General features: G+C 44.6%; 2 protein-coding genes across 2 annotated transcripts; one reads left to right on the top strand and one right to left on the bottom strand.

The window, feature by feature from the left end:
• Positions 1 to 33,645: 33,645 nt before the first annotated feature.
• On the top strand, positions 33,646 to 37,062 carry 4CL3 (4-coumarate:CoA ligase 3). Its single transcript, XM_048679490.2, has 5 exons — positions 33,646 to 34,921; positions 35,871 to 36,215; positions 36,307 to 36,374; positions 36,490 to 36,592; positions 36,678 to 37,062. Exons 1-5 carry the CDS (start codon positions 33,836 to 33,838, stop codon positions 36,795 to 36,797), a joined length of 1,722 nt encoding a protein of 573 aa, XP_048535447.1. The 5' UTR covers positions 33,646 to 33,835; the 3' UTR covers positions 36,798 to 37,062.
• Positions 37,063 to 37,151: 89 nt separating this feature from the next.
• Positions 37,152 to 40,377, bottom strand: LOC125514204 (TOM1-like protein 1). The gene is made up of 4 exons (XM_048679491.2): positions 40,162 to 40,377; positions 39,413 to 39,936; positions 38,592 to 38,837; positions 37,152 to 37,771 (listed from the first exon to the last, which is right to left on the bottom strand). The coding sequence occupies exons 2-4, from the start codon at positions 39,929 to 39,931 to the stop codon at positions 37,361 to 37,363; spliced, it is 1,176 nt and encodes a 391-aa protein (XP_048535448.1). The 5' UTR covers positions 39,932 to 39,936; positions 40,162 to 40,377; the 3' UTR covers positions 37,152 to 37,360.
• Between the last annotated feature and the right edge of the window lie 31,712 nt (positions 40,378 to 72,089).

The following is a 72,089-nucleotide window of genomic DNA, read 5'->3' as shown; positions in this document are numbered from 1 at the left end:
CTATTACTCCACTCATCGACCGCTATCCAGCATGCATCTAGAGTATTAAGTTAAAAACAAAGTAACGCCTTAAGCAAGATGACATGATGTGGAGGGATAGACTCATGCAATATGAAGAAAACCCCATCTTGTTATCCTCGATGGCAACAATACAATACGTGCCTTGCTGCCCTTACTGTCACCGGGAAAGGATACCGCAAGATTGAACCCAAAGCTAAGCACTTCTCCCATTGCAAGAAAGATCAATCTAGTAGGCCAAACCAAACTGATAATTCAAAGAGACTTGGAAAGATAACCAATCATACATAAAAGAATTCAGAGAAGATTCAAATATTATTCATAGATAGACTTGATCATAAACCCACAATTCATCGGTCTCAACAAACACACCGCAAAAAGAAGATTACATCGAATAGATATCCACAAGAGAGGGGGAGTGTCGGTGTCAAAACCGGCGGATCTCGGGTAGGGGGTCCCGAACTGTGCGTCTAAGGCGGATGGTAATAGGAGGCAGGGGACACGATGTTTTACCTAGGTTCGGGCCCTCTTGATGGAGGTAAAACCCTACGTCCTGCTTGATTTATTCTTGATGATATGAGTATTACAAGAGTTGATCTACCACGAGATCGGAGAGGCTAAACCCTAGAAGCTAGCCTATGGTCTGATTGTATGTTGTCCTACGGACTAAAACCCTCCGGTTTATATAGACACCGGAGGGGGCTAGGGTTACACAAGGTCGGTTACAAAGGAGGAGATATACATATCTGTATTGCCTAGCTTGCCTTCCACGCCAAGTAGAGTCCCATCCGTACACGGGACGAAGTCTTCAATCTTGTATCCTCATAGTCCAACAGTCCGGCCAAAGGACATAGTCCGGCTCTCCAAAGACCCCCTAATCCAGGACTCCCTCAGTAGCCCTCGAACCAGGCTTCAATGACGATGAATCCGACGCGTAGTGTTGTCTTCGGCATTGCAAGGTGGGTTCTTCTCCATATTTCGAACGTTTGTAAAGCAGTGTCCGGCCCCATAAATGTTTGGACCTCTTGGCTTCTGTGCCCAATAAGGGCTATTTCCCACGCATCGAATGAATACGAGGCGCCAGGGCGTTTTTACATTCGCCCCCTAGCCAGATAAATAAATTGTCTATTAAAAGGATGGGGATTCTCAGATCCAATCCACACCATCCTCCCCCAGCGAAAATCCATCAGAGCGCGCTTCGGAAAGATCCATTCCAGCATGGTCAACCTCCGCAGCTCCTCCTCCCGCCCATGTAGCCCTAAGCCCGGTGATTGGGAGAGGTGTTCAGTTCCACACAGTCGATTAATCGAACTGCAGACTAAGGGATTTCTCCCTCCAGCATACATGGTGCCCGTTCGAGTCGGGCTTGCCACCTACAATGGCGGGGAGCAAGCGGAGAGCTTCCCCAGTCCCTCTACGGGGGAGCGGGTCTGCCTTGTTCCTTATTTATTAAGGGGACTCGGATTTCCAATTCATCCGTTCCTCCGCGGGCTCCTGGAGTTCTACGGCCTCCAATTACACAATTTCACCCCTGCCTCCATTTTACACATCGCCGGCTATGTTGCTCTTTGCGAGTTGTTCCTGGGCTGCGAGGCTCATTTCGAGCTGTGGAAAAGGCTATTTTGCCTCATCCCTCGCACACAGAGGGGGTCACTTTATCAAGTGGGCGGAGCTGAAATATGACGCATCGCCGGAACCGGATACATGTCTGGTACCCCGAAGAAGTCATCTGAAGACTGGCCTTCGGAATGGTTTTATATGGAGGACGTTCCCCTTACAGACCCTGTTCGACGGGGTCTTCCTGAGTTCAGCAATGCTCCTCTGAAGAAACGCCGAAGTTGGCGCCCACGGAGCCCCCAGAAGGAAGACAATAGAGAAGTCCTTTACCTGATGAACCAGATTAAAGCACTGGCTCAATCAGGATTGACAGTAATCGAAGTCATGTCAATATGCATAATGCGGGGAGTGCAACCACTTCAATATCGAGGGCACCCCTTGTGGTGTTTTAACGGGGCGGATGACGCCACCCGTTGCGGGCGTAAGGGTCCGGACAATGCCGCCGCCTTAGCAAAAATTATGTCTGAATTGTTCGAGGGAGAGGAAGAGGAGTTCATCCGCATCAAGCCACGGGATAGATTCTCCATGTACAATCCTCCAAGCTGGGTGAGTTATATCCCCTTACTCTCATTCTTTCCCGCATTCTTTGTCATAGGTATTCACCTTGCCATTTTGCGGCAGGAACTGCGAAAAGCCATAAAGGAGGTCAGCAGCCCCTCCCCACAACCAGAGGACCCTGACCGGGCCCTCGACTCCGGACTCGAAGAAGATCCGGTCATATTCGTGGAGCTGATAGACCAGCAGTTCTATCAGTTAAGCTGCGATGATGCCATGGTGGCCATTACGGCCGACTATCCCGGACTACTTCCTGCATTGCACGTAAGAAAAACCAAAAATCCCAACTCCAAAAACTAGGATCCCCTTTTAGACACTTCACCTACCATATACATATGGCATTTTTACAAGGAAGGCATTCGGGACGCCCTGCCGAACCCACAGCAACTCGCCAACAAGAGGCACCGAGGCCGGGCCGGCCAAAAAGGAAGGCGGTCAGGACGGAGACGCCGGCGCAAAGGTATAACAGAAATCCCGCTCCGTGGTTGTCATCTTTCTCAAAATTTAATGACGCCCGTGTTTCTTTGACAGAAAAAACGCTCACCGGAATATGTCCGGCGATGTTGCTAATCAAGCTTCCACCGGTCGGGCGCCAGGACCGGACATAGAGGTGGAAGCCGATATGGGGCGGGCGCCGGATAATCCTCTTACAAAGGATGCAGATATATTATACACCACAAATTCAGAAGTGGAAAGCGCCATGAATCATAGGCGCCACCGGGCCGTACTCCGCGACGCTTGTTTCTCACCAGAGGCATTTGATGCCTTCAATTCTGGAGAGCCATACCTCCGTGCTGCTCAAGATGGTCTAGCCAGAGCCATGGATCAGTATGTAAAGGATGTACGGGTAAGTAAATCTGACGATTATATGTATCAGTAGCCCCTGAGACATGAAACAGTTAGCAAAACTGATTTAAGGATCATCTTTATTGTGCAGGTTCTTACAGAGAAGAATACTCGGCTGTCACAGGAGCTGGAGGAATGCAAGACCCAACTGCGGGCCGTTGTTGCCGCATTGAAGGAACCGAAAAAATCCCCCGCTGGTAACATTTACTTTAAAGAATGATGGTTACCATATAGTGTGCGGCGTGGCTGCAGATCTAACAATAGATGTTGCAGATGAATCCGAAGAAAATCCGGAGGACCAGCATGTCGTGCGACAGCTATAGGCTGGCGAACATGTGCTGACTGAGGTCAGGCGGGAGAAAAACAATCTCCAAGACGCCAATACCAATCTGAGCGTGGAACTGAAAGACGTTCGAGCCCAGCTTGCAGACTCCGAGAAGGAGAATAAGCGGCTTCGACGCGGCATTTTCAGTAAGTGCTTGAACGAATCCTTTCGAAGGAGTTTGGCGCAGAAGCCGACTAATAGTGTTATGTCTGTAGGTATGCTGACAGGTCGTCCCACGGAGGAAATGCCCGGGTCTGCGGGTGATCTTCTATCCAAGCTCTCACAACTTCATGAACAAGTTCGGCAGGTGATGCAAGGTGTTGCCCAGGCCTTGTGGCCATCCGTCTCCTTGCCAGAAGGCGTTGCAGAGCTTACGGAGAAGCTCAAGGGAGCACGGCGGCGCTTCCGATTATGGAAGATATCGGCCTGCCGTCAAGGTGCCAGGGAAGCCTGGGCCATGGTGAAGACGCGGTATACCAAGGCTGACCCAAATCACATGGTCGAGGTCGGACCTATGGGGCCCGACGGAAAAGAGATTCCTGTTAGCTTAGTTTATGGGCAAGTAGAATTAGCCGCAAAGTATTCCCAACAGGATTGTAGGCTAGACCGCCTGTTGGATGGTATAGAAGAGGAATTTAGTCAGTCTGCATGACTATGTAACTAAAGTGACATGTATAATGCCTTCTAGCCGGATTGTAGATCATTTGTCATGGCGGACCTTTTCGCTTCAACCTCGGGACCCGATAGTCCGAAGTGTGTCCGGATACCCGCTCAGTTATATAAGAACCGGGGTATGCGTGGAGACCAGGCGTAGGGGTCATTAGTGCTTGAACAGACAAGTGCCCAACTAGTTATGTTATATTACATGGGTAGTAAGAAACATCTTCCTGGGAGAATAGTTCCGTTAAGAGTTCCTTTCCCTGGGTACGCATGCCCTAAAGTGCATGTCCGGACTGCGATAGGAAATGCAGGAAAAAACATCTGGGGGCACATATGGAAAATAAATAAAAATCATCTTTTGTTCACCGACCGAATATTCCCTTAAGTATGCTAGCTTTCGGCTTCACCCAGTCTGAGGTACACATCCGGCTGACCCGGCAGTAACAATCGCAGAGGTGCTCCCCTTATGCCCTAGCCGAATTAACGGGAACGTAGGGCATAAATACAAGAGCCAGGCAACCCAGCTTGGCCAAAACTTAAGTCATATCGATGCATATAATGGTGAAAAAAGGTACATGCGGAAGTATAACACATGTGCGAGGCATGAGGCCCAGCTAAATAATTAAACTTCTGTGAAAGAAGCCCCCAGGTATGATGAGCACGGCTAGCGCATCTATAATTTGCAAGCGAGGCACAAGTTGGCCCTTGAAGGCCTAGAGGAAGAATAAAAGAAAGAAAGAAAGAAAGAAAAACAAGACAGATAATGTATATGCAAAAAATGGACAGAGGAAGGAGACGAACATAGAGTCCGGCGCTAGGCGTAGAATCTTCGGAGCCTGGCTGCGTTCCATGGGTTTGGCTCGAGTCGATTAGTCAATGCATCCCGCAGACGGTACGCTCCCCGGTCAGAACTTGGTCAATAATGAAGGGACCATCCCATTTGGGCTCGAGCTTGTTCTTTTTCTTATCTGGCAGGCGTAGAACTAGTTCGCCAACGTTATAAGTTTTGGCATGTACTTCTCTGCTTTGGTATCTGCGAGCTTGTTGCTGATAAAATGCGGAACGGGCTTTTGCCACGTCGCGCTCCTCCTCCAGGGTGTCCAAACTGTCCTGCCGATCGAGCTCGGCTTCTCTTTCTTCGTACATGCGTACTCGAGGTGAGTCATGAATTATGTCACAGGGCAAGACTGCCTCTGCGCCGTACACCACAAAGAAGGGTGTATATCCGGTACTACAATTCGGCGTGGTCTGCAGCCCCCAGAGTACGGAGTCGAGCTCCTCTACCCAGTGCGTATTAGACTCAGTTAAGGAACGCACTAATCTGGGTTTAATGCCGCTCATTATAATACCGTTTGCTCGCTCAACTTGGTCGTTGGTTTGTGGGTGATAGACTGAAGCATAATCGAGCTTGATGCCCATTTTGCTGCACCAGAGTTTTATCTCATCGGCCGTGAAGTTCGTGCCGTTGTTAGTGATGATGCTGTGGGGGACACCATAACGGTGTACGACCCCGGATATGAAGTCTATCACCGGTCCGGATTCGGCTGTTTTAATAGGTTTGGCTTCTATCCATTTGGTGAATTTATCCACCATGACTAGTAAGTATTTTTTCTTGTGGGTTCCCCCTTTAAGGGGTCCAACCATGTCAAGCCCCCAGACCGCGAAGGGCCACGTAATGGGGATTGTTTGGAGGGCGGTGGGTGGCATGTGGCTTTGATTTGCAAAAAGCTGGCAACCGGCGCAGTGTTGGACCAAGTCCTGTGCATCTACCCGGGCCGTCGGCCAATAGAATCCTGTACGGAAGGCCTTGCTTACAAGAGCCCAGGCTGCGGCGTGGTGACCGCCGAGTCCGACGTGAATTTTTGCCAAAAGGTTCCACCTTCCTCTTCGGAGATGCACCTTTGAAGGACTCCGGTAGTGCTTTTTTATACAATTCTCCCTCATGGACCCTGTAGGCCTTGGATCGCCGCACTATGCAGCGTGCCTCATTTTGGTCCTCCGGAAGTTCCTACCTAGTTAGGTAGGCCAGGAATGGTTCTGTCCATGGGGCTACGATGGCAATTATTACGTGGGCTGAAGGTGTTATTTCGGTGGTAGAGCCTCCGATTATGTCAGAGTGTTCGGTGTCGAGTGTTGTGGCTGGGTCCGGACTAATATTGCCGGTGTCCCCCTCCCATACCACGGATGGCTTAAACAACATCTTTAAAAAGATGTTGGGGGGACCGCATCGCGTTTTGCGCCGATGCGGGCGAGGATATCCGCCGCCTGATTGTTTTCCCGAGCCACATGGTGAAATTCGAGCCCCTCGAACCGAGATGACATCTTTAGGACGGCGTTACGATAGGCCGCCATCTTTGGATCCTTGGCATCAAAATCTCCATTTATTTGGGATATTGCGAGGTTCGAATCCCCATGCACCTCCAGGCGCTGAATGCCCATGGAAACTGCCATCCGAAGACCATGTAACAGGGCTTCGTATTCGGCTGCATTGTTGGAGTCTGTGTACAGTATCTGCAGTACGTATTGAACTGTATCTCCGGTTGGGGACGTCAGGACGATGCCAGCCCCCAGTCCAGCCAGCATTTTGGAGCCTTCGAAGTGCACAATCCAATTGGAGTATGCGTCGTACTCTTTAGGGAGTTTGGCTTCCGTCCATTCGGCGACAAAGTCGGCCAATACTTGCGATTTAATGGCTCACCGGGGTTTGTATGTTATGTCGAACGGGAGGAGCTCAATGGCCCATTTGGCAATCCGGCCCGTGGCGTCGCGGTTGTTTATAATATCATTGAGTGGCACCTTCGAGGCTACTGTAATCGAACACTCTTGAAAGTAGTGTCGCAGTTTCCGGGATGCCATGAATACCGCATAGGCTATCTTTTGATAATGTGGGTACCGTGATTTGCACGGAGTGAGGATAGTGGATACATAATGTACCGGCTTTTGAAGAGGGAATTTATGTCCGTCCGCTTCTCGTTCGACGACGAGTACTGCGCTTACAACTTGATGAGTTGCCGCAATGTATAATATCATTGGTTCACCGATGTTTGGCACGGCCAAGATTGGGTTGGTTGCCGGTATGGCTTTTATCTCTTCCAATCCGGCTGTGGCAGCGTCCGTCCACTCGAAGTGTTTGGTGCGCCGAAGGAGGTGATAAAGGGGTAATGCCTTTTCTTCTAAGCGGGAGATAAAGCGGCTTAGAGCCGCCACACACCCCGTTAACTTCTGGATTTGTTTGAGGTCTGTTGGGGTAGCCAATTGTGACAAAGCTCGGATTTTGGCCAGATTAGCTTCAATACCTCTACTGGAGACAATGAAACCCAGGAGCTTTCCGGCTAGTACGCCGAAAACGCATTTTCCAGATTGAGCTTGATGTCGTATGCTCGGAGGTTGTCAAATGTGAGCCTCAAGTCATCTATCAGAGAGTCGACGTGTTTGGTTTTGACGACCACATCATCTACGTATGCCTCTACTGTTTTGCTGATTTGTTTCTCCAGACATGTCTTAATCATGCGCTGATATGTTGCGCCGGCGTTTTTGAGCCCAAAAGGCATTGTGTTGAAACAGAAGGGACCGTATGGTGTGATGAATGCCGTTGCATCTTGGTCGGACTCCGCCATCTTGATTTGGTGGTAACCGGAGTATGCGTCGAGGAAACACAATGACTCGTGTCCTGCGGTAGCATCAATAATTTGATCAATGCGGGGGAGGGGGAAGGGATCCTTTGGGCAAGCTTTATTGAGGTCCTTGAAATTGACACAAAGGCGCCAAGATTTATCCTTCTTTGGTACCATCACCAGGTTTGCTAGCCAGTCTGGGTGTTTTATTTCTCTGATGAATCCGACCTCCAATAACTTGGCTAGTTCCTCTCCCATGACCTGTCTCTTAGGTTCGGAGAAACGCCGAAGAGCCTGCTTGACCGGCTTGAATCCCTTTAGGATATTGAGGCTATGCTCGGCCAGCCTGCATGGGATTCCTGGCATGTCTAAGGGATGCCAGGCGAATATGTCCCAATTCTTGCGCAGGAACTCTCGTAGTGCGGCGTCCACGGCGGGGTTTAACTATGCCCTGATGGAGGTTGTTTTTGTAGGGTCCATTGGGTGGACTTGGAATTTGACTATTTCATCCGCTGGTTTAAAAGAGGTGGACTTGGATCTCTTTTCGAGTATCACGTCGTCCCTGTCCACTGTGGAGTGTAGTGTGGTTAATTCCTTGGCCGAGAGGGCTTCAGATAATGCCTCGAGGGCCAGTGCGGCTGTTTTGTTTTCGGCGTGGAGTTCTATGTCCGGATCACTCGCAAGAGTGATGATTCCATTGGGCCCGGGCATTTTGAGCTTCATGTACCCATAATGGGGTACGGCTTGGAAGATCGTGAACGCCTCACGTCCTAAAAGGGCGTGGTATCCACTGCTGAACGGGGCCACTTGAAATGTAATTTCTTCGGACCTATAGTTCTCAGGCGTACCGAATACCACATCCAGTGTGATTTTCCCAGCGCATCGTGCTTCCCGACTGGGTATGATTCCTTTGAAGGTTTTGCTACTTTGCTCAATGCGGTTCCAATCTATTTCCATTTTGTGAAGAGTTTCCTCATAGATGAGGTTTAATCCGCTGCCGCCGTCCATGAGTACTTTGGTGAGTCGAAAGCCTTCCACGATTGGACTGAGGACCAGTGCGGCCGGTGCTCTGGCTGTTCGGAATTTAGGTTCGTCACTGGCATTGAAGGTAATAGCTGTGTCACTCCATGGATTTATTGCTGCTACATGGCAGATTTCGGCAATGCTGTGGAGTGTTCGCTTGTGCCTATTATTTGACGCGAAGGTACCGTATTGTTATCCACGGGATAGTGCTCTGTGGCATTTGGGATAAGAAGATCGTCGCCACTTTTGGCCACCTGCCGGAGTATCCAACATGCTCTAAGGCTATGCGTTGGTATTGTATCCGCTGTTCTATGAATTTTGCAGGGTCCGTTAAGCCATCCCTCCAATACGGTTCCGTGCCCTGTGGAGGGTTTTTGCTTCTTTGTAATGAACTCGGGTGTCTTATGATAGTGCACCATTTTACCTCGGACTGGGTGCATATTCGGAGCCGGATTATCCCAAAATTTCGTTTCGGTTTTCCAGGCACTTTCCATCGCACAGTACTTTTGTACTATGGACGCCAAGTCGGCGAAGCGTGATATGTCACGGCGACTTATGGTGTTAAGGATTCCCTTGTCCGTGTAGTTATTGCAGAAAAGTGAGACTGCGTCTTCCTCGTGGTAGTCCTTAACCTTGTTCATCACAAGGAGGAATCTGGCCCAATAATGATGTACTGTTTCATGGGGCTCTTGCCTGATGTGGGAAAGATCATTTATGTCTGGGTGGGTGGGTGGAATTGAGTCCGGACCCCTACCCGATCTGAGACCCAGGGGCCGAGGGGTTTCCGATCTTGGAAGTTCGGATTCCAGTATGTCGCCTGATGAGTCTGGCCCGCTGCCTGACTCTAGGTTCAGGGTTTGGGTGATGTCCTCCCGTAAACGGGTATCCGGCTCGGAGAGCTCAGGAATTCGGACATAGTTAGTCCTCAAGATAGAGGAAGAATCGCCGCATTGTTCCTCCACCACCGCAACATGATGGGTGACCGGTGGAGAGTTAATCTCCCTTCGATCGGGTTTAAGCCCAATCCGATCATAGTCCGTAGCGACTCCCAAGGCGGCGATGCGATCCAAGAGTTCATTTAGGGAAGAGAGCTCCATTGGATCCATCTGCTCGGCGAGTTCCGAGCCAACGTGGAGGCTATTTTTGATGACCCGAGAAGTCATCGTCGGTGCAGCGGCCGAACAGGCGGTCATGACGAAACTGCCTAGCTGGAGAGTTTGGCCGACAGCCAGAGCTCCCCCGACGGTAATGTTGTTTTTAACAACGAGATGAGGCATCCTTCCTTACGGCGATGTCACAGAGGAACTCTCAATGAAAGCACCAATGTCGGTGTCAAAACCGGCGGATCTCGGGTAGGGGGTCCCGAACTGTGCGTCTAAGGCGGATGGTAACAAGAGGCAGGGGGCACGATGTTTTACCCAGGTTCGGGCCCTCTTGATGGAGGTAAAACCCTACGTCCTGCTTGATTTATTCTTGATGATATGAGTATTACAAGAGTTGATCTACCACGAGATCGGAGAGGCTAAACCCTAGAAGCTAGCCTATGGTCTGATTGTATGTTGTCCTACGGACTAAAACCCTCCAGTTTATATAGACACCGGAGGGGGCTAGGGTTACACAAGGTCGGTTACAAAGGAGGAGATATACATATCCGTATTGCCTAGCTTGCCTTCCACGCCAAGTAGAGTCCCATCCGGACACGGGACGAAGTCTTCAATCTTGTATCTTCATAGTCCATCAGTCCGGCCAAAGGACATAGTCCGGCTGTCCGGAGACCCCCTAATCTAGGACTCCCTCAGGGAGAACATTGTATTGAGATCCAAAAAGAGAGAAGAAGCCATCTAGCTACTAACTATGGACCCGTAGGTCTGAGGTGAACTACTCACACTTCATCGGAGGGGCTATGGTGTTGATGTAGAAGCCCTCCGTGATCGATGCCCCCTTCGGCGGAGCTCCGGAACAGGCCCCAAGATGGGATCTCGTGGATACGGAAAGTTGTGGCGGTGGAATTAGGGTTTTGGCTCCGTATCTGATCATTTGGGGGTACGTGGATATATATAGGAGGAAGGAGTACGTCGGTGGAGCAACAGGGGGCCCACGAGGGTGGAGGGCGCGCCTAGGGTAGGCAGGCGCGCCCCCCTACCTCATGGCCTCCTGTTTCTTTTCTTGACGTAGGGTCCAAGTCTCTCTGGTCTTGTTCGTTGAGAAAATCACGTTCCCAAAGGTTTCATTCCGTTTGGACTCTGTTTGATATTCCTTTTCTTCGAAACCCTAAAACAGGCAAAAAACATCAATTCTGGGCTGGGTCTCCGGTTAATAGGTTAGTCTCAAAAATAATATAAAAGTGGATAATAAATCCCAATAATGTCCAAAACAGTAGATAATATAGCATGGAGCAATCAAAAATTATAGATACGTTGGAGACGTATCAAGCATCCCCAAGCTTAATTCTTGCTCATCCTCGAGTAGGTAAATGATAAAAATAGAATTTTTGATGCGGAGTGCTACTTGGCATAATTTTAATGTAATTCTTCTTAATTGTGGTATGAATATTCAGATCCGAAAGATTCAAGACAAAAGTTTAATATTGACATAAACATAATAATACTTCAAGCATACTAACAAAGAATTATGTCTTCTCAAAATAACATGGCTAAAGAAAGTTATCCCTACAAAATCATATTGTCTGGCTATGCTCTATCTTCACTACACAAAATATTTAAATCATGCACAACCCCGATGACAAGCCAAGCAATTGTTTCATACTTTTGACATTCTCAAAACTTTTTCAATCTTCACGCAATACATGAGCGTGAGCCATGGATATAGCACTATAGGTGGAATAGAGTGGTGGTTGTGGAGAAGACAAAAAGGGAGAAGATAGTCTCACATCAACTAGGCATATCAACGGGCTATGGAGATGCCCATCAATAGATATCAATGTGAGTGAGTAGGGATTGCCATGCAACGGATGCACTAGAGCTATAAGTATATGAAAGCTCAAAAAGAAACTAAGTGGGTGTGCATCCAACTTTCTTGCTCATGAAGACCTAGGGTAATTTGAGGAAGCCCATCATTGGAATATACAAGCCAAGTTCTATAAGGAAAGATTCCCGCTAGTATATGAAAGTGATAACATGAGAGACTCTCTACTATGAAGATCATGGTGCTACTTTGAAGCACAAGTGTGGTAAAAGGATAGTAACATTGTCCTTTCTCTCTTCTTCTCTCATTTTTTATTTGTCCCTTTTCTCTTTTTTATGGCCTCTTTTCTTTCTCTTTTTTTATTTGGGCTTCTTTGGCCTCTTTTATTTATTTTTCGTCCGGAGTCTCATCCCGACTTGTGGGGGGATCATAGTCTCCATCATCCTTTCCTCACTGGGACAATGCTCTAATAGTGATGATCATCACACTTATATTTTTCTTACAGCTCAACAATTAAAACTCGATACTTAGAACAAAATATGACTCTGTATGAATGCCTCCGGCGGTGTACCGGGATATGCAATGATGCATGAGTGACATGTATGAAAGAATTATGGATGGTGGCTTTGCCACAAATACGACGTCAACTACATGATCATGCTAAGAAATATCAAAATGATGGATGTGTCATAATAAACGGAACGGTGGAAAGTTGCATGGCAATTTATCTCGGAATGGCTATGGAAATGCCATAATAGGTAGGTATGGTGGCTGTTTTGAGGAAGGTATATGGTGGGTGTATGATACCGGCGAAAGGTGCGTGGTATTAGAGAGGCTAGCAAAGGTGGAAGGGTGAGAGTGCGTATAATCCATGGACTCAACATTAGTCATAAAGAACTCATATACTTACTGCAAAAATCTAAAAGTTATCAAAGCAAAGTATTACGTGCATGCTCCTAGGGGGATAGATTGGTAGGAAAAGACCATCGCTCGTCCCCGACCGCCACTCATAAGGAAGGCAATCAAAAAATAAATCATTCTCCGACTTCATCACATAACGGTTAACCATACGTGCATGCTACGGGAATCACAAACTTCAACACAAGTATTTCTCAAATTCACAACTACTCAACTAGCACAACTTTAATATCACCATCTTTATATCTCAAAACAATTATCAAGTATCAAACTTATCATAGTATTCAACACACTCATAAGAAAGTTTTATTATTAATCTTGTATACCAAGCATATTCGGATTTTAAGAAAATTACCATGCTATTTAAAACTCTCAAAATAATCTAAGTGAAGCATGAGAGATCAATATTTTCTATAAAACAAATCCACCACCGTGCTCTAAAAGATATAAGTGAAGTACTAGAGCAAAATTATATAACTCAAAAGATATAAGCGAAGCACATAGAATATTCTAACAAATTCCAAATCATGTATGGGTCTCTCAAAAGGTGTGTACAACAAGGATGATTGTGGTAAACTAACAAGCAAAGACTCAAATAATGCAAGATGCTCCAAGCAAAACACATATCATGTGGCGAATAAAAATATAGCTCCAAGTAAAGTTACCGATAGAAGTAGACGAAAGAGGGTATGCCTTCCGGGGCATCCCCAAGCTTTGGTTTTTAGGTGTCCTTAGATTATCTTGGGGGTGCCATGGGCATCCCCAATATTAGGCTCTTGCCACTCCTTGTTCCATAATCCATCAAATCTTTACCCAAAACTTGAAAACTTCACAACACAAAACTTAAAGTAGAAAATCTCGTGAGCTCCGTTAGCGAAAGAAAATAAAAGACCACTTCAAGGTACTGTAATGAACTCATTCTTTATTTATATTGGTGTTATAACTACTTTATTCCAACTTCTCTATCGTTTATAAACTATTTTACTAGTCATAGATTCATCAAAATAAGCAAACAACACACGAAAAACAGAATCTGTCAAAAACAGAACAGTCTGTAGTAATATGTAGCTATCGCAAGATATGAAACCCAAAAAATTCTAAAATAAATTTCTGGACGTGAGGAATTTATATATTAATCATCTTCAAAAATAATTAACTAAATAGCACTTTCCAAATAAAAATGACAGCAGTTCTCGTGAGCGCTAAAGTTTCTGTTTTTTACAGCAAGTTCAACAAGACTTTCCCCAAGTCTTCCCAACGGTTCTACTTGGCACAAACACTAATTAAACACAAAAAACACAACCAAAACAGAGGCTAGATAAATTATTTATTACTAAACAGGAGCAAAAGGCAAGGAATAAAAATAAAATTGGGTTGCCTCCCAACAAGCGCTATCGTTTAACGCCCCTAGCTAGGCATAATAAGCAAGAATAGATCTAGGTATTGCCATAATAGTAAGATAGATTATTAAAACTCATTTCATATTCTCTACGTTCGGCAGCAAGTTTTCTTTGAGGCAAGCAAAAGTAATCAAAAGGGCTAAATTTAATGGGACAAAAGTCCCCAAGATCAACCTTGGGAGGTATAGGTTCCTCCTTTGGTCCTTCATATTGCACAACCAATTCATCATTATAAGCATTCTTTTGATAGAACTTTGTGAGCCTATATTCAAGAGAATATCCTAGTTCATTATTTCGAATAGCCAAATCATAATTAAGTTCAGAAATTCTATCAACTAAAACATTGGTAGGAACCCTTTTTCTAAGATTTTCATTGGAAGCAACATAATCTAGAGATTGAAAGTGCATTATTTCTTATTGATCAAAGAGGATAGCCTCTATGGGAGGACGGCAAGCGTCCACCCTGTAATGTGCAAAGATTTATTTGGCCTCTTTTATTATGAATCTAAACTCATGAGCCAAAAACATAGTAGCGGCACGCTTAACAGAAGAATGCTCAATATTAAAAAATTCCAGAAAAATCCTTTGTATAGAAGGATGCATGTGCATGAATTGTCTTTCAAGTTCAACTACAAGCATGGCAATAGCGTCCGCAAGACTACTAGTTGTATGAATGATAGAACTACCCATAGAAGGTAAAGCACCGGCACAAGTAAAGAAATCTTGAATAACTCCTTTTCCAATAATATTACCACTACCAACACGGAATCTTTTTATATGTGAGATAGTGGGTTCTTTAGTAGGAGCATCAGAATTATTATGACAATAGTTTTCCCAATTTCAGACATAGAGGCGGAAGGTAAATGACTAGCCATAACGACAAGCAAACAAACTAACACACAAGCAAACAAAAAGCAAGCGGACAAAAAGAGGCAAATAGAGAGGGAGGATAGAGAGAGAGGGGGCGAATAAAACAAAAAGGGTGAAGTGGGGGAGAGGAAAACGAGAGGCAAATGGCAAATAATGTAATGCGAGAGATAAGGGTATGTGATGGGTACTTGGTATGTTGACTTTTGCGTAGACCTCCCCGGCAACGGCGCCAGAAATCCTTCTTGCTACCTCTTGAGCACTGCGTTGGTTTTCCCCGAAGAGGAAGGGATGATGCAGCAAAGTAGCGTAAGTATTTCCCTCAGTTTTTGAGAACCAAGGTATCAATCCAGTAGGAGGCTACGCGCGAGTCCCTCGTACCTGCACAAAACAAATAAATCCTCGCAACCAACGCAAATACGGGTTGTCAATCCCTATAAGGCCACTTACGAGAGTGAGATCTGATTGATATGATAAGATAATTTTTTTGGTATTTTTATGATAAAAGATGCAAAGTAAAATAAAGGCAAAGTAAATAGCAAAGGAAATAACTAAGTAGTAGGAGATCAATATGATAAAGATAGACCCGGGGGCCATAGGTTTCACTAGTGGCTTCTCTCAAGAGCATAAGTATTCTACGGTGGGTGAACAAATTACTGTTGAGCAATTGAAAGAATTGATCATAGTTATGAGAATATCTGGGTATGATCATGTATATAGGCATCACGTCCGAGACAAGTAGACCGACTCCTGCCTGCATTGAAGGAAATATGCCCTAGAGGCAATAATAAAAGTTACTTTTATTTCCTTATATCATGATAAATGTTTATTATTCATGCTAGAATTGTATTAACCGGAAACATAATACATGTGTGAATACATAGACAAACAGAGTGTCACTAGTATGCCTCTACTTGACTAGCTCGTTGATCAAAGATGGTTATGTTTCCTAACCATAGACATGAGTTGTCATTTGATTAACGGGATCACATCATTAGGAGAATGATGTGATTGACTTGACCCATTCCATTAGCTTAGCACTTGATCGTTTAGTTTGTTCCTATTGCTTTCTTCATGACTTATACATGTTCCTATGACTATGAGATTATGCAAATCCCGTTTACCGGAGGAACACTTTGTGTGCTACCAAACGTCACAACGTAACTGGGTGATTATAAAGTGCTCTACAGGTGTCTCCAAAGGTACTTGTTGGGTTGGCGTATTTCGAGATTAGGATTTGTCACTCCGATTGTCGGAGAGGTATCTCTGGGCCCACTCGGTAACGCACATCACTATAAGCCTAGCAAGCATTGCAACTAATGAGTTAGTTGCGGAATGATGTGTTACGGAACGAGTAAAGAGACTTGCCGGTAACAAGAATGAACTAGGTATTGAGATACCGACGATCGAATCTCGGGCAAGTAACATACCGATGACAAAGGGAACAACGTATGTTGTTATGCGGTTTGACCGATAAAGATCTTCATAGAATATGTGGGAGCCAATATGAGCATCCAGGTTCCGCTATTGGTTATTGACCGGAGACGTGTCTCGGCCATGTCTACATAGTTCTCGAACCCGTAGGGTCCGCACGCTTAAAGTTTGGTGACGATCGTAATAAAAGATTTTGTGTTTTGATGTACCGAAGGTTGTTCGGAGTCCCGGATGAGATCGGGGACATGACGAGGAGTCTCGAAATGGTCGAGACGTAAAGATTGATATATTGTATGACTATGTTTGGACATCGGAAGGGTTCCGAGTGGTTCAGGCATTTTTCCGGAGTACCGGGAGGTTACCGGAACCCCCCGGGAGAAGTTATGGGCCTTATGGGCCATAAGAAGGAAGCACACCAGCCCACAAGGGGCTGGTGCGCCCCCTTTGGGCAGGAGGCCAAATTGGAGAAGGTTTGGAGGGTGCGCCCCCCCCCCCCTTTTCCTTCTCTCCTACTCCTCCTTCCCTTTCTCTCCTACTCCAACTAGGGAAGGGGGAATCCTACTCCCGGTGGGAGTAGGACTCCTCCAGGGCGCGCCATAGGGGCCGGCCCACTCCCCCTCCTCCACTCCTTTATATACGGGGGTGGGGGCACCCCATAGACACACAAGTTGATCCTCGTGATTGTTCCTTAGCCGTGTGCGGTGCCCCCTTCCACCATATTCCACCTCAGTCATATTGTAGCGGTGTTTAGGCGAAGCCCTGCGTCGGTAGAACATCATCACCGTCATCACGCCGTCGTGCTGACGAAACTCTCCCTCAACACTTTGCTGGATTGGAGCTCGAGGGACGTCACCGAGTTGAACATGTGCAGAACTCAGAGGTGCCGTACGTTCGGTACTTGGATCGGTCGGATCGGGAAGACGTACGACTACTTCCTCTATGTTGTGTCAACGCTTCCGTTGTCGGTCTACGAGGGTATGTAGACAACACTCTCCTCTCTCGTTGCTATGCATCACCATGATCTTGCGTGTGCGTAGGAAAATTTTGAAATTACTACGTTCCCCAATAGTGGTATCAGAGCCAGGTTTTATGCGTTGATGTAATATGCACGAGTAGAACACAAGTGAGTTGTGGGCGATATAAGTCATACTGCTTACCAGCATGTCACACTTTGGTTCGGCGGTATTGTTGGATGAAGCGGCCCGGACCGACATTACGCGTACGCTTACGCGAGACTGGTTTTACCGCTGTGCTATGCACCCAGGTGACTAGCGGGTGTTAGTTTCTCCAACTTTAGTTGAACCGAGTGTGGATACGCCCGGTCCTTGCGAAGGTTAAAACAGCACCAACTTGACAAACTATCGTTGTGGTTTTGATGCGTAGGTAAGAACGGTTCTTGCTCAGCCCGTAGCAGCCACGTAAAACTTGCAACAACAAAGTAGAGGACGTCTAACTTGTTTTTGCAGGGCGTGTTGTGATGTGATATGGTCAAGACGTGATGAGATATAAGTTGTTGTATAAGATGGTCATGTTTTGTTGAAGTTATCGGCAACTGGAAAAAGCCTTATGGTTATCTCTCTATTGCATAAGATGCAAGCGCCAAATAATTGCTTTACTTTATCGCTATGCGATAGCAATAGTTGCAAGAGCAATTGTTGGCGAGACAATCATGTGACGACACATTGATATAGATCAAGATGATGGAGATCATGGTGTCATGCCGGTGACGATGGAGATCATGACGATGCTTTGGAGATGGAGATCAAAGGCACAAGATGATGATGTCCATATCATGTCACATATTTTGATTGCATGTGATGTTTATCTTTTATACATCTTATTTTGCTTAGTTCGATGGTAGCTTTATAAGATGATCTCTCACTAATTATCAAGTTACAAGTGTTCTCCTTGAGTATGCACCGTTGCAAAAGTTCTTCATGCTGAGACACCACGTGATGATCGGGTGCGATAGGCTCTACGTTCAAATACAACGGGTGCAAAACAGTTGCACATGCGGAATACTCAGGTTAAACTTGACGAGCCTAGCATATAACAGATATGGCCTCGGAACACAAAGACCGAAAGGTCGAGCGTGAATCATATAGTAGATATGATCAACATAGTGATGTTCACCATTGAAACTACTCCATCTCACGTGATGATCGGACATGGTTTAGTTGATATGGATCACGTGATCACTTAGAAGATTAGATGGATGTCTGTCTAAGTGGGAGTTCTTAAGTAATATGATTAATTAAACTTTAATTTATCATGAACTTAGTCCTGGTAGTATTAGCATATCTATGTTGTAGATCAATAGCTCGCGATGTTGCTCCCAGTTTATTGTGTTCCTAGAGAAAAATTATGTTGAAAAATGTTAGTAGCAATGATGCGGATTGGATCCGTGATCTGAGGATTATCCTCATTGCTGCACAGAATAATTATGTCTTTGATGCACCGCTAGGTGACAGACCTATTGCAAGAGTAGAGGCAGACATTATGAACATCTGGCTAGCTCAATATGATGACTACTTGATAGTTTAGTGCACCATGCTTAACGGCTTAGAATCGGGACTTCAAAGATGTTTTGAATGTCATGGACCATATGAGATGTTCCAGGAGTTGAAGTTAATATTTCAAGCAAATACCCGAGTTGAGAGATATGAAGTCTCCAACAAGTTCTATAGCTAAAAAGATGGAGGAGAATAGCTCAAGCAATGAGCATGTGCTCAGATTGTCTGGGTATTACAATCGCTTGAATCAAGTGGGAGTTAATCTTCCAGATAAGATAGTGATCGACAGAATTCTCTAGTCACCATCACCAAGTTAGTAGAACTTCATGATGAACTATGATATGCAAGGGATAACGGAAACGATTCCCAAGCTCTTCGTAATGCTGAAATCAACGAAGGTAGAAATCAAGAATAATATCAAGTGTTGATGGTAGACAAGACCACTAGTTTCAAGAAAAGGGCAAAGGGAAGAAGGGGAACTTCAAGAATAACGACAAGCAAGTTGCTGCTCAAGTGAAGTAGCCCAAGTCTGGTCCTAAGCCTGAGACTAAGTGCTTCTACTGCAAAGGGACTGGTCACTGGAAGCGGAACTGCCCCAAGTATTTGGCGAATAAGAAGGATGGCAAAGTGAACAAAGGTATATTTGATATGCAGATTATTGATGTGTATTTTACTAGTGCTCGTAGCAACCCCTCGGTATTTGATACTGTTTCAGTTGCTAAGAGTAGTAACTCGAAACGGGAGTTGCAGAATGAACAGAGACTAGTTAAGGGTGAAGTGACGATGTATGTTGGAAGTGGTTCCAAGATTCATATGATCATCATCACACACTCCCTATACTTTCGGGATTAGTGTTGAACCTAAATAAGTGTTATTTGGTGTTTGCGTTGAGCATGAATATGATTTGATCATGTTTCTTGCAATACAGTTATTCATTTAAGTAAGAGAATAAATTGTTGTTCTGTTTACATGAATAAAACCTTATATGGTTACACACCCAATGAAAATGGTTCGTTGGATCTCGATCGTAGTGATACACATATTCATAATATTGAAACCAAAAGATGCAAAGTTAATAATGATAGTGCAACTTATTTGTGGCACTGCCGTTTAGGTCATATTGGTGTAAAGCGCATGAAGAAACTCCATGCTGATGGACTTTTGGAATCACTTTATTATGAATCACTTGATGCTTGCGAACCATGCCTCATGGGAAAGATGACTAAGACTCCGTTCTCCGGAACAATGGAGCGAGCAACTGACTTATTGGAAATAATACATACTGATGTATGCGGTCCGATGAGTATTAAGGCTCACGACAAGTATCGTTATTTTCTGATCTTCACAGATGATTTGAGCAGATATGAGTATATCTACTTAATGAAACACAAGTCTGAAATATGTGAAAAGTTCAAAGAATTTCAGAGTGAAGTGGAGAATAATCGTAATAAGAAAATAAAAGTTTCTACGATATGATCGCAGAGGTAAAATATTTGAGTTGCGAGTTTGGCCTTCAGTTAAAACAATGTGAAATAGTTTCACTACTCACGCCACCTGGAACACCACAGTGTAATGTGTGTCCGAACGTCATAACCGTACTTTATTAGATATGGTGCGATCTATGATGTCTCTTACCAATCTACCACTATCATTTTGGGGTTATGCATTAGAGACAGCTACATTCACGTTAAATAGGGCACCATCTAAATCCGTTGAGACGACACCGTGTGAACTGTGGTTTAGCAAGAAACCTAAGCTGTCATTTCTTAAAGTTTGAGGTTGCAATGCTTATGTGAAAAAGTTTCAACCTGATAAGCTCAAACCCAAATCGGAGAAGTGCGTCTTCATAGGATACCCAAAAGAAATTGTTGGGTACACCTTCTATCACAGATCCGAAGGCAAGATATTCGTTGCTGAGAATGGATCCTTTCTAGAGAAGGAGTTTCTCTCGAAAGAAGTGAGTGGGAGGAAAGTAGAATTTGATGAGGTAACTGTACCTGCTCCCTTATTGGAAAGTAGTTCATCACAGAAATCTGTTCCTGTAACTACTACACCAATTAGTGAGGAAGCTAATGATGATGATCATGTAACTTCAGATCAAGTTACTACCGAACCTCGTAGGTAAACCAGAGTGAGATCCGCACCAGAGTGGTACGGTAATCATGTTCTGGAGGTCATGTTACTTGACCATGACGAACCTACGAACTATGAGGAAGCGATGATGAGCCCAGATTCCATGAAATGGCTTGAGGCCATGAAATCTGAGATGAGATCCATGTATGAGAACAAAGTATGGACTTTGATTGACTTGCCCATTGATTGGTGAGCCATTGAGATTAAATGGATCTTCAAGAGGAAGACGGACGCTGATAGTAGTGTTACTATCTACAAAGCTAGAATTGTCGCAAAAAGGTTTTCGACAAGTTCAAGGTGTTGACTACGATGAGAGTTTCTACCTCGTATCTATGCTTAAGTCTGTCCGAATCATGTTAGCAATTGCCGCATTTTATGAAATCTGCCAAATGGATAAACAAAACTACATTCCTTAATGGATTTATTAAAGAAGAGTTGTATATGATGCAACCAGAAGGTTTTGTCAATCCTAAAGGTACTAACAAAATATGCAAGCTCCAGCGATCCATCTATGGACTGGTGCAAGCATCTCGGAGTTGGAATATATGCTTTGATAAGTTGATCAAAGCATATAGTTTTATACAGACTTGCGGTGAAGCCTGTATTTACAAGAAAGTGAGTGGGAGCACTACAACATTTCTGATAAGTATATGTGAATGACATATTGTTGATCAGAGATAATGTAGAATTATTCTGCAAAGCATAAAGGAATGTTTGAAAGGAGTTTTTCAAAGAAAGACCTCGGTGAAGCTGCTTACATATTGAGCATCAAGATCTATAGAGATAGATCAAGACGCTTGATAAGTTTTTCAATGAGTACATACCTTGACAAGATTTTGAAGTAGTTCAAAATGAAACAGTCAAAGAAGGAGTTCTTTCCTGTGTTACAAGGTGTGAAGTTGAGTAAGACTCAAAACCCGACCACGGCAGAAGATAGATAGAGAATGAAAGTCATTCCCTATGCCTCAGCCATAGGTTCTATAAAGTATGCCATGTTGTGTACCAGACCTATTGTATACCCTGCCCTGAGTTTGGCAAGGGAGTACAATAGTGATCTAGGAGTAGATCACTGGACATTGGTCAAAATTATCCTTAGTGGAATAAGGATATGTTTCTCGATTATGGAGGTGACAAAAGGTTCGTCGTAAAGGGTTACATCGATGCAAGTTTTGACACTGATCCAGATGACTCTAACTCTCAATCTGAATACATATTGAAAGTGGGAGCAATTAGCTAGAGTAGCTCCGTGCAGAGTATTGTTGACATAGAAATTTGCAAAATACATACGGATCTGAATGTGGCAGCCCCGTTGACTAAACTTCCCTCACAAGCAAAACATGATCACACCTTAGTACTCTTTCGGTATTAATCACATAGCGATGTGAACTAGATTATTGACTCTAGTAAACCCTTTGGGTGTAGGTCACATGACGATGTGAACTATGGGTGTTAATCACATGGTGATGTGAACTATTGATGTTAAATCACATGGCGATGTGAACTAGATTATTGACTCTAGTGCAAGTGGGAGACTGAAGGAAATATGCCCTAGAGGCAATAATAAAAGTTATTATTTATTTCCTTATATCATGATAAATGTTTATTATTCATGCTAGAATTGTATTAACCGGAAACATAATACATGTGTGAATACATAGATAAACAGAGTGTCACTAGTATGCCTCTACTTGACTAGCTCACTGATCAAAGATAGTTATGTTTCCTAACCATAGACATGAGTTGTCATTTGATTAACGGGATCACATCATTAGGAGAATGATGTGATTGACTTGAACCATTCCGTTAGCTTAGCACTTGATCGTTTAGTTTGTTGCTATTGCTTTCTTCATGACTTATACATGTTCCTATGACTATGAGATTATGCAACTCCCGTTTACCGGAGGAACACTTTGTGTGCTACCAAACGTCACAACGTAACTGGGTGATTATAAAGGTGCTCTACAGGTGTCTCCAAAGGTATTTGTTGGGTTGGCGTATTTCGATATTAGGATTTGTCACTCCGATTGTCGGAGAGGTATCTCTGGGCCCACTCGGTAATGCACATCACTATAAGCCTTGCAAGCATTGCAACTAATGAGTTAGTTGCGGGATGATGTGTTACGGAATGAGTAAAGAGACTTGCCAGTAATGAGAATGAACTAGGTATTGAGATACCGACGATCGAATCTCGGGCAAGTAACATACCGATGACAAAGGGAACAACGTATGTTGTTATGCGGTTTGACCGATAAAGATCTTCGTAGAATATGTGGGAGCCAATATGAGCATCCACGTTCCGCTATTGGTTATTGACCGGAGACGTGTCTCGGTCATGTCTACATAGTTCTCAAACCCGTAGGGTCCGCACGCTTAAAGTTCGGTGACGATCGTAATAAGAGTTTTTGTGTTTTGATGTACCGAAGGTTGTTCGGAGTCCCGGATGAGATCAGGGACATGACGAGGAGTCTCGAAATGGTCGAGACGTAAAGATTGATATATTGGATGACTATGTTTGGACATCGGATGGGTTCCGAGTGGTTCAGGCATTTTTCCGGAGTACCGGGAGGTTACTGGAACCCCCCGGGAGAAGTTATGGGCCTTATGGGCCATAAGAAGGAAGCACACCAGCCCACAAGGGGTTGGTGCGCCCCCTTTGGGCAGGAGGCCGAATTGGAGAAGGTCTGGGGGGTGCCCCCCCTTTCCTTCTCTCCTACTCCTCCTTCCCTTCCTCTCCTACTCCAACTAGGGAAGGGGGGAATCCTACTCCCGGTGGGAGTAGGACTCCTCCAGGGCGCGCCATAGGGGCCGGCCCTCTCCCCCTCCTCCACTCCTTTATATACGGGGGTGGGGGCACCCCATAGACACACAAGTTGATCCTCGTGATTGTTCCTTAGCCGTGTGCGGTGCCCCCTTCCACCATATTCCACCTCGGTCATATCGTAGCGGTGCTTAGGCGAAGCCCTGCGTCGGTAGAACATCATCACCGTCATCACGCCGTCGTGCTGACGAAACTCTCCCTCAACACTTTGCTGGATCGGAGCTCGAGGGACGTCACTGAGTTGAACATGTGCAGAACTCGGAGGTGTCGTACGTTCGCTACTTGGATCGGTCGGATCGGGAAGACGTACGACTACTTCCTCTACGTTGTGTCAACGCTTCCGTTGCCGGTCTACGAGGGTACGTAGACAACACTCTCCTCTCTCGTTGCTATGCATCACCATGATCTTGCGTGTGCGTAGGAAAATTTTGAAATTACTATGTTCCCCAACATGCATCTACTACTATTACTCCACTCATTGACCGCTATCCAGCATGCATCTAGAGTATTAAGTTAAAAACAGAGTAACGCCTTAAGCAAGATGACATGATGTAGAGGGATAGACTCATGCAATATGAAGAAAACCCCATCTTGTTATCCTCGATGGCAACAATACAATACGTGCCTTGCTGCCCTTAATGTCACCGGGAAAGGACACCGCAAGATTGAACCCAAAGCTAAGCACTTCTCCCATTGCAAGAAAGATCAATCTAGTAGGCCAAACCAAACTAATAATTCGAAGAGACTTGCAAAGATAACCAATCATACATAAAAGAATTCAGAGAAGATTCAAATATTATTCATAGATAGACTTGATCATAAACCCATAATTCATCGGTCTCAACAAACACACCGCAAAAAGAAGATTACATCAAATAGATCTCCACAAGAGAGGGGGAGAACATTGTATTGAGATCCAAAAAGAGAGAAGAAGCCATCTAGCTACTAACTATGGACCCGTAGGTCTGAGGTGAACTACTCACACTTCATCGGAGGGGCTATGGTATTGATGTAGAAGCCCTCCGTGATCGATGCCCCCTCCGGCGGAGCTTCGGAACAGGCCCCAAGAAGGGATCTTGTGGATACAGAAAGTTGCGGCAGTGGAATTAGGGTTTTGGCTCCGTATCTGATTGTTTGGGGGTACGTGGATATATATAGGAGGAAGGAGTACGTCGGTGGAGCAACAGGGGGGCCACGAGGGTGGAGGGTGCGCCTAGGGTAGGCAGGCGCGCCCCCTACCTCGTGGCCTCCTGTTTCTTTTCTTGACGTAGGGTCCAAGTCTCCCTGGTCTTGTTCGTTGAGAAAATCACGTCCCCGAAGGTTTCATTCCGTTTGGACTCCGTTTGATATTCCTTTTCTTCGAAATCCTAAAACAGGCAAAAAACAACAATTCTGGGCTGGGCCTCCGATTAATAGGTTAGTCCCAAAAATAATATAAAATGGATAATAAAGCCCAATAATGTCCAAAACAGTAGATAATATAGCATGGAGCAATCAAAAATTATAGATATGTTGGAGACGTATCATATTCTAGTACGAACTCTATGATAGATTGAACGGAAAGAATAGCTTCGTGTTATTTTACTACGGACTCTTGAATAGATCGATCAGAAAGGATAACTTTGAGGTGGTTTCGTACCCTACAATAATATCTTCGTTTGTTCTCCACTATTAGTGACTTTGGAGTGACTCTTTGTTGCATGTTGAGGGATAGTTATACGATCCAATTATGTTATTATTGTCGAGAGAACTTGCACTAGTGAAAGTATGAACCCTAGGCCTTGTTTCCTAGCATTGCAATACCGTTTGTGCTCACTTTTATCATTAGTTACCTTGCTGTTTTTATATTTTCAGATTACAAAAACCTTTATCTACCATCCATATTGCACTTGTATCACCATCTCTTCGCTGAACTAGTGCACCTATACGATTTACCATTGTATTGGGTGTGTTGGGGACACAAGAGACTCTTTGTTATTTGGTTGCAGGGTTGTTTGAGAGAGACCATCTTCATCCTACGCCTCCCACGGATTGATAAACCTTAGGTCATCCACTTGAGGGAAATTTGCTACTGTCCTACAAACCTCTGCACTTGGAGGCCCAACAACGTCTACAAGAAGACGGTTGTGTAGTAGACATCATTGTGCAACACGAGAGTTTTACGTGGATTCCACATTTTGAGCTCATTCCTTGGTTGCACAACCCCATCTATCTATCTGTGTGTGCGTTTTCGTGTGCCATTCATTGCTATTGGTCTACTTGTTTTACTTGCGAATTTGTGAATCTCTTTCAACATTATTGACTCTTGCTAACATTTTGCATCAAATTTTTGTGCCACTATCCTCACCAAGCTACTCCATAAGCCTAACTTGTGTAGGTGTGAGAATTGACGAGATCGGTACCAATTGTGTTATTTCCTTGTTACATCATTGAGTGATCATTGATCCATCTTCAACTTTGGTCAAGGTACATTTGGTATAAGTTCTTCTCTTTCTCCCACTCATATTTGCTCGAGTCTTGTGATGGATAGGCAAGGCATTTCATCTCCGGTCTTCGACAACAACGACGGCGTGAACAAAACCAACACTCCCCACTTCGGACTACAATGAGCAATGCAAGTCATTGACAACATCACCACCGACTTACGACATTCCGAAGCTAGGAGAATGGACTACTTCGACAACAAGTTTTCTGCACAAAAGGAGGAGCAAGATGCAAGGATGGGGGAGATTCATACCTTGTTGATCAACTGTTCTTCCCCTTCATCATCCTCAAGGCGACGGCGAGAAAATTGATCATCTTCGGAGCTCCCAAGCGATGCAAGCGCAAGTCGTCCACGTCCACATCTCCATGGCGACCACCATCACGTTCGCGATCCACATCGTCATGAAGGGCAAGTCACCTCCAAGCATCATGTGCACAACGACAACAAACGCCATCGAGCTCAAGCACAACAACGACACCATCATCATGAAGATGCTTGCCGAGCGCAAATGCACAAGTCCCAACAAGCCCTACTTCACTCCAAGTCCAAGCTTCATGAGCAAAAGAGAAGACCGCGAGACAAGCACCACCAAGAGGACGCTACGACTACTACCACCACCACTTTGGCATCTTCGCCAAGTGCTATCAAGGCATCTTTGCTTTGGATGCACGGCATCTTCGCCTACTTCCCATGAGTTCGCCTACATCAACATCTTCAACAACAAGGCGACCAACTACGAGTGAGGGCGACACTTCCATCTTCGGAAACCCCTCAAGGAAGATGGTCGAGCATGGGAATTTCCCTTCGGTCATGGAGACAAGCTACGAGGTGCCACATCATATGGGCCTCCTACAACAATATGGTGACAAGAAGGTCGATCTAGGGCCATCCCCTTCGACCACGGCGGCAAACATGAACCTCTTCAACAACATGAAGAAGGTGCCCATATTGGACTCATACTCCGAGTCAAGCTACGAGACCGCACATGAGACCTTATATTTGGTCTTGGAGGAGAGTTGTGATGTGCCATCTTCGGCCTTCATCCACGGCTACGACTATGACATGATTGAGCATGGAGACATTTGCACCAACATCTCTCCGACACCCACATATGATGATATGCCCCAATTGCCATGTGAGGAGAGCCACCACCCCATGAGTGAGATGAGTGACTCCACCATACATGACATTGAGAGAATTTCCTATGAGAGGATGAGTGTTACCACCACTAGCCCCACACATGACAGCATGCCACACAACCTAGGTGATGTTGAGAGCCATTTGAGTGACTCTGCCAACCATACGAGTGAGAGCATCCAAGAGGGAGTGAGTGAGCCACAACACTTAGTGAGTGAGGTAGTTGACATGGCATGTGAGGCCACTATGATTTCTAACGACTTAACCTCTACTCCGGGTGTGTTTTCTTCTTTGGTGCTAGGTCTCCTACATGATGACATGCCTATCCTCGACGAGTCCATACCTCCAATGGAGACGACGATGGCCATAGTGGACGATGATGCACCCCCACATGGTTCCATCAAGATGAACATGACCACGACTTGGTCTTTGACACCTCACCTACTACACATGAGCGATTCTCCAAAGGTAACATAGGTGACGGTGCTTCTCTTTTCCCACTAGCGGACTATCCCACCAATGATTGCTTGCATGATGTTGATCCACCCATGCTTCATGCTAGTGCGAATTCCTCATGTCATGACTTACCCATTTGTGATGAATATGATGATGAGCATGTTGAGCTGCCTAGTTGTGATGCTATGCTCCATAGGATATCATGTGAAAATTCTTTTGGTCACATCATGTTTGACAATCCTTTAAACTTGTCATATGCTATGAGTGAGATCTCCCATATTGCATCATTTCAATCTCAACATAGTAACTATGCATGCCCCATTAAAATAAATCCTATTTGCACTTGTGGCATAGATGACGAGATGATGGTCATTGGATTTTGTTTTTCATGTGATGATATTGCCATGCTTCCTCTACATGATTTGCGCAATTCATCTACTATACCATGCCATGATCACATTGTTCCAAATATGCTTTATTTTGGATGTTGTCAATATTCTCCATGTGATGTTTCCACTAATGATCATGAGGAGACCCCCATAGTTTCCTCATACATATTAGGAGATTTTGATGCATTCCATACATTACATGATTCTCATAATTGCTTGCACCATATGCATTCCATGAATAACAATGCTCTACATATTTCTCATGATGCATTGCCCAATTTGAGTCTCCATTATGTCATACATAACAACAAACTTCTCATGATGGATGACATGTTTCTATATCACGCATCTCATTTATTTGAGCATTGGATATTTGGTGCTAACCAACACAAGCACGTGCGCATCATGATGGATGATGTGTACATATACCACGCACACACAATTTTCCTTTTGTCTTTGTTTTGTGTAGGTACTCACGTAAACTCGTCAACCTCTCAATCCCACGAGTTGACGAAACGAGCTCTTGAGAGAAACAATGACTGGGATCTCGTGGACTACCCTTACCACCATTCCCTTTGCGCAAGGACTATGCGCATCTCTTTTACTTGGCTCTCACACGACTATGGGCTATATATCATTTGTTACTTTATGCCCATTGTATCTTGTTCACTTTGCATGTTATGCATCTTTACATGATTTTTCCATGCAATTGTGACCCTTGCTTGCATCTACCCATGATTCACAATTATGATACTCCTATGTGTATTTGCATGCTTGGTGGAGATCCTTGTTGCTATTTCCATGTTTACCATGCGCCACTTGCTATTGTTGATTCTTGTGTTGGGAGAGTCATATTGTTCAATTGCTATTTACATAGGACTTCTTGCCAATACATTGATGATATTTTGCTCATGTCTTCCTTTCATGCTTGTGCTATGTCATGTGAAGTATTCATGCACACTATTTGCACCCATGACATGCTTGCCATGATCCCTTCTAGTACGTTGCATCTTCGTACTACTAGCTTGCTTGACTTGATCACTATGATTGCTTGCTTTGTCGCATCACCCATGTTCCACTATTACTCGCTTTCTTGGGTTGATGACATATATGTTCATGCCTCTCACATGATACATCTTGTTCATTATCACTTGCCTCCAATAGTTGCATCTGATCTTGGAGACTTGGACATATTACTTGTGAAGCTTGCTTGTTTCATAGATCCTAATGTCTTTGGTTGTAGTCGCATCATATGCTTTCATACCATGCCACACCTTGTCCTTTCTTATGTCAAGAATGATGAGAACACTTGTTGGGTATCTCACCACACGAATGATAGGTTTTGCTTTCATGCTAACCTCATTTGTTTTTCTGAGTGTTTGTCATGTTCTTTCATTTTGAAGGAATCACAAGGAACCGCTATCACGAGACATATTGGTTATGTGAAGGCGTACATGACGTGCAACTCCAACATCTTTGGGAACATTCATAAGGTGAAATCCTTCCCTTTGAGCCATCCTCACATACGCATATTGGATGGGTCATTCTTTCATTGTTGTTTCCTTCTTATTGTCTACATGATACACATATTGGAGGGAGGACCGACATTGGAGATGGACCCTATGGACCTTCAAGTTGAGGAGTGCCACAACATCGAGTTTTGGTACAACACCACACATAACAAATTTGCATCTTATGCATGGATTGACTCACATTATGATTGCCTTGTTGCATCTTGTATTCCCATGCCATCCATGATATATGAGCTTGTGCACTTCCTTAGAAAATTTGTTGTGATCTTTTTGATGGCATATTCATACATCATGATCATATTGCATACCATCAATTGCATGATAACTTATTCATACTGAGCATCCATTGCCATATTCATGCTATTGATAAACCGTCTCACTATGACATCATTTTGCACCGTGGTCTCACTGATCATATTCACAACACATTTGTGTGCACAACGAATGCTTTTGCTCCCATGAACGCTTTGCATATCATTCTATATAAGCTTCATGCGCTTTGTCACAAACAATCTTGCCGCACGGACTCATTCTTACATGATGGACACTTTGTGTGTGCTAACCTTTGTATTTCCGAGTGTTGTTTGTGTTTGCTCTTTTTGCATGTATACGACTCCGGCGACACCTTGGAGTACTTGGATTGCGCAACGTCTTCAACTCCGTCCAACTACAAGTCCGTCCACAACAACCGTTCCCATGGTGATGAGGATCACGATCTGAGGTCGGATCTTTCCCAAGGGGTAGGGAGATGATGCGGAGTATCCTACGATCATCCCCATGTACACTTCGACTACTCCCCAAGCCCCAAGAGGACATACGATAAGACCTGACCATATGCCATTGGACACAAGGTGAACTCACTCATCTTCGATCCATCACTTTTCACATATGAGACATGGCTACTACGTCATGCATGGACCTTGTGTATACTCAGGCTCATACGAGATGACCATGGAGATTCAAAGGACCAAGGCCAAGCATGGAAGAGAAGACGGAAGAAAGGAGAAGAAGAAGACGAGGCGGCCGCTGGAGCCAGGCCAGACATCCGGACCGCCGTCCAGATCATCCAGGCTCAGCCGAATCATCCGGACCCACCCCCCGATCATCCGGACAATTGCGTCTGAAGACACCCGAACCTTGCAGAAATCCCCTCGACGGAGCCGGATCATCCGGACGAGATCCCGGATCATCCGGACCCCGCCTGTGCGCGTGACTTGGGTCGAAGCCCGTGTACCCCTTCGCCCCTCACTTACCCCTCCGTGGCTTAGCACTATATATAGACCCCCTCCTCCTCCTAGTGAGGGTTAGCAAAGTAGTAGCTCATTAGAGATAGAGCTTTGCTCATCCATACGGATCTACTCCGCGAGAGAGACCGCGCGCCTCTACGGAGAAGATCCATCTTGAATTCAAGACCTCCTCACTGGTGGCCCCCATCAAGACCTCCTCACGGAGAAGAACCGGTTACCTATGTATCGTCCTTTGTTGGATTTGGATCGTGTATCTCTTTGTGTTTCGAGGATCTAGCACATGTGTGATTGTTTCTTGTTGATTTGAGTGATTCCTCTCTTTCCCCTCATGTTCTTCGTGTTCTTCGTGGGATCCCCTCCATTTCGTGAAAGATCGGGCCCCTAGGGTTCTACCCTACATCAGATGCATTACTCGTTGGTTGTTACATCGAAGAGCCAGACAAGAGGTCCTCTGTTCAATTCTCACAATGTTGATTTATTTTGAACCAATTATATTTTGCGGTCTCTATGGAAGCCCATAGAAGGACCATCAAACATTAGCGTGCGCTCAAACCAAACGAATTCCACGAGAAGGACTAATAACTCGTTGGTTGTTACATCGAAGAGCCAGATAGGAGGTCCTCTATTCAATTCCTACAATATTGATTTATTTTGACACAATTATATTTTGCGATCTCTATGAAAGCCCATATATAGAAGGCCCATCAAACATTAGCGTGCACTTAAACCAAACGGCACATAGAAGGCCCATCAAACATTAGTGTGCGCTCAAACCAAACGGCCCATAGAAGGCCCAACAAACATTAGCTTGCGCTCAAACCAAATGAATTCAACGAAAAGGACTAAATCAAACTAAGAATACCTATTCTCTTTAATAGTAGGTATAGATATAAATATAGATTAATAAATTGAAAAGATTTGAAATCGTGGCATGGGTTTCTTCTTTTTCTCTTTCTTTAGAATTTTCTATATGCATAATTTGTCTATGTTTGATGCCTCGCTTATGCACCAAGAAAGATCTTATATACTACCCCCTCCGTTCCAAATTACTCGTCACAGAAATGGATGTATCTACAACTAAAATATATCTAGATACATCTATACCTACGACAAGTAATTCGGAACAAAGAGAGTAGCAAATATCGGTTATGCACCAACAACGACCCCTTCTGTTTACTTTTATCTTCTCATACCTATGTCCGTTGATGGTTTGAATGCCAACAGAGGCGAGGATGCACGCGGCAGGCAATCCCAAGTTCGCAACTCACCACGCTGAATCTGTATATGACGCTTCGTGTTTGTGGCCACAGAGATGGAAGAGCATGCCTCAAAACTGCAATCCCTCTTCTCTGGGTCAGCAATTACCTGGATGCATGGCCTGTTCAGCAATTTTGAGATATATTCAGTCGAGCTAACTGTACTGGACTACTGGAGAACTCATGCGCCGTCCAGAAGACCACAGATATATTGCCGCATCGGAGCGGTGTACTGAAGTGAATACTGATCTGATCAACGTTGGAAAAAACAAAGGAAAACAACGAAGTGACGACTGGTTATCGAATGAGATCGTATACCACCTTGTGATCGGATCTTACGGTTGCATCTGCAGGAAACGGAGAGTGTTCAGTATAAATGTGGATTGTCCTTGACAAATATTTCCTCCGTTCTTAAATGTAAGTTCTTTTAGAAGTTTTAATTTGGACTACACACGTATTTTTGAGTGTAGGTTCGCTCATTTTGCTCCGCATGTGATCCATATTAGAATCTCTAAAAAGACTTATATTTTGAAAGGGAGGAAGTATTTCATAAAGCTGCTGGAGCTAAAAACAGATCAATGTATTTCCGCGAAACAATGCATGGTTATCGCAGAAAGAAAACCCGGTTTTACAATATCTCAGGTGCCTGAAAATTTCCTTTGCGCCAGTCACTTTTCCTCAGGTGCCTGAAAATTTCCTTTGCGCCAGTCACTTTTCCTGATTCATTCCGAGCTCGCCGAAGATGGGATCTCGTTGGAGAAGAGGCAACCCCGCTATGCATCTTAGGGGGAAGGGTGTAGGGATCGCCGAAATTCTTCACCAATGTGGTGGGGCTTAGAGGGATGGTCGGGGCGATGGGGGAAGGTTAAAGGGAGGGCGGGGTGGCGATAGCCGCCGGCCGCGTGACACAGAGGCAGACGGTTAGGGCTGAGTCGGAGGGGGGCTGCAGGATCAAGGAAGAAGATGAACAGTGACGGTTAGAGGAGGAAGAAGAAGACCAAGATGTTCATCCATGATCTGATGGCCGGGAGTAAAAGTGACCGATGCAAAAGAAATTTCAGGCACCTGAGGGATAGATGGTCGAAAAACAGAACAATGCATTGTTATTAAGGAGTTGTTCGGCAGTCCTCCAGCTCCCTGAAATCTGAGAATCTGTGAAGCTTCCTTTTCCCCGCTTCACCATTTTTAGCTACAACTCCACCAACTTCTGAAGTGGATTTGAGGAGTGGGAGAGTCTCCGAACATGTCCTAATACTAGATCATTTTGTTCTCATGATGCTCCAATTTTGCAGGGCAGTTAGAAGAAATCAAAAGTATCAGGAAACTGCATTTGATTTGGGTTTCCAAAAAAAAAAAAGGAAACGCCCACGCATTTTTGAAAGGTGGGTTGGCGGATTGCGTGGCGGCCAGCGTGTTCGCGCCTCTTCCACACCTCCCCCCCTCCCGCCTCTTCCTACCTACCCTCTTCTCCTCCCGCCCATACCTCCGCTCGTCGCCACTGTATTTATTCGCGGAAAGCAGCCATTGCCCTGTGTAGTCTGTACCTAATCAAGCTCCTCCACCCTCGCTGCGTATACGAACTCGCGAGCCGTTGTTTGTCTAGTGCAGGCAGGCTCTGCTCCTTGGCCATTCCGGGAAGCTCTCCGTCTCTCGTATAACAGAGGATCATGATCAAGGTCGCGGCGCCGGAGGTGCAGCAGCCGCAGGCCGTCGCCGCAGCCGAGGCGGTCTCGGCGGTGGTGCCGGAGGCGACCATCTTCCGGTCCAAGCTTCCGGACATCGACATCCCCAGCCACCTGCCCCTGCACGAGTACTGCTTCGCCAGGGCGGCCGAGCTCCCGGACGCGCCGTGCCTCATCGCCGCGGCCACGGGGAGGACCTACACGTTCGCGGAGACGCATGCGCTCTGCCGCAAGGCCGCCGCGGCGCTGCACCGGCTCGGCGTCGGCCACGGGGACCGCGTCATGATCCTGCTCCAGAACTGCGTGGAGTTCGCCGTCGCCTTCTTCGGCGCGTCCTTCCTCGGCGCCGTCAGCACGGCGGCCAACCCGTTCTGCACCCCGCAGGAGATCCACAAGCAGCTCGTCGCCTCCGGCGCCAAGATGATCGTCACCCAGTCCGCCTACGTCGACAAGCTCCGGCACGAGAGCTTCCCGAGAATCAGCACAAGCGGCGGCGACGACACGCTCACCGTAATCACCGTCGACGACGAGGCGGCCACCCCGGACGGATGCCTGCCCTTCTGGGGGATCGTCGGGTCCGCCGACGAGGGCTCGGTCCCGGAGGTGTCCATCTCGCCGGACGACGCCGTGGCGCTGCCCTACTCGTCGGGCACGACGGGGCTGCCCAAGGGCGTGGTGCTGACGCACGGGGGCCTGGTGTCGAGCGTGGCGCAGCAGGTGGACGGCGAGAACCCGAACCTGTACATGCGGGAGGGGGACGTGGCGCTCTGCGTGCTGCCGCTGTTCCACATCTTCTCGCTCAACTCGGTGCTGCTGTGCGCGGTGCGCGCCGGCGCGGCCGTGATGCTGATGCCCAAGTTCGAGATGGGCGCCATGCTGGCGGGCATCGAGCGGTGGCGCGTGACGGTGGCCGCCGTGGTGCCGCCGCTGGTGCTGGCGCTGGCCAAGAACCCCGTGGTGGAGCAGCACGACCTGAGCTCCATCCGGATCGTGCTCTCCGGCGCCGCACCGCTCGGCAAGGAGCTCCAGGACGCGCTCCGTGGCCGCCTCCCGCAGGCCATCTTCGGACAGGTGCGTGTGTACATATCTGCCGCCCGCGTGATCCGCTGTTTTTCACTCCAGCATTAGAACATACTCTAGGAACTTGAATTAGCATGAATTACGAGTTTGCATTGTAGACGATCTTGAATTACTCCAGCTTCTTCTTTTTGGCGGGAAGTCTTGAATTATCTTTTTATTTGCGACGAATATCTTGAGCTAGCTTGAGATAGAGCATAGGAACATCTCACCACACTTCAACTGAATCTAACTGAAGCGCATTTGATCGAAGAGAGGACGGTCAGTTGTTCCATCTTGACTGCAAAATTTGGCACAGATTATTCACTCCATGCCGCTGTGCAACATGCCCACAACCCACGGCACGCTCGGCCATCAGTTATGTGATCTGTATTCATTCAGTACTGCTCGAACATCGCTAGCAACGGTGATGGCGTTCCTGAACAAGTAGCCAAAAATGGCAGCTGCACGGGCTGTCGTCTTGCAGCCGTAGAGCGACGTGTACTAGCCCGTCCACCAGGGCCATTCTGCTCGTATATGTGCCAACGCAACGCCACACGCTCCACCAAACTAGCGCGTATACGTGCAACGCCACTGCCCGCTCCTTCCACGGAGGCGTGCAACGCGTGTGCGAGGCATGCACATGCAGCAGCTTCAGGCTCCACGTACGCACGCACCAAGCGTACGTACGTACGTACATATAGATACTCAGCTAATCTACGTCGGATGAGTATAGAAGCTGCGTGCCGTGTTGGGAAAATGGCACTGCCGTACGGTTCACACAATCACACGTCGCGTCGATGAGACGTTGGTTGCTCAACTAATCCATGTGAGCCGCTCGCCGCTCGCCGCACCTACCTGGATGGTCCCGGCGCGTGCGTCGCGTGGTGGCGCGCGTCCCACCGTACCGGCCAGGTGGCCACGGGCGCGAAGCTGACACGTGAGGTTGTCGCTGTGCGCGCAGGGGTACGGGATGACGGAGGCCGGGCCGGTGCTGTCCATGTGCCCGGCGTTCGCGAGGGAGCCGACGCCGGCCAAGTCCGGGTCGTGCGGCACGGTGGTGCGCAACGCGGAGCTCAAGGTGGTCGACCCCGACACGGGCCTCTCCCTCGGCCGCAACCTCCCCGGCGAGATCTGCATCCGCGGCCCGCAGATCATGAAAGGCTACCTGAATGACCCCGTGGCCACCGCCGCGACGATCGACGTCGAGGGGTGGCTGCACACCGGCGACGTCGGCTACGTCGACGACGACGACGAGGTCTTCATCGTCGACCGCGTCAAGGAGCTCATCAAGTTCAAGGGCTTCCAGGTAAACAAACACGACATCTCTGAAGACGTGCACGGCACCACTTTCTACAGTATGACTTAACTAACACTGTGATGATACCCCGTACGTGCAGGTGCCGCCGGCCGAGCTGGAGGCTCTGCTCATCGCGCATCCCTCCATCGCCGACGCCGCCGTCGTCCCGTAAGACAACCATCATCTCAGTAATGTCTTCAAGTACATCACTTGTTCAGCTTCAAGAACAAGATCGAACTGGCCTGGGTAATAAACTGGGTGCGTGTAAATGAATGGATGGCAGGCAAAAGGATGACGCCGCCGGCGAGGTCCCGGTCGCGTTCGTGGTGCGCGCCGCCGACTCCGACATCGCCGAGGAGGCCATCAAGGAGTTCGTATCCAAGCAGGTAGTCACACACGAGAGCAGCTACAGAACCTTGGTCGCTGAATCGATCGGCCATCTCTGACCACGGTTAGTTTGCCAATTTTCAGGTGGTGTTTTACAAGAGGCTGCACAAGGTGTACTTCACCCATGCGATCCCCAAGTCGGCGTCAGGGAAGATACTGAGGAAAGAGCTCAGAGCCAAGCTCGTCTCCCCCGTCACTGCCTGAACAACTACTATTACTACATCCAAGACGTCATTTTTGGACGGACGGCAATTCCAAGATATACATGTTTCGCCTTCTTTGTCATTTGGAAGATTGTAGTACCACGCGGAGTGTATCGCCTGTGGCTGTTAGTGAGGCATGGAGGAGGAAAGTTTTGTCTGTCCATACCATGTTTTTGTACGCTACTCTCTCCATTGAGGAGCACCACTACCACACATGTACTGGGTTCATCATGATGTTAATCAGGATTGGTTCATTTCGACCTCAACTTGTTTTGGCCAAAGCTTAAGCAATCGCCTGAGTGAGCACAGACAGAAAAGCAAATAGCTACGTACGCCTAATTAACGCAAACTGGAAGATGAGAAGTTTGCAGCAACTTATCAACTGAACAAACTGTGGACGACAAAGTATCATCGTATGCAAATAAACAAGCGACCCAATCCCTAACTGAATGTACGTGCAGTGCAGTCTTCTACCGGATGAATACAGACATCGTTCAGCAGTATAAAAAGCAGCAGACATGCTGTGTATCCCTAATGGAACTCCGCAACTTGCTGGGCCGGTATTTAGAAGTTGATTAGGTCATCCTTCTTTGGGTCCTGCCTTTTGGACACGTCCTGGGAACTGCTTCCTCCCTTCTTGCCAAATATCATCTCATCGAGATCATCGAGGATATCATCATCGCCGCCTGACATTGCTCTAGCAGCAGCTGGTTTTCTGACCAGGGCATCCTCATTGCCAACAGTCACGGAATCTTCATGCTCCGTGGCAATTGGTATGACCACTGGCTGTTCTGTACGCGCCGAAGCCATGGGCTTCTTCATCTCTTCGTATTTGGATAGCACTTTCAGGACTTCATCATTCACACTCAAGGCCTCGAAGAGCAAGGCCTCATTGTCCCCAGCCGTCTCGATGAATCTCTGGATAGTATGTTGAGATTGGTAGCATTGTTGCACAAGAGTGGTTGTTAAGTCATCCTGTGGAAGTCGCAGAACCAGTCAAAACAGAATAGCAGATAACCTTCACAGTTCATGAATATCACTTTCAACTTCCAGATAACAGAATCAATCATCACTAGCTTCTTGTCAGTTTAAAACCATGTCCAATAAAATGTACTTTAAAGTTTGAAATATTACAATGACAAAGCATGTTAGATTAGTAACTACTTCCATTTGCACAAAATACAAAGAGTGAGTATTTTTAATAATGACTGGTTTGCACTGTTTCTTGCTGTTAATGTCATCAGTATCAGGGAACATCATTCGTGCTCAATAAAGCAGTAACCAACAATAATTAGATTTTCTAAGTGACTGGCAAATAAGCAATCCAGTTTAGGTAGTACTCCCTCCATTCCTGAATCCGTATATAGTCCATATTGAAATCTCTAAAAACACTTATATTTAGAAACAGGAGGAGTATGTTACAGACCCACTCCATCAGGACAACAGAGTAAAATGAGCACCCGTTGTAATAAAATGAGCAAAATACTTGCAACAGATTTTAAGAATAACAATGAACTGCACATGCACATCACCTCATGATTACTAAAGTACACAATCATATCTCATCCAAAATATCATACATTGAGCCAAACCAAGTGACAGTACTAGCCTGATCTATCAGCAGCACAAAACAGCAACAAGTACAGAAAGAAATTGTTAACTGCAAAAGCTGCTTGAGGAAACCGATCTCACACATAGAAACTGTTATCAATAAGCAGACATCTGTGTGTACAGTATAGTACAGTCAAAAGTATCTAATACGAGCTTGGGATAAAGTTATACAAAATCCAGTTACCTGCAAAGCATCCTGCTGAGGGGAGGATGAAAGAACAGTTGAAAGAAGTTCCATGCTGTTACGGGCCACATCGAAAGCTTCCTTTGTTTCTTCAGCAGTATATGTATGCACATGTACATCTTCGAATATTTGCTGGGAGAAATTTGCAGCAACTTCAGCTTCAGCAACAGAGCGTGGTGGAGTAAATATGGGGGCCAGGCTCTCATTGTCACGTCCAGGAAACCGAATTCCTCTTGATTTCAGGCTCTGTAAAAAAAATAGATTAGCACAATGTACTTGTAACCACCAAGGAACTAACCATTACCAACGCACTAATCATATGGGTTTATTATATTACCATCAAAATGGACACTGAAACAACTTTTGGATTATGATATTATTTAGCACAACTGAATAAACGGCAAAGCTGCTACCAAAGATACTGAGTGATTCACAAGGTGATGAATAAAGCAATGACTGCTAATACTAACCACCAGCTTCTAACCACAGAAGTATGAAATTATTAAAGAGAGGTCTGAGTGGTTCCACGAAGCGATGTACCCCTTTGCTAATGGCTAAAACAACCCTCAGCAGGTTGGTCCTAAATTGGGTTCCTTCCTTGCTTACATAATGGGGCAACAGAGATTATCGTGGCTTTATTTTTAAAGCAGGGCGAAAGCCTATTTTGAGGAGATTATCGTGGCTGATTTTTTTATGAACAGGTTGGAAAATTAGCCTCACTGACACGGGACAAAATTAGCAAATCTAAACATAATACACCAATTTGTACTGCTGATTTCTCTAGTGATGGAGGAACGAAATAAAGGGGACATTAATTTTACCTTGTAGGTTTGCTCATAGACCGGCAAGTAGCGGAGCTCATCACCAGATTCTCCCCATGCTTCAATGAGCGTGAGGGCCTTGTTCCTGTTATTGACCACCGTCTGGGGGTCATCAATCAGCCTGACCATCTCATCGAGAATCCTCTCGGCCGCAACCTCGGAGAAGGCCTTCTCGCAGTTCTTGACGATGGTCTCGAGGAGGAAGAGGGCGAGGAACTGAACCCTGGCCTCCTTGAGCATGATCCGCTTCTTGATCCCGCGGATGAGGTCGACGCTGTTCACCTTCTCGGTGTTGATCAGGTCGCAGATTTCGAGGTTGGCGGCCCAGTCGGGCCCCTCGAGGGTCTCGGCGGTGGCGTCCTCGACGATCTTGTCGGCCGGGGTCTGCGCCTGGAAGAGCTCCTTCATCTTGAAGCTCATGGAGCTCATGCCGGCCTGCATCTGCTTGCCCACCTCCGACCCGGTGATCTTGAGGCGCTCGCCGAGGGCGTTCACTTTCTCCATCAGATTGTCGCTCATTTTCGCTGCCAATACGCAAAGAAAAATCGCACGGCACCGTTAGATTAACGCGTCGGCGCGGAAGTTCAATCCGAACGAACGAACGAGCAATTTATTTCTGATCTAATCTAATCTAGTAGAGTTGTTAGTAGACCAGAGGGTCGAAATTGAAAGGGAGGGCGCAACCAACCGCCGGGCCGAAATTGGGGGAAAGCGGAGGATCGATCGAGGGTTTGGGGCCGAGACGATACCTTCCGCGGCGAGAATCGAGGGCGGCGGGGGAGGGGGGAGCCGAATCGAACTGCGGCGAGGGCCTCGCACGCGTGGTGGCGTAGATTTGGCCGGCCGCCCCGCGTGGTTTGTTGGTTGGAGTTCGCCGGTGCCTTCCAGTCGAGGTCTCCTGCGGCTTTTTGGGGGGGGGCTTTTGGTGCCGCTGCCAAGTGCCAAGTGCCAACAACTGTTGTACTTTAGGGAGGAGTCGTCTTTTCCTTCCTTCCACGCGCTCGCACCATATTCTTCTCAGAATAATAAAATAACCCGGGCCACTAAAAAAAACCGGGTAGGATTAGGCAGACGGCACGCTCTGCAATTTGACCCGTATGTCTTCTGACTTGGTACTGATAAAGCGTTATGGAGTCAGTGGATTTGTTCATGCACGGTAGTACTCCACCCATTGATGATTCGTCCACATCCGTCGCGGATGGCCGGTCCGGCGTCTTTTTTCACGCAAACCGGGGAGAGACATTTTGCTCCTGTCCGGACCGATGCCACGCACACGCTTCGACAATCATGGCCCGTGCAAAACCCTCTTTCTCATTCGCACCATTTTTCATTTGAAGCAGTTGCCCGCATTTATGCCGCTCTAGAGCGGAAACTCCACATTAACGCCGACGAAGAGCAGATGTGATCTTTCATTGATGAAGGCATTGAAACGGCTTGCCGATCGAGAGCGCCGCCCACGCCGCGTCTCCGGTGTCCGCGCATGTTCAATGCCGGAGATGCGTTATTGGACGGGACGGGACGGTATGTACCGCATTCAAACGGGGTGCATGTCTGTCCGTCGGCCGCCATTAAACAGACACATAGGCCAAGAAACCAACTCCGGCCCTCGCGCATTGACACATTCGGACAATTGGGCTCATCCGACATCCGCTATTTAAAGGTGGCCACTCCTAGCTCAAACCACACCACTTTACACCCGCTCCACACCCTTCTCTGATGCATCATATCCGACATGACTACGAGCGGGAACGCGTTGTGGGAGAGCCTGTCAATGAAACAGGAGCTCGAGGTGGCCGCCCTTGCGGCCGCCTGACAGAGCCGTCGTGCCAGGCGGATAGAGGTCGACATGCCCGCCAGCTCCCTAGAGGTCTCCGACGACGACCCCACAATGAAGACGGGCTCCAACGATGACTCGGCGCCGGAGCCCGCGCCAGTCTATGACGGCTTCACCATGGAGCAAGCGCAAACATACTTTAGCGCCGATGAAAGTGCATGTAGCCCCTAATTGTGGTTTTGATAATTAATGACAATCTCTATGGACTAATATTTTCAGTGAGATATATTTGAAGGTATTGTCCTTAGATGGTGCCTCAAGAATATTGGATGGAATCAAGGATGAAGTCCACATATATGAAGATTTATTTGCTCTAAACTTTGGTATTAAATGACAATTTCTATGGAGCATCAAGTGTTGGAAATATGCCCTAGAGGCAATAATAAAATGGTTATTATCATATTTCCCGTTCATGATAAATGTTTATTATTCATGCTAGAATTGTATTGACCGAAAACTTAAAAATATGTGTGAATGCATAAATTACACCGTGTCCCTAGTAAGCCTCTACTAGACTAGCTCGTTGATCAAAGATGGTCATGGTTTCCTAATCATAGACATGAGTTGTCATTTGATAATGGGATCATATCATTGGGAGAATGATGTGATGGACAGACCCAACCGTAAGCTTAACATCAGATCATTTAATTATTTGCTATAGATTTCTTCATGTTAAGTATCAGTTCCTTCGACCATGAGATCATACTACTCCCGGATATCGGAGGAATACTTTGTGTGTTATCAAACGTTAGTTTGTAACTGGGTGATCATAAAGGTGCTCTACAGGTATCTCCGAAGGTGTCTATTGGTTTGCATGAATCGAGGTTGGGATTTGTCACTTCGTGTGACTGAGAGATATCTCTGGACCCTCTCAGTAATACAACATCATAAGAAGCTTCATGTGACTAATGAGTTTAGTCACGGGATCTTGTATTACGGAACGAGTAAAGTGACTTGCCGGCAACAAGATTGAACTAGGTATGGAGATACCGATGATCGAATCCCGGGCAAGTAACATATCGCCACACAAAGGGAATTGCATACGGGATTGACTGAATCCTTGACATCGTGGTTTAACTGATAAAGATCTTCGTTGAATACGTAGGAATCAATATGGGCATCCAAGTCCCGCTATTGATTATTGATCGGAGAGGATTCTGGGTCACGTCTGCATGTTCTCGAACCCGTAGGGTCGCACGCTTAACGTTCGGTAGCGCTAGGGTAGTGTTGAGATATTAATAGTAAAAAGTCTGAAGGTTGTTCGGAGTCCCGGATGGGATCCGAGACATCAAGAGGAGCTCTGGAATGGTCCAGAGGTAAAGATTCATATATGAAAAGTTGTTATCGAGGTTCTGAAAAAAGTTGATACACTCTTTCACACATAAGCCACCTTATATCTTCCTCAAAACAACCACCATACCTACCTATTATGGCATCTTCATAGCCAATCCAAGATATATTGCCATGCAACTTCCACCGTTCCATGTTATTATGACACATACCATCATTGTCATATTTCTTTGCATGATCATATAGTTGGCATAGTATTTGTGGCTTCTCCACCGTTCATATTTTTTTATACATGTCACGCTAGATCATTGCATATCCCGGTACACCACCGGAGACATTCACATAGAGTCATATCTTTGTTCTAGTATCGAGTTGTAATTCTTGAGTTGTAAGTAAATAAAAGTGTGATGTTCAACATTATTAGAGCATTGTCCCATGTGAGGAAAGGATGATGGAGACTGTGATTCCCTCACAAGTTGGGATGAGACTCCGGACATAAATAAATAAAAAGAGGCCAAAGAGCCCAAAAGAAAAAAAGGAAAAAAAGAGAAGGGACAATGTTACTATCCTTTTCCACACTTGTGCTTCAAAGTAGCATCATGTTCTTCATAATAGAGAGTCTCCTATTTGTCACTTTCATATGTTACTAGTGGGAATTTTTCATTATAGAACTTGGCTTGTATATTCCAATGACAGGCTTCCTCAAAGTGCCCTAGGTCTTCGTGAGCAAGCAAGTTGGATGCACAACCACTTTAGTTTTCTTTTTGAGCTTTCATACACTTATAGCTCTAGTGCATCCGTTGCATGGCAATCCCTACCCCTTGCATTGACATCAATTGATGGGCATCTCCATAGCCCATTGATTAGCCTCGTCGATGTGAGACTCTCTTTTTTTTTGTCTTCTCCACACAACCTTCACCATCATATTCTATTCCACCTATAGTGTTATATCCATGGCTCACGCTCATGTATTGTGTGAGAGTTGAAAAAGCTTGAGAGCGTTAAAAAGTATGAACCAATTGCTTGGCTAACACAAGGGTTGTGCATGATAAATACTTTGTGTTATGAAGATAAAGCATGACAAGACTATATGATTTTCTAGGGATAACTTTCTTTAGCCATGATATTTTGAGAAGACATGATTGATTTATTAGTATGTTTGAAGTATTGTTGTTTTTATGTCAACATTAAACTTTTGTTTTGAATCTTATGGATCTGAATATTCATGCCACAATAAGAAAGATTACATGATAAACATGTTAGGTAGCATTCCACATCAAAAATTCTGTTTTTATCATTTACCTACTTGAGGACGAGCAGGAATTAAGCTTGGGGGTGCTTGATATGTCTCCAACATATCTATAATTTTTTATTGTTCCATGCTACTCCCTCCGTCCCAAAATTCTTGTCTTAAATTTGTCTAGATACGGATGTATCTAACTAGATACATCCGTATTTAGAAAAATCTAAGACAAGAATTTTGGGATGGAGGGAGTATTGTATTATCCATCTTGGATGTTTTATATGCATTATTATACTATTTTATATCATTTTTTGGGACTAACCTATTAACCTAGTGCCCAATGCCAGTTGCTGTTTTTCCTTGTTTTTGTTTTCTACAGAAAATCAATACCAAACGAAGTCCAAACGGAACGAAACTTTTTGACGATTTTTCTTGGACTAGAAGACACCTAGGAAGCATCGGGACGAGGCCAGAAGGGCCACGGATGGGCCACAAGCTCACCAGGCGCGCCGTGGGGGGGGCGAGCTTGTGGGCCCACCATGGCACCCGTAACCCTAATCCCAGTTCCAGAAATACCCAAATATTCCCCGTATATCAGGGGGCACACCAAAAAAACTTTTCCGCCACCGCAAGTTTCTGTCCTCGTGAGATCCCATCTGGAGACCTGTTCCGGTACTCCGCCGGAGAGGGATTCAGTCACGGAGGGACTCTACATCAACCTTGCTGCCCTTTCGATGATGTGTGGGTAGTTTAGTACAGACCTACGGGTCCATAGCTAGTAGCTAGATGGCTTCTTCTCTCTCTTCGATCTTCAATACAATGTTCTCCTCGATGTTTTTGGAGATCTATTCGATGTAATCTTATTTTGCGGTGCATTTGTTGAGATCCGATGAATTGTGGATTTATGATCAAATTATGTATGAATATTTTTTGAGTCTTCTTTGAACTCTTTTATGCATAATTAAGATATCTTTGTATTTCTCTCTGATCTATTGATTTGGTTTGGCCAACTAGATTGATTTTTCTTGCAATGGGAGAGGTGCTTTGTAATGGGTCCAATCTTGCGGTGTCCTCACCCAGTGACAGAAAGAGTAGCGAGGCACGTATTTGTATTGTTGTCGTTAAGGATAAAAAGGTGAGGTTTATTCATATTGATTGGATATATCCCTCTACATCATGTCATCTTACTTAAGGCGTTACTCCGTTCTTGTTAACTTAATACACTATATGCATGCTGGATAGCTGTCGATGTGTGGAGTAATAGTAGTAGATGCAGGCAGGAGTCGGTCTACTTGTCACGGACGTGATGCTTGATACGTCTCCAACATATCTATAATTTTTTATTGTTCCATGCTATTATATTATGTATCTTGGATGTTTTATATGCATCTATATGCTATTTTATATGATTTTTGGGACTAGCCTATTAACCTAGAGCCGAGTGCCAGATTATGTTTTTTCCTTGTTTTCGAGCTTCGCAGAAAAGGAATATCAAACGGAGTCCAATTGACCTGAAACTTTACGACGATTATTTATGGACCAAAAGAAGCCCACGGAGTACCGGAGATGCACCAGAGGAGTCCCGAGGCCACCACAAGGGTGGGGGCGTGCCCCCCGACCTTGTGGACCCCTTGTGGACTCCCCTGACTTGTTCTCGATGCCAACACCTCTTATATATCCCCAAACCTCCAGAACAGAACCAAGATTGGGAGTTCCGCCACCGCAAGCCTCTGTAGCCACCAAAAACCAATCGGGACCCTGTTCCGGCACCTTCCGGAGGGGGAAATCATCACTGGTGGCCATCTTCATCATCCCGGCGCTCTCCACGATGAGGAGGGAGTAGTTCACCCTTGGGGTTGAGGGTATGTACCAGTAGCTATGTGTTTGATCTCTCTCTCTCCCCCCCTCTATCTCTCTCTATCGTGTTCTTGATTTGGCACGATCTTGATGTACCGTGAGCTTTGCTATTATAGTTGGATATTATGATGTTTATCCCCCTCTACCTTCTTGTAATGGATTAAGTTTTCCCTTTGAAGTTATCTTATCGGATTGAGTCTTTAAGGATTTGAGAACACTTGATGTATGTCTTGCATGTGCTTATCTGTGGTGACAATGGGATATTCACGTGATCTACTTGATGTATGTTTTGGCGATCAACTTGTGGGTTCTGTGACCTTGTCAACTTATGCATAGGGGTTGGCACACGTTTTCGTCTTGACTCTCCGGTAGAAACTTTGGGGCACTCTTTAAAGTTCTTTGTGTTGGTTTGAATAGATGAATATGAGATTGTGTGATGCATATCGTATAATCAAGCCCGTCGATACTTGTGGTGACATTGGAGTATCTAGGTTACATTAGGGTTTTGGTTGATGTGTGTCTTAAGGTGTTATTTTAGTATGAACTCTAGGGTTGTTTGTGACACTTATAGGAATAGCCCAATAGATCGATCAGAAAGAATAACTTTGAGGTGGTTTCGTACCCTACAATAATCTCTTCGTTTGTTCTCCGCTATTAGTGACTTTGGAGTGACTCTTTGTTGCATGTTGAGGGATTGTTATGTGATCTAATTATGTTATCATTGTTGAGAGAACTTGCACTAGTGAAAGTATGAACTCTAGGCCTTGTGTTCGAAGCATTGCAATACCGTTTTCGCTCATCGTAGGATCGAAAGTATGTCTAGAGGGGGGTGATTAGACTACTTGACCAAATAAAAATCTAGCCTTTTCCCAATTTTAAGTCTTGGCAAATTTTAGCAACTTATCACAAGTCAAGCAATCAACCTACACATGCAATTCTAAGAGTATAGCAGCGGAATGTAAATCATGTGCATATGAAGGTAAAAGGGGAGGAGTTTGAGGGGAGCAAATGCAATGTAGACACGGAGATTTTTGGTGTGGTTCCGATAGGTGGTGCTATCGTACATCCACATTGATGGAGACTTCAACCCACAAAGGGTAACGACTGCGCGAGTCCACGGAGGGCTCCACCCACGAAGGGTCCACGAAGAAGCAACCTTGTCTATCCCACCATGGCCATCGCCCACGAAGGACTTGCCTCACTTGGGTAGATCTTCACGAAGTAGGTGATCTCCTTGCCCTTACAAACTCCTTGGTTCAACTCCACAATCTTGACGCAGGCTCCCAAGTGACACCTAACCAATCTAGGAGACACCACTCTCGAAAAGGTAATAGATGGTGTGTTGATGATGAACTCATTGCTCTTGTGCTTCAAATGATAGTCTCCCCAACACTCAATTCTCTCTCACATATTTGGACATGGTGGAAAGATGATTTGAGTGGAAAGCAACTTGGGGAAGGCTAGAGATCAAGATTCCTGTGGTTGGATTGGAATGTCTTGGTCTCAACACATGAGTAGGTGGTTCTTTCTCAGAAAATGAATGCTGGGAGTGTAGGCACGTTCTAATGGCTCTCTCCACAAATGGAGGAAGGGTGGAGGGGCATATATAGCCTCCACACAAAATCTAACCGTTACACATAATTTACCAAACTCGGTGGGACCGAATAGTGAAACTCGGTCAGATCAATTTAATTCAAAATGTGAACGTTAGGATTTTCGGTGGGACCGACATGATTAACTCGGTGGGACCGATATGTTAGGGTTAGGGCATAACTTAATCTCGGTGAGACCGATTTCAGTAATAGGCAAACAGAGAGTTGGTCAGGCAATCTCGGTGGGACTGATCGCTCATTTCGGTGAGACCGAAATGTTACGAAAAGGAAACAAAGAGTTTGCATTGCGAACTCGGTGGGACCGATCGCTCATCTCGGTTAGACCGAAACATTACGAAGGGAAACCGAGAGTTTGCAATCCCATCTCGGTGAGACCGAGATCCCTATCGATGAGACCGAAATGATTAGGGTTTCTGGCTATGGCTATGTCAAATGAACTCGGTGGCGCCGGATAAATCAAATCGGTGGGGCCGAGTTTGACTTTTGGTTTGGGACATATGTGGGAATGAGAAAGTGGTTGAGGGCTTTTGGAGCATATCACTAAGCATTTTGAGCAAGCAAGCCATTAAGCAACACCTCATCCCCTTTTAATAGTATTGGCTTTTTCTATGGACTCAATGTGATCTTGGATCACTAAAATGAAAATGTAGAGTCTTGAGCTTGTGCCAATATGTGTCCTTAGCACTTTTAGGGGTCCACATCTCTAGTCCATGCCATGCCAATCATTGAACTTTCTAAAGAGATTATCTTGAATGGATATTACTTCAGTGAGCTATATGTTGTCAATAATTACCAAAACCACCCAGGGATTAGTTGTACTTTGAATCTCCCCCTTTTGGTAATTGATGACAACATATAGATCAAAGCTTCGACAATGATAACAAGAGATAAATACATCGTCGCTTTGAGAAGTATGTGATAAGCAAGAGCTCCCCCTAAATTTGTGCATTATTTAAAATTTGCTTTTGAATGCAAATGCACAATCGATTAGGATCATTTACTCTTCCATGTCACATACATCTTGGTGGAGCGCTCAAAATGACGGAATATGAAATATGCACTCATCACCAAGGCAAAGTGAATGATCATACATGAGAGATAGATAATGTCATCATTCAAGCACAAACATTAAAGTATGATATGATCAAACACATGACCATACAAGTATCTCACACACACAAAAATAGAGTATCAACCAAGCAAGCAAGCAAATATGTAGCAAGAGATAGCAAAAAGAAGCAAAGCTCTCTCTCTCTCTCAGCCTATGATCTATACACTTTCTCCTCCTTTGGAAACAAGTTACCAAAAAGCTTGAAAATGCATAGTGTTATGCGGCTCTCTAAGCTTGATCTTCGGGAGCTCTGGAGTGCGAAGGTGGCATGGAGAGGAGTCCTGCAACAAATGCATCTGTATAAGACTGTGGAGTGATACATCTCCAACGTATCTATAATTGTTGATTGTTCCATGCTATTATATTATCTGTTTTGGATGTTTAAGGGCTTTATTATACACTTTTATATTATTTTTGGGACTAACCTATTAACCCAGAGCCCAATGCTAGTTTCTGTTTTTTCCTTGTTTCAGAGTATCATAGAAAAGGAAAATCAAACGGAGTCCAATTGACCCGAAACTTCAAGAAACTTATTTTTGGACCAGAAGAAGCACACGGAGTATCGGACTTGGACCAGGAGAGTCCCGGGCTGCCCACGAGGGTGGGGTGCGCGCCCACCCCCTGGGCGCGCCCCCTGCCTCGTGAACAGCCCGGAGGTCCATCGACGTACTTCTTCCTCCCATATATACCCATATACCCTAAAAACTTCGGGGAGCAGAATAGACCAGGAGTTCCGCCGCCAGAAGCCTCCGTAGCCATCGAAAACCAATCTAGACCCGTTCTGGCACCCTGCCAGAGGGGGAATCCCTCTCCGGTGGCCATCTTCATCATCCCGGTGCTCTCCATGATGAGGAGGGAGGAGTTCTCCCTCAGGGCTGAGGGTATGTACCAGTAGCTATGTGTTTGATCTCTCTCTCTCTCCCGTGTTCTTGAGGTGGCATGATCTTGATGTATCGCGAGCTTTGCTATTCTAGTTGGATCTTATGATGTTTCTCCCACTCTACTCTCTTGTAATGGATTGAGTTTTCCCTTTGAAGTTACCTTATCGGATTGAGTCTTTAAGGATTTGAGAACACTTGATGTATGTCTTGCGTGGGATACCCGTGGTGACAATGGGGTATTCTATTGATCCACTTGATGTATGTTTTGGTGATCAACTTGCGGGTTCCGCCCATGAACCTATGCATAGAGGTTGGCACACGTTTTCGTCTTGACTCTCCAGTAGAAACTTTGGGGCACTCTTTGAAGTACTTTGTGTTGGTTTGAATAGATGAATCTAAGATTGTGTGATGCATATCGTATAATCATACCCACAAATACTTGAGGTGACATTGGAGTATCTAGGTGACATTAGGGTTTTGGTTGATTTGTATCTTAAGGTGTTATTCTAGTATGAACTCTTTGGTAGATCGAACGGAAAGAATAGCTTCATGTTATTTTACTACGGACTCTTGAATAGATCGATCAGAAAGGATAACTTTGAGGTGGTTTCATCCCCTACCATAATCTCTTCGTTTGTTCTCCGCTATTAGTGACTTTGGAGTGACTCTTTGTTTCATGTTGAGGGATAGTTATATGATCCAATTATGTTATTATTGTTGAGAGAACTTGCACTAGTGAAAGTATGAACCCTAGGCCTTGTTTCAACGCATTACAATACCGTTTGTGCTCACTTTTATCATTAGTTACCTTGCTGTTTTTATATTTTCAGATTACAAAAACCTATATCTACCATCCATATACCACTTGTATCACCATCTCTTCGCCGAACTAGTGCACCTATACAATTTACCATTGTATTGGGTGTGTTGGGGACACAAGAGACTCTTTGTTATTTGGTTGCAGGGTTGCTTGAGAGAGACCATCTTCATCCTACGCCTCCTATGGATTGATAAACCTTAGGTCATCCACTTGAGGGAAATTTGCTACTATCCTACAAACCTCCGCACTTGGAGGCCCAACAAAATCTACAAGAAGAAGGTTGTGTAGTAGACATCAAGCTCTTTTCTAGCGCCGTTGCCGGGGAGGTGAGTGCTTGAAGGTATATCTTTAGATCTTGCAATCGAATCTTTTTGTTTCTTGTTTTAGCACTAGTTTAGTTTATAAAAGAAACTAAAAAAATATGGAATTGAGTTTGCCTCATACGCTTCATCTTTTTAATATCTTTCGTGAGTATAATGGAAAGGAAGATTGTGCCAACGTGTTAGAAGAAGAATGCATTAGAATGTTTGGCACTAAATCTTTGAATGATGAGCATGATTGCAATGTTATTAGTATGAACTCTTTGAATACCCATAGTACTAATGATGATTGCACTAGTTATGATGAAAATGTCTCCTATGAACATGACAATTTTTGTGGAGTGCATTGGGTTTGCAAGTACACACCAAATAGGGAAGATAGATATTGCAAGAGGCATAAGCATTTAGAAAGTAAATAGTTGCAAGAAAGGCTAAGTGTTAGTGCTGAAAATTTAAAATTTCTTATCCATACTTGTGAACTTTGCAATGGACATGGTCATTTAAATATCAAATGCAAATTGTTTCATGATCGAATCGTGTCCAAAAATTGTGATGACTTGATTTCCCTTGCACATTATAATGAACTTAGTTTGCTTTTGGGTTATGAGGAAATGAAACATCAAACTAAGATTATTCTAGAATATAACCTTGAGAAATTCCTCGATATTGATCTAGAAGAAATTTATATGTATTGTGCGGTGAATTACATTGAAAATCCTTATATTGCCAATTATATAAAGAAAAAAAAAATAGGTGATGAAGAGAAGACTAATGGAAGGGAAGAGACTTCCCAATATCCTCCTATTATTTCTTATGATGAATCAGGTAACGAGGAGGAGCCTTCTATTCAACCAATCTCATTAATAAGAAGCTCCAAAAAGAGGATTAAACCCACACATGATGTGAAGAAGAAAAAGAAAAAATGAAGAAGCAAAGGTAAAAAGGTATCTCTCCCAAATGATGTTGCTCCTATTACTCCTTGTGATGATGATAATTGAAGGAAATATGCCCTAGAGGCAATAATAAAGCTATTATTTATTTCCTTATATCATGATAAATGTTTATTATTCATGCTACAATTGTATTAACCAGAAACATAATACATGTGTGAATACATAGACAAACAGAGTGTCACTAGTATGCCTCTACTTGACTAGCTCGTTGATCAAAGATGGTTATGTTTCCTAACCATAGACATGAGTAGTCATTTGATTAACGGGATCACATCATTAGGAGAATGATGTGATTGACTTGACCCATTCCGTTAGCATAGCACTTGATCGTTTAGTTTGTTGCTATTGCTTTCTTCATGACTTATACATGTTCCTATGACTATGAGATTATGCAACTCCCGTTTACCGGAGGAACACTTTGTGTGCCACCAAACGTCACAACGTAACTGGGTGATTATAAAGGTGCTCTACAGGTGTCTCCGAAGGTACTTGTTGGGTTGGCGTATTTTGAGATTAGGATTTGTCACTCCGATTGTCGGAGAGGTATCTCTGGGCCCTCTCGGTAATGCACATCACTTAAGCCTTGCAAGCATTGCAACTAATGAGTTAGTTGCAGGATGATGTATTATGGAACGAGTAAAGAGACTTGCCGGTAACGAGATTGAACTAGGTATTGAGATACCGACGATCGAATCTCGGGCAAGTAACATACCGATGACAAAGGGAACAACGTATGTTGTTATGCGGTCTGACCGATAAAGATCTTTGTAGAATAGGTGGGAGCCAATATGAGCATCCAGGTTCCGCTATTTGTTATTGACCGGAGACGTGTCTCGGTCATGTCTACATTGTTCTCGAACCCATAGGGTCCGCACGCTTAAGGTTTCGATGACAGTTATATTATGAGTTTATGAGTTTTGATGTACCGAAGGAGTTCGGAGTCCCGGATGAGATCGGGGACATGACGAGGAGTCTCGAAATGGTCGAGACGTAAAGATCGATATATTGGACGACTATATTCGGACATCAGAAAAGTTCCGAGTGATTCGGGTATTTTTCGGAGTACCGGAGATTTACGTGAATACGTATTGGGCCTTATTGGGCCATACGGGAAAGAAGGAAAAGGGCCTCAAGGGTGGCCGCACCCCTCCCCTTGGTCTGGTCCGAATTGGACTAGGGAAGGGGGGCGCCCCCTTCCTTCCTTCTCCTTTTCCCTTCCTCTTTTCCTATTCCATATGGGAGGTGGAATCCTACTAGGACTAGGGAGTCCTAGTAGGACTCCACACTTGGCGCGCCCCCTCCTAGGGCCGGCCTCCTCCTCCCTTGCTCCTTTATATACGGGTGCAGGGGGAACCCCAAAGACACAACAATTGATCATTGATCTCTTAGCCATGTGCGGTGCCCCCCTCCACTATAATCCTCGATAATATTGTAGCGGTGCTTAGGCGAAGCCTTGCGACGGTAAAACATCAAGATCGTCACCACGCTGTCGTGCTGACGAAACTCATCCCCGACACTTTGCTGGATCGGAGTCCGGGGATCGTCATCGAGCTGAACGTGTGCTAGAACTCGGAAGTGCCGTAGTTTCGGTGCTTGATCGGTCGGGCCGTGAAGACGTACGACTACATCAACTGCGTTGTACTAACGCTTCCGCTTCCGATCTACGAGGGTACATAGACAACACTCTCCCTTCTCGTTGCTATGCATCACCATGATTTTGCGTGTGCGTAGGAATTTTTTTGAAATTACTACGTTCCGCAACAGTGGCATCCGAGCCAGGTTTTATGCGTTGATGTTATATGCACGAGTAGAACACAAGTGAGTTGTGGGCGATACAAGTCATACTGCTTACCAGCATGTCATACTTTGGTTCGGCTGTATTGTTGGATGAAGCGGCCCAGACCGACATTACGCGTACGCTTACGCGAGACTGATTTTACCGCCGTGCTATGCACACAGGTGACTAGCGGGTGTCAGTTTCTCCAACTTTAGTTGAACCAAGTGTGGCTACGCCCGGTCCTTGAGAAGGTTAAAACAACACTAACTTGACAAACTATCGTTGTGGTTTTCGATGCGTAGGTAAGAACGGTTCTTGCTAAGCCCATAGCAGCCACGTAAAACTTGCAACAACAAAGTAGAGGACGTCTAACTTGTTTTTGTAGGGCATGTTGTGATGTGATATGGTCAAGACATGATGCTAAATTTTATTGTATGAGATGATCATGTTTTGTAACCGAGTTATCGGCAACTGGCAGGAGCCATATGGTTGTTGCTTTATTGTATGCAATGCAATTGCATTGTAATGCTTTACTTTATCACTAAGCGGTAGCGATAGTCGTGGAAGCATAAGATTGGCGAGACGACAACGATGCTACGATGGAGATCAAGGTGTCGCGCCGGTGACGATGGTGATCATGACGGTGCTTCGGAGATGGAGATCACAAGCACAAGATGATGATGGCCATATCATATCACTTATATTGATTGCATGTGATGTTTATCTTTTATGCATCTTATCTTCTTTGATTAACGGTAGCATTATAAGATGATCTCTCACTAAATTTCAAGATAAAAGTGTTCTCCCTGAGTATGCACCATTGCGAAAGTTCTTCGTGCTGAGACACCACGTGATGATCGGGTGTGTAGGCTCTACGTTCAAATACAACGGGTGCAAAACAGTTGCACACGCGGAATACTCAGGTTAAACTTGACGAGCCTAGCATATAACAGATATGGCCTCGGAAACGGAGACCGAAAGGTCGAGCGTGAATCATATAGTAGATATGATCAACATAGTGATGTTCACCATTGAAACTACTCCATCTCACGTGATGATCGGACATGGTTTAGTTGATTTGGATCACGTGATCACTTAGAGGATTAGAGGGATGTCTATCTAAGTGGGAGTTCTTAAGTAATATGATTAATTGAACTGTAATTTATCATGAACTTAGTCCTGGTAGTATTAGCATATCTATGTTGTAGATCAATAGCTCGCGTTTAGCTCCCCTGTTTTATTTTTGATATGCTCCTAGAGAAAACTAAGTTGAAAGATGTTAGTAGTAATGATGCGGATTGGATCCTTGATCTGAGGTTTATCCTCATTGCTGCACAGAAGAATTATGTCTTTGATGCACCGCTAGGTGACAAACCTATTGCAGGAGCAGATGTAGATGTTATGAACATTTGGCTAGCTCAATATGATGACTACTTGATAGTTTAGTGCACCATGCTTAAACGGCTTAGAATCGGGACTTCAAAGACGTTTTGAATGTCATGGACCATATGAGATGTTCCAGGAGTTGAAGTTAATATTTCAAGCAAATACCCGAGTTGAGAGATATGAAGTCTCCAACAAGTTCTATAGCTAAAAGATGCAGGAGAATAGCTCAAGCAGTGAGCATGTGCTCAGATTGTCTGGGTATTACAATCGCTTGAATCAAGTGGGAGTTAATCTTCCAGATAAGATAGTGATTGACAGAATTCTCTAGTCACTATCACCAAGTTAGTAGAACTTCATGGTGAACTATGATATGCAAGGGATAACGGAAACGATTCCCAAGCTCTTTGTAATGCTGAAATCAACGAAGGTAGAAATCAAGAAAAATATCAAGTGTTGATGGTAGACAAGACCACTAGTTTCAAGAAAAGGGCAAAGGGAAGAAGGGGAACTTCAAGAAGAACGGCAAGCAAGTTGCTGCTCAAGTGAAGTAGCCCAAGTCTGGTCCTAAGCCTGAGACTAAGTGCTTCTACTGCAAAGGGACTGGTCACTGGAAGCGGAACTACCCCAAGTATTTGGCGAATAAGAAGGATGGCAAAGTGAACAAAGGTATATTTGATATGCAGATTATTGATGTGTATTTTACTAGTGTTTATAGAAACCCCTCAGTATTTGATACTAGTTCAGTTGCTAAGAGTAGTAACTCGAAACGGGAGTTGCAGAATGAACATAGACTAGTTAAGGGTGAAGTGACGATGTGTGTTGGAAGTGGTTCCAAGATTGATATGATCATCATCGCACACTCCCTATACTTTCGGGATTAGTGTTGAACCTAAATAAGTGTTATTTGGTGTTTGTGTTGAGCATAAATATGATTGGATCATGTTTATTGCAATACCGTTATTCATGTAAGTTAGAGAATAATTGTTGTTCTGTTTACATGAATAAAACCTTCTATGGTCATACACCCAATGAAAATGGTTTGTTGGATCTCGATCGTGGTGATACACATATTCATAATATTGAAGCCAAAAGATGCAAAGTTAATAATGATAGTGCAACTTATTTGTGGCACTGCCGTTTAGGTCATATTGGTGTAAAGCGCATGAAGAAAATCCATGCTGATGGGTTTTGGAATCACTTGATTATGAATCAGTTGATGCTTGCGAACCATGCCTCATGGCAAGATGACTAAGACTCCGTTCTCCGGAACAATGGAGCGAGCAACAGATTTGTTGGAAATCATACATACTGATGTATGTGGTCCGATGAATATTGAGGCTCGTGGCAGGTATCATTATTTTCTGATCTTCACAGATGATTTGAGCAGATATGAGTATATCTACTTGATGAAACACAAGTTTGAAATATTTGAAAAGTTCAAAGAATTTCAGAGTGATGTGGAGAATCATCGTAACAAAAATAAAAGTTTCTACGATATGATCGCAGAAGTAAAATATTTGAGTTACGAGTTTGGCCTTCAGTTAAAACAATGTGAAATAGTTTCACTACTCACGCCACCTGGAACACCATAGTGTAATGGTGTGTCCGAACGTCATAATCATACTTTATTAGATATAGTGCGATCTATGATGTCTCTTACCGATCTACCACTGTCCTTTTGGGGTTATGCATTAGAGACAGTTACATTCACGTTAAAAAGGGCACCATCTAAATCCGTTGATACGACACCGTATGAACTGTGGTTTGGCGAGAAACCTAAGCTGTCGTTTCTTAAAATTTGGGACTGCGATGCTTATGTGAAAAAGTTTCAACATGATAAGCTCGAACCCAAATCGAAGAAGTAAATCTTGATAGGATACCCAAAAGAAAATGTTGGGTACACCTTCTATCACAGATCCGAAGGCAAGTTATTCATTGCTGAGAATGGATCCTTTCTAGAGAAGGAGTTTCTCTCGATAGAAGTGAGTGGGAGGAAAGTAGAACTTGATGAGGTAACTGTACCTGCTCCCTTATTGGAAAGTAGTTCATCACCGAAATCTGTTCCTGTGACTACTACACCGATTAGTGAGGAAGCTAATGATGATGATCATGTAACTTCAGATCAAGTTACTACCGAACCTCGTAGGTAAACCAGAGTGAGATCCGCACTAGAGTGGTACGGTAATCCTGTTCTGGAGGTCATGTTACTTGATCATGACGAGCCTACGAACTATGAGGAAGCGATGATGAGCCCAGATTCCGCGAAATGGCTTGAGGCCATGAAATCTGAGATGAGATCCATGTATGAGAACAAAGTATGGACTTTGATTGACTTGCCCAATGATCGGTAAGCCATTGAGATTAAATGGATCTTCAAGAGGAAGACGGACGCTGATAGTACTGTTACTATCTACAAAGCTAGAATTGTCGCAAAAAGTTTTTTCGACAAGTTCAAGGTGTTGACTACGATGAGAGTTTCTCACTCGTATTTATGCTTAAGTCTGTCCGAATCATGTTAGCAATTGTCGCATTTTATGAAATCTGGCAAATGGATAAACAAAACTGCATTCCTTAATGGATTTATTAAAGAAGAGTTGTATATGATGCAACCGGAAGGTTTTGTCAATCCTAAAGGTACTAACAAAATATGCAAGCTCCAGCGATCCATCTATGGACTGGTGCAAGCATCTCGGAGTTGGAATATACGCTTTGATAAGTTGATCAAAGCATATAGTTTTATACAGACTTGCGGTGAAGCCTGTATTTACAAGAAAGTGAGTGGGAGCACTACAACATTTCTGATAAGTATATGTGAAAGACATATTGTTGATCGGGGATAATGTAGAATTATTCTGCAAAGCATAAAGGAATATTTGAAAGGAGTTTTTCAAAGAAAGACCTCGGTGAAGCTGCTTACATATTGAGCATCAAGATCTCTAGAGATAGATCAAGATGCTTGATAAGTTTTTCAATGAGTACATACCTTGACAAGATTTTGAAGTTGTTCAAAACGGAACGGTCAAAGAAGAAGTTCTTGCCTGTGTTACAAGGTGTGAAGTTGAGTAAGACTCAAAACCCGACCACGACAGAAGATAGAGAGAGAATGAAAGTCATTCCCTATGCCTTAGCCATAGGTTCTATAAAGTATGCCATGCTGTGTACCAGACCTGTTGTATACCCTGCCCTGAGTTTGGCAAGGGAGTACAATAGTGATCTAGGAGTAGATCACTGGACATTGGTCAAAATTATCCTTAGTGGAATAAGGATATGTTTCTCGATTATGGAGGTGACAAAAGGTTCGTCATAAAGGGTTACGTCGATGCAAGTTTTGACACTGATCCAGATGACTCTAAGTCTCAATCTAGATACATATTGAAAGTGGGAGCAATTAGCTAGAATAGGTCCATGCAGAGCATTGTTGACATAGAAATTTGCAAAATACTTACGGATCTGAATGTGGCAGACCCGTTGACTAAACTTCTCTCACAAGCAAAACATGATCACACCTCAGTACCCTTTGGGTGTTAATCACATAGCGATGTGAACTAGATTATTGACTCTAGTAAACCCTTTGGGTGTTGGTCACATGTCGATGTGAACTATGGGTGTTAATCACATGGTGATGTGAACTATTGATGTTAAATCACATGGCGATGTGAGCTAGATTATTGACTCTAGTGCAAGTGGGAGACTGAAGGAAATATGCCCTAGAGGCAATAATAAAGCTATTATTTATTTCTTTATATCATGATAAATGTTTATTATTCATGCTACAATTGTATTAACCAGAAACATAATACATGTGTGAATACATAGACAAACAGAGTGTCACTAGTATGCCTCTACTTGACTAGCTCGTTGATCAAAGATGGTTATGTTTCCTAACCATAGACATGAGTAGTCATTTGATTAACGGGATCACATCATTAGGAGAATGATGTGATTGACTTGACCCATTCTGTTAGCATAGCACTTGATCGTTTAGTTTGTTGCTATTGCTTTCTTCATGACTTATACATGTTCCTATGACTATGAGATTATGCAACTCCCGTTTACCGGAGGAACACTTTGTGTGCCACCAAACGTCACAACGTAACTGGGTGATTATAAAGGTGCTCTACAGGTGTCTCCGAAGGTACTTGTTGGGTTGGCGTATTTTGAGATTAGGATTTGTCACTCCGATTGTCGGAGAGGTATCTCTGGGCCCTCTCGGTAATGCACATCACTTAAGCCTTGCAAGCATTGCAACTAATGAGTTAGTTGCAGGATGATGTATTACGGAACGAGTAAAGAGACTTGCCGGTAACGAGATTGAACTAGGTATTGAGATACCGACGATCGAATCTCGGGCAAGTAACATACCGATGACAAAGGGAACAACGTATGTTTTTATGCGGTCTGAACGATAAAGATCTTCGTAGAATATGTGGGAGCCAATATGAGCATCCAGGCTCCGCTATTGGTTATTGACCGGAGACGTGTCTCGGTCATGTCTACTTTGTTCTCGAACCCGTAGGGTCCGCACGCTTAAGGTTTCGATGACAGTTATATTATGAGTTTATGAATTTTGATGTACCGAAGGAGTTCGGAGTCCCAGATGAGATCGGGGACATGACGAGGAGTCTCGAAATGGTCAAGACGTAAAGATCGATATATTGGATGACTATATTCGGACATCAGAAAAGTTCCGAGTGATTCGGGTATTTTTCGGAGTACCGGAGATTTACGTGAATACGTATTGGGCCTTATTGGGCCATACGGGAAAGAAGGAAAAGGGCCTCAAGGGTGGCCGCACCCCTCCCCTTGGTCTGGTCCGAATTGGACTAGGGAAGGGGGGCGCCCCCTTCCTTCCTTCTCCTTTTCCCTTCCTCTTTTCCTCTTCCATATGGGAGGTGGAATCCTACTAGGACTAGGGAGTCCTAGTAGGACTCCACACTTGGCGTGCCCCCTCCTAGGGACGGCCTCCTCCTCCCTTGCTCCTTTATATACGGGTGCAGGGGGGCACCCCAAAGACACAACAATTGATCATTGATCTCTTAGCCGTGTGCGGTGCCCCCCTCCACTATAATCCTCGATAATATTGTAGCGGTGCTTAGGCGAAGCCCTGCGACGGTAAAACATCAAGAACGTCACCACGCCGTCGTGCTGACGAAACTCATCCCCGACACTTTGCTGGATCGGAGTCCGGGGATCGTCATCGAGCTGAACGTGTGCTAGAACTCGGAGGTGCCGTAGTTTCGGTGCTTGATCGGTCGGGCCGTGAAGACGTACGACTACATCAACCGCGTTGTGCTAACGCTTTCACTTCCGGTCTACGAGGGTACATAGACAACACTCTCCCTTCTCGTTGCTATGCATCACCATGATCTTGCGTGTGCGTAGGATTTTTTTTGAAATTACTACGTTCCCCAACAATAATTGCTATACTATTGGTGCTATCCATACTATTAATGATGAGAGCGATTATGCTTATGATATGAAAAGGCCCAAGCTTGGGGATGCTATGTTTGATGAAGATGATATTTTTGAGAATATATTTGCTCAATTAATGTTATCCCCAATCTTGGGGATGCTACGTTTAATGAAGATGATATTTTTAGTCTCCCAAGTTTGATATGCAAATTTATAATGATGATAGCATGCCTCCTGCTTATGATGATTATATTGATGAAAGTGGGTTTGGAAGAGTGTCAACTTTAGGAAGTAATGATCCCACTATTTTGGAGGATGTTGAATCTTATTATTATAATTATGAAAGTGGATTTGGAGAGGTCATGACTTTATTTAGTGATGATTCCACTATCTTGGAAGAGGTTTCAATCGATTATGATGAGAACAAAGTTGCTACTTATGATAATTATTGTGATGACACATATGCTATAAAAAGTAGTGATGATTATATTTATAAAACTTGTCATGATTATGATTACCCTTTTTCTGAACATTACTCTTTTAATGTGGAAACAATTTATAGTATTCGAGTTTCTTATGATACTCCCACTATTCCGAATGAGAAGAATTTTGCTTATGTGGAGAGTAATAAAATTTTATGCTTGTAGATCATGAAAATAATGCTTTAGGTGCTGGTTATATTTTTGAATTCATTCATGATGCTACTGAAAATTATTTTGAGGGAGGAATATATGCTTGTAGGAAATTCAATAATATCAAGTTTCCTCTCTATGTGCTTAAAGTTTTGAAGTTATGCTTGTTTTGCCTTCCTATGCTAGTTGATTATTGTTCCCACAAGTTGTTTGCTCAAAAAATACCTATGCATAGGAAGTGGGTTAGACTTAAATGTGCTAGTCATATTCTTCATGATGCTCTCTTTATGTTTCAATTCTTATCCTTTATGTGAGCATCATTGAAATCATCATGCCTAGCTAGGGGCGTTAAACGATAGCGCTTGTTGGGAGGCAACCCAATTTTATTTTTGTTCCTTGCTTGTTGTTCCTATTTAGTAATAAATTAATCATCTATCCTCTGTTATGATTGAGTTTTTATGTTTTAATTAGTGTTTGTGCCAAGTAGAACCATTGGGGAGACTTGGGGAAAGTCTTGTTGATCTTGCTGTAAAAAACAGAAACTTTAGCGCTCACGAGAATTGCTGCCATTTTTTATTGGAGAGTGCTATTTAGTTAATTATTTTTGAAGATGATTAATAGGTAAATTCCTCACGTCCAGAAATTTATTTTAGAATTTTTGGGGTTCCAGAAGTTTGCGTTAGTTACAGATTACTACAGACTGTTCTGTTTTTGACAGATTCTGTTTTTTGTGTGTTGTTTGCTTATTTTAATGAATCTATGGCTAGTAAAAGAGTTTATAAACCATAGAGAAGTTGGAATACAGTAGGTTTAACACCAATATAAATAAATAATGAGTTCATTACAGTACCTTGAAGTGGTGTTTTGTTTTCTTTCGCTAACGGAGCTTACGAGTTTTCTGTTAAGTTTTGTGTTGTGAAGTTTTCAAGTTTTGGGTAAAGATTCGATGGACTATGGAATAAGGAGTGGAAAGAGCCTAAGCTTGGGGATGCCCAAGGCACCCCAATCTAATATTAAAGGACAACCAAAATCCTAAGCTTGGGGATGCCCCGGAAGGTATCCCCTCTTTCGTCTTCGTTCATCGGTAACTTTACTTGGAGCTATATTTTTATTCACCACATGATATGTGTTTTGCTTGGAGCATCAATTTATTTTATTTTGTTTTGCTTGATGTTTGAATAAATTATCAAGATCTGAAATGCTTAAATTCTAGAGAGTCTTCACATAGTTGCATAATTATTCGACTACTCATTGATCTTCACTTACATCTTTCGGAGTAGTTTGTCATTTGCCCTAGTGTTTCACTTATCTCTTTTAGAGCACGACGGTGGTTTTATTCTATAGAAATAATTGATCTCTCATGCTTCACTTATATTATTCTAAGAGTCCTAAACAGCATGGTAATTTGCTTTGGTTATGAATTTAGTCCTAATATGATGGGCATCCAAGAGGGATATAATAAAAACTTTCATATAAAGTGCATTGAATACTATGAGAAGTTTGATACTTGATGATTGTTTTGAGATATGAGGATGGTAATATTAGAGTCATGCTAGTGAGTAGTTGTGAATTTGAGAGATACTTGTGTTAAGGTTTGTGATTCCCGTAGCATGCACGTATGGTGAACCGTTATGTGATGAAGTCGGAGCATGATTTATTTATTGATTGTCTTCCTTATGAGTGGAGGTCGGGGACGAGCGATGGTATTTTCCTACCAATCTATCCCCCTAGGAGCATGCATGTAGTACTTTGTTTCGATAACTAATAGATTTTTGCAATAAGTATGTGAGTTCTTTATGACTAATGTTGAGTCCATGGATTATACGCACTCTCACCCTTCCACCATTGCTAGCCTCTCTAGTACCGTGCAACTTTCGCCGGTACCATAAACCCACCATTTACCTTCCTCAAAACAGCCACCATACCTACCTATTATGGCATTTCCATAGCCATTTCGAGATATATTGCCATGCAACTTTCCACCGTTCCGTTTACTATGACACGCTCTATCATTTTCATATTGCTTTGGATGATCATGTAGTTGACATCGTATTTGTGGCAAAGCCACCGTTCATAATTCTTCCATACATGTCACTCTTGAGTCATTGCACATCCCGGTACACCGCCAGAGGCATTCATATAGAGTCATATTTTGTTCTAAGTATTGAGTTGTAATTCTTGAGTTGTAAGTAAATAAAAGTGTGATGCTCATCATTATTAGAGCATTGTCCCAATGAGGAAAGAATGATGGAGACAATGATTCCCCCATAAGTCGGGATGAGACTCAGGACGAAAAATAAAAAAAGAGAAAAAGGAGGCCATAAAAAATAGAAAAGGCCCAAATAAAATAATAATAATAAATAATAAAAAAATGAGAGAAAAAGAGAGAAGGGGCAATGCTACTATCCTTTTGCCACACTTGTGCTTCAAAGTAGCACCATGATCTTCATGATAGAGAGTCTCCTATGTTGTCACTTACATATACTAGTGGGAATCTTTCATTATAGAACTTGGCTTGTATATTCCAATGATGGGCTTCCTCAAAATGCCCTAGGTCTTCGTGAGCAAGCGAGTTGGATGCACACCCACTAGTTTTTTTTGTTGAGCTTTCATACACTTATAGCTCTAGTGCATCTGTTGCATGGCAATCCCTACTCACTGACGTTGATATCTATTAATGGGCATCTCCATAGCCCATTGATATGCCTAGTTGATGTGAGACTATCTTCTCCTTTTTGTCTTCTCCACAACCACCATTCTATTCCACCTATAGTGCTATGTCCATGGCTCACGCTCATGTATTGCGTGAAGATTGAAAAAGTTTGAGAACATCAAAAGTATGAAACAATTGCTTGGCTTGTCATCGGGGTTGTGCATAATTTAAATATTTTGTGTGGTGAAGATAGAGCATAGCCAGACTATATGATTTTGTAGGGATAGCTTTCTTTGGCCATGTTATTTTGAGAAGACATAATTGCTTAGTTAGTATGCTTGAAGTATTATTATTTTTATGTCAGTATTAAACTTTTGTCTTGAATCTTATGGATCTGAATATTCTTGCCACAATAAAGAAAATTACATTGATAAATATGTTAGGTAGCATTCCACATCAAAAATTCTGTTTTTATCATTTACCTACTTGAGGACGAGCAGGAATTAAGCTTGGGGATGCTGATACGTCTCCAACGTATCTATAATTTTTGATTGTTCCATGCTATTATATTATCTGTTTTGGATGTTTATGGGCTTTATTATACACTTTTATATTATTTTTGGGACTAACCTATTAACCCAGAGCCCAGTGCCAGTTTCTGTTTTTTCCTTGTTTTAGAGTATCATAGAAAAGGAAAATCAAACGGAGTCCAATTGACCTGAAACTTCACGGAACTTATTTTTGGGCCAGAAGAAGCCCAGGGAGTATCGGAGTTGGACCAGGAGAGTCCCGGGCTTCCCACGAGGGTGGGGGGCGCGCCCACCCCACTGGGCACGCTCCCTGCCTCCTGGACAACCCGGAGGTCCACCGACGTACTTCTTCCTCCCATATATACCCATATACCCTAAAAACTTTGGGGAGCAGAATAGATCGGGAGTTCCGCCTCCAGGAGCCTCCGTAGCCACCGAAAACCAATCTAGACCCGTTCCGGCACCCTGCCGGAGGGGGAATCCCTCTCCGGTGGCCATCTTCATCATCCCGGTGCTCTCCATGATGAGGAGGGAGTAGTTCTCCCTCAGGGCTGAGGGTATGGACCAGTAGCTATGTGTTGATCTCTCTCTCTCTCTCTCTCTCTCTCTCGTGTTCTTGAGGTGGCACGATCTTGATGTATCACGAGCTTTGCTATTATAGTTGCATCTTATGATGTTTCTCCCCCTCTACTCTCTTGTAATGGATTGAGTTTTCCCTTTGAAGTTACCTTATCGGATTGAGTCTTTAAGGATTTGAGAACACTTGATGTATGTCTTGGGTGGGATACCCGTGGTGACAATGGGGTATTCTATTGATCCACTTGATGTATGTTTTGGTGATCAACTTGCGGGTTCCGCCCATGAACCTATGCATAGGGGTTGGCACACGTTTTCGTCTTGACTCTTGGGTAGAAACTTTGGAGCACTCTTTGAAGTACTTTGTGTTGGTTTGAATAGATGAATCTGAGATTGTGTGATGCATATCGTATAATCATACCCACGTATACTTGAGGTGACATTGGAGTATCTAGGTGACATTAGGGTTTTGGTTGATTTGTGTCTTAAGGTGTTATTCTAGTACGAACTCTATGATAGATCGAACGGAAAGAATAGCTTCATGTTATATTACTACGGACTCTTGAATAGATCGATCAGAAAGGATAACTTTGAGGTGGTTTCGTACCCTACCATAATCTCTTCGTTTGTTCTCCGCTATTAGTGACTTTGGAGTGACTCTTTGTTGCATGTTGAGGGATAGTTATATGATCCAATTATGTTATTATTGTTGAGAGAACTTGCACTAGTGAAAGTATGAACCCTAGGCCTTGTTTCAACGCATTGCAATACCGTTTGTGCTCACTTTTATCATTAGTTACCTTGCTGTTTTTATATTTTCAGATTACAAAAACCTATATCTACCATCCATATACCACTTGTATCACCATCTCTTCGCCAAACTAGTGAACCTATACAATTTACCATTGTATTGGGTGTGTTGGGGACACAGGAGACTCTTTGTTATTTGGTTGCAGGGTTGCTTGAGAGAGACCATCTTCATCCTACGCCTCCTATGGATTGATAAACCTTAGGTCATCCACTTGAGGGAAATTTGCTACTATCCTACAAACCTCTGCACTTGGAGGCCCAACAATGTCTACAAGAAGAAGGTTGTGTAGTAGACATCATGGAGCTGGAGGGGCAACCGAAGCTGTGGTTACAGGAGCTGAAGTCATGGCTCTAGTGTCTGTCACTGGCACTGCTGTAGACCTCTGCCTTCTGGGCACCCTTTGATAGGCATCAGTAGTGGTCTTGTCACTCCTATCCTCAAGCTCTTCTTGGATCATCTCCACTAATGTCTGAATTTCTGTCACCTTGACATCCTAGTCATGAAGTTTTGTGTCAAAAATTCTCTCAAGACTCTCTTGATTTTGAGTCAGGTTGGCCAAACCTTTCTCAATCCTCAAAGTATCCTGAATGAGATAGCTAAGTTGACCTTGTTTAGACATGAGAAAAACTTGTGAAGCCTCTTCAACACTTGGCATCTTGGCTGCCTTCTCTGCCTTTGCCTTCTCTCTCTTCTCTTGAGCCTCTACTGATGTAGGTTCTGAAGCATCCATAACAACTGTGTTGTCCTCACGATCAGGCCTCAAGGGAAGGTGCTCTTTGTCCAAGAGATACATGCCTTTGCCCATCTTGGAGTTGATGAGCATCTGAATGTGTGGAGCAGACCCACGTGATCTCTTTTGGTCTGCTGTAGTTATCTTGATGGTTTCAACTATCAAGCTCATCACTTTGAATTTCTGTGGCACATCAAACGGTTGAAGCAAGTTAATGGAGTGGCCTCTGGTCATCCTATGATCTCCTGATATGGGAAACAAGGTGTGCCTCAATATAGTGTTCATGGTGGCATGTCCAGACAACATATAGTACACTGAACCTAGCTTGTGTGTCTCCAATGCCTTGTTAGGTATCTCCTTGTACATGTTGGCCATGGAGTTGTGATCGTTCTTGCGCTTGGCATAGACATAAATGTCATCCTCATGCTCTTCAGGGGCATTGATAAGCTTAGCCCACTCAGCAACAGTAGACTGATACCTTGTACCTTCAGTCATCCATACAATTCTCCCATATGGGTAGAAGTGAGCTATTGAATAGAACTGCATGATAAGCTCATCATTCCACTTGGTCAATTTTTGACCCACAAAGGTGTCTACTGTCGGTGTCAAAACCGGCAGATCTCGGGTAGGGGGTCTCGAATTGTGCGTCTGAAGATCGAAGGTAACAGGAGGCAGGGGACATGATGTTTACCCAGGTTCGGGCCCTCTTAATGGAGGTAATACCCTACTTCCTGCTTGATTGACTTTAATAAGTATAGGGGTTACAAGAGTTGATCTACCTCGAGATCGTAATGGCTAAACCCTAGATGTCTAGCCTGTATGATTTGTCTTAGCCTCTACGGACTAAACCCTCCGGTTTATATAGACACCGGAGGGGCCTAGGGTTGTACAGAGTCGGTTTACAGAGAAAGGAAACTACACATCCGGATGCCAAGCTTGCCATCCACGCAAAGGAGAGTCCCATCCGGACACGGGGGAAGGCCTTCTATCTTGTATCTTCACGGCCCATTAGTCCGGCCCATGTCACATAGCCCGGGCGCTTGGGGACCCCCTAATCCAGGACTCCCTCAGTAGCCCCTGAACCAGGCTTCAATGATGATGTGTCCGGCGCGCAGATTGTCTTCGGCATTTCAAGGCGGGTTCCTCCTCTGAATACTCCAAAGCAATTGAACAAGAGAACTATATTCGACTCTGTATAATAGTTACAACCCTGAGCCATAAGGGCAAAATACTTAAACAAAATAAGTCATGTCTACTAACAGCTTTTTCCGGCGAGACGTTATGTTTGGCCTTATTATTATTTGAACCATTTTGTGGCCTCCCGCTTCGCGTTTCGAGGCACGGTCTTCATAGACACGTCTTGTCAAAGTAGATATCATGTCCCCTTATTGCGGGATTCCCATCAATATGGGTTTGGGTAATCCAACCGTGCCATTCGCACGATCCCTTGGGAACATGCGAGTTTTAAGGCTCGTGGGGAGCGCTTGATATTCACTGCCTTTATAAGGGGATAAGGACCCATCTTTTTACCCCACGCCTTCTTTTTCCTCAGCCTTTCCGTCCTCGAGCTCCATCGCCCAAGCTTCAATCCTTTTCATCACCATCAAACACTCTAACCATGTCCAGATCCGGCTCCCAAGGAAATGGGTGGCCTCCTCCGTGACGGAGAAGGACATCAAGGAGCTCCGTGAGGCGAGGTACCTGACAGCGGAAATCAAACACAGGCTCCCTGCCAAAGAGAAAGTCATCCCCACTTCGGAGCCCGATGAGAGGGTTGTGTTCATCCCTCACTTCCTCCGCGGACTAGGGTTTCCCCTCCACCCCTTTGTTCGTGGTCTCATGTTCTATTACGGGATGGATTTCCATGATCTAGCCCCAAATTTCTTCCTCCACATCTCAGCGTTTATTGTCATGTGCGAGGCGCTCCTCCGCACCCCCACTTCGGCCTATGGCTCAAGGTTTTCAATGTGAAGCCAAAAGTGGTTGACGGGCAGCATGCGGACTACGACGGGGCCATGGTGAGCAAGCTCACCAACATCACCTGGCCCAAAGGGGCTTTTGTGGATACCGTCAAGATATGGCAACAGGAGTGGTTCTATATCACCGAACCTCGGGGTGCCACCTGGGCGGCCACTCCTGAGTTTAGATCCGGACCGCCAATGCGTCTTGCGTCATGGGTCAACAAGGGCCTAGACTGGGCGTCCACTGACGAAGTGATGATGCTACAAAAGCGCATCAAAAATATGATAGAGAAGAACACCACCCTCACCGATGTGATTCAGGTGATGCTTTTCCGCCGGATTCTCCCCTGCCAGCATCGACCTCTCCACATGTGGGAGTTCAATCCGGAAGATCCGCGGACCCTGCGGCGATTCTTAGGCACGACGCACGAAGATATCTGGAAGCTGCTCTTCAAGGCCCATAAGTCATGGCCGGAGACGACCGATGACATCGGCCTTGACTACGCTCATCTGGTGACACGAGTAAGTTTTCTAGCTTCCGAATACAACTTCGGTTTGTAAATCAAAGGGTATGCTGAGCCTTGCATCCTTTAACTAGGGCTGGACAAAGAAGGCGGGGCAGATACAATGTCCAGTTCCGCTTCCCGAAGACTCGGGCATTTCTCTGCTGACGAGGATGCTGGTCCCGGCGCCGTACTAGGCGCCGAAGAAGAAGACCAAGAAGAAGGGCAAGGGGGCCAAAAGTGGCCTTCGCCGAAGAGGTACCTTGGACCCTGCATCCGGAGATACTGAAGCTCCCTCCTCCCATGAGGGAGATGAAGACAACGAGGAGGAGGAGAGCAATTCTCCCCTTAATGGGGAGGAAGAAAGGGGGGGGGCTCTGTGGGCCTAGAGGCGGAGGCGTCCAAGGGGGAAGATTTCCCTTTCGGATGATTCAGACTCGGACGCTGAAGACATCCCTGAGTGGCACCCCAGGCCAAAGCCCCTAGACGGATCGTAAGTATCTAAGGACACCGTACAAATTTCCGGTTTTATGGTTTATAGTTTGAACATATTGAATTGTGTGCTGCAGTCCGGCTCGCGATCTTCCCCAACTATCATCGTCTTCTGGGAATTCGCTGAGGCCGAATATGATGGATGGCGAGACGCCTCCGCAGGCCTCCCCGCTCACTGCCACGGACAACACTGAAGTGTTGTCCCAAAGAACCTTTCCAAACCATGGAGAGGTGCGAGGGGCTACCCAGACGGCGCCAGAGGGTAACACCTCAGCTGCCGAAAACATGGGGGGACCGACCCCCATGGAAACTAGCGACGGGGGCCATGCCCAATCCGCCCCCAATCGAATATCATTCCGGGGAACCGTATGGCTCCGGAATTGAGTGAGCAACCTTCTTGGAAAGAAGGGGGCATGTCGACTCCATCGACGACCTCTATCAATCCGGAGGCACTGGATACTCTAGTGGAAGTGCTTCAGCGCACTTCCATTATGGAAGACCACTATACTCTTATGGGTACGGTGGTTAAGAAGGTTCAGTTTGCTAAAAGCGGGTTGAACGAAGCCTTTTTACCAGCCTACTAAGAGGCTTTGAGGTATGTGAAGTAATATTCTTTAGCTACTTTGTATATGCAAAAAATATGTCTGTGTATAGATAGTAGCCCCTGAGACTCTCTTCGGCTTTTGCAAAGAAGGGACGAACAGAGGATCAAGTAGTATTCGCAGGAGATAACATATGTGTCTATGTTGATAAACAGGCTTCACTGTTAGCGGCAACCACCCAGGCCGCCGAAGTGTCCGAACTTAAGCGGAAGTTGGAGCGGGCTGATGAAGAACTCATCCGCACCAACAAGCGGTTGGAGGAAACACAAGGTATGCGGTACCTATATATATATGGAATGATATGAGTGCTAGTTTGTTATCCTTTAATAAATGAGTTTTTATGGTTATACTCATAGTGAACGCATCTGAGGTCGAATCCCTCAAGAGCGTGCTGGCCGAAACCAAAAAGGAGGCGGAGGAGGAACGAGCCGCCTTCCGAAAACATGAAGCGAGGTTGGATGAAGTCCAACAAGAGCTCAAGGATGCCATAAGAAAATGTGAGTCCTTGGAGCGCAAGATTGCGAATCGAGACTCCGAACTTGCTAAGGCCCTCCAAAGCACGAAGGAGGCCTGGGTTGAAGCCCAAGGCGCCTGCCGGGAGATCCAAGAAGCAAGGCAAATAGCGGTGGGTAAGGCCTTTAATATGCAGAGCAGATTTGTAAGGAGGAGATACATCTTACATACTGATACATCTCCGTCGTATCTATAATTTTTTATTGTTCCATGCCAATATTATTCAACTTTCATATACTTTTGGCAACTTTTTATACTATTTTTGGGACTAACATATTGATCCAGTGCCCAGTGCCAGTTCCTGTCTGTTGCATGTTTTTGGTTTCGCAGAATATCCATATCAAACGGAGTCCAAACGGGATAAAAACGAACGGAGATACTTTTCAGAATATTTGGAAAATCTGGAAGAAAAATCAACGCGAACCAGTGTCCGAGGTGGGCACGAGGTAGGGGGCGCCCCCCCTAGGGCGCGCCCCTGACCCTCGTGACCCACCTGTAAGGCGGTTGACGCCCTTCTTCGGCCGCAAGAAAGCTAATTTTCGGGGGAAAAATCACGACGAAGGTTTTGTTCCAATCGGAGTTACGGATCTCCGGATATAAAAGAAACGGTGAAAGGGCAGCAGAGCACAACGCAGAAACAGAGAGAGACGGAGAGACAGATCCAATCTCGGAGGGGCTCTCGCCCCTCCCACCCTTCTCCCATCTAGGGAGGAGGTCAAGGAAGAAGAAGAAGAAGAAGAAGAAGGGGGGCCCTCTCCCCCTTGCTTTCGGTGGCGCCGGAGTGCCACCGGGGGCCATCATCATCACTGTCATCTTCACCAACAACTTCACCGCCTTCACCACCAACTCTTCCCCCCTGTATGCAGCGGTGTAACCTCTCTCTTACCCGCTGTAATCTCTACTTAAACATGGTTCTCAATGCTATATATTATTTCCCTATGATGTATGGCTATCCTATGATGTTTGAGTAGATCCGTTTTGTCCTAATGGCTATCTGATGATCAAGATTGGTTTGAGTTGCATGTTTTATTATTGGTGCTGTCCTATGCTGCTCTCCATGTCGCGCAAGCGTGAGGGATCCCCACTGTAGGGTGTTGCAATATGTTCATAATTCGCTTATAGTGGGTTGCGTGAGTGACTGAAACACAAACCCGAGTAACTAGGTTGTTTGCGTATGGGATAAAGGGGACTTGATGCTTTAATGTTATGGTTGGGTTTTACCTTAATGAATCTTTAGTAGTTGCGGATGCTTGCTAGAGTTCCAATCATAAGTGCATATGATCCAAGTAGAGAAAGTATGTTAGCTTATGCGTCTCCCTCAAATAAAATTGCAATAATGATCACCGGTCTAGTTATTGATTGCCTAGGGACAAATAACTTTCTTGTAACAACAAGCTCTCTACTAAACCTAACTTAGTTGTGTCTTTATCATCTTGCATACTTATCCAACAACACCTACAAAGTACTTCTAGTTTCATACTTGTTCTAGGTAAGGCGAACATCAAGCGTGCGTAGAGTTGTATTGGTGGTCGATAGAACTTGAGGGAATATTTGTTCTGCCTTTAGCTCCTCGTTGGGTTCGACACTCTTACTTATCAAAAGAGGCTACAATTGATCCCCTATACTTGTGGGTTATCAAGACCTTTTTCTGGCGCCGTTGCCGGGGAGCAATAGCGTGGGGTGAATATTCTCGTGTGTACTTGTTTGCTTTATCACTAAGTAATTTTCATTTGCTGTTCTTAGTTGTTCTCTATCTTTAGTTATGGATATGGAACACGAAATACCAAAAAAATTAGGTGTACTTTCTGCTCATGGAGATGGGGAACCTCCTAAAACCCTCAATGTTGGTTATGTGAAAGATATTATGTACTACTTTAATAATCCTGAGAAAACCCCATTTAATTATGTAATGGGAGTAACGTTGGATCAACGTGAATACTTTAGGGATTATCGCTTGACACAAAAAAGGAAACTATTATGGGATCAAATTCATATATTGAAGTGGTATGCTTGGAAATTATGCATGAGTTATGATTATACTTGTTGCTCTAGGATGAAGGCTCCACACCTTCCCTTTTCATGAAAATTCAATGATAATAAAACCTTAGCTTCTTATGCTAATAGTATATATGATTACTATGATGTGGAACAAATAGAAGAATTTGTTTCTTTTATGG

This window comes from Triticum urartu, chromosome 6A (genome assembly GCF_056163025.1).
Source record: "Triticum urartu cultivar PI428250 chromosome 6A, HENAU_Tu73, whole genome shotgun sequence".
In the NCBI taxonomy this organism is placed as follows: domain Eukaryota; kingdom Viridiplantae; phylum Streptophyta; class Magnoliopsida; order Poales; family Poaceae; genus Triticum; species Triticum urartu.
The sequence above is the reverse complement of the archived record's forward strand: the minus strand, read 5'-3'. Positions and strand labels throughout refer to the sequence as shown.

Coding starts and splice junctions, on each gene's coding strand:
- LOC125514204 (XM_048679491.2), bottom strand. CDS start 39,931: ATGAGCGACAATCTGATGGAGAAAGTGAACGCCCTCGGCGAGCGCCTC. Junction 38,838..39,412: donor TCTATGAGCAAACCTACAAG/GTAAAATTAATG, acceptor TTTTTTTTACAG/AGCCTGAAATCAAGAGGAAT. Junction 37,772..38,591: donor CTCAGCAGGATGCTTTGCAG/GTAACTGGATTT, acceptor CGACTTCCACAG/GATGACTTAACAACCACTCT.
- 4CL3 (XM_048679490.2), top strand. CDS start 33,836: ATGATCAAGGTCGCGGCGCCGGAGGTGCAGCAGCCGCAGGCCGTCGCC. Junction 34,922..35,870: donor CGCAGGCCATCTTCGGACAG/GTGCGTGTGTAC, acceptor CTGTGCGCGCAG/GGGTACGGGATGACGGAGGC. Junction 36,216..36,306: donor TCAAGTTCAAGGGCTTCCAG/GTAAACAAACAC, acceptor CCGTACGTGCAG/GTGCCGCCGGCCGAGCTGGA.